We start from the raw sequence: 72,089 nt of genomic DNA, 5'->3' as shown, positions 1-72,089 counted from the left end.
AGGTTCTAATAAGAAAGCAGGCTGAGCAAGAAAGTAAACAGCCCTCGTGCATGGCCTCTGCATCAGATCCTGCTGAGTTCTTCTCCTGACTTCTCTTAATGATGAACTGTGATCTGGAAGGATAAGCTAATTAAGCCCTTTCCTCCAAGTGTTTTGGTTATGGTGTTGGATCACAGCATAACAGCCCTAGCTAAGACACTGGATTCCCTCAATGACTATGTTAAGTAAAAACCTTTCCACCTCAAGTTGGTTTTTTGGTCCTGAGAAGCAAACTAGACTAGCTTCACTGAGGGTCACTGGGTGGCTGGAGATTAGCCTTGATGGCCCAGGTAAGAAACACATACCGATGCCACTGCCTTCTCTTCAATGTCATGCTATTGACCAAACCCAGCAAGAAAACCAATCACATGCAGTGGTGAGGAGTATGGGGGAGCTTGGTGCAGAGAGAGATAAAGGGGGTCGAAAGGAGGGTTCTTTCCTGTAGTGGGAGTCTAGAGTTGAAAGTTGCTTCGAAAGAGCCAATGTTAGCCTTTCCCAAGCTGAGCCTCACATTTCAGTCCCAGCAGAGCCCATGATGTAGGGTCTGTTGCACACACTGGTGCCAGGTGTCCATATAAGGTACCTAGGGAGACCTTTACCCTAGAGAAACTGCTAAGAGCTAAGTGGCTCCCAATGGCCACTTTCTCCTTTCTCAGAACAGACTGACCTCACACAATCGAAATAGTGTGATTAAGCAGGAAAACATTTGCATATTAAAATGTTGCACACCCTGTAACCAGCTGTATTCTTCTTCCCCATCTTGCCCTCAGAAGTCAAGAATGTGGAAACCCCAGAATTCCTGTCATTGGGTCCACCAGAGACAATTCTTTTTCTTTTTTCTTTCTTTCTTTCTTTCTTTTTTTTTTGCTTTTCTTTTTTTTTTAATTTTTATTTTTAAATTTAAATTTACATTAGAAACAAGGTTGCTTCACATGTCAATCCCAGATCCCTCTTCCTTTCCCTTCTCTCCTCCCATGCCCTCCCACCAACCCCCCCCCCCAATGTCCCCTCACTTCCCCAGGGATGATGAGGCCCTCCATGGGGGTATCCATAGTCTGTCATTTCATCCAGGGCAGGGCCTAGATCCTTCCCCAAGAGTCCAGGGTGAGAGTGCATCTCTCATTGTTGATTGGGCACCCAAAGCCCATTTGTATGCCAGGGATAAATACTGATATACTACCCAAGGACCAATAGATTACCTAGGCCTCCTCACGGACATCCACATTCAGCAGTCTTGATCAGTCCCATGCTGGATTCCCAGCCATCAGTCTGGGATTCAAGAGCTAACCCATGTCAGGTCAGCTGTTTCTGGGGGTTAAATCAGCCCAGTCTTAACCCCTTTGCTCATCCATCCTCCTTTTCTGTCACTGGATTCCTTGAGTTCAGCTCAGTGTTAGCTGTGGGTATCTGTCTCTACTTCCACCAGCCACTGAATGAAGGTTCTGTTTCCCAGACTCTCTGGCCATGGGATTGTAGGCTGGCACTTCCCAGATAGAGGTCTAAAATACATATATAAGAGAGTACACACCATGATTGTCTTTTTGTGACTGGGTTACCTCACTCAGGATGGTTTCTTCTAGTGCCATCCATTTGCATGCAAATGTCAGGATTCCATTGTTTTTTTCTGCTGAATAGTACTCCATTGTGTAAATGTACCACATTTTTCTATCCACTCTTTGGTTGAGGGGCATCTAGGTTGCTTCCAAGTTATGGCTATTACAAATAATGCTGCTATGAACATAGTGGAACAGATGTCCTAGTTGTATGAATGTGCATCTTTTGAATATATGCCTAAGAGTGGAATTGCTGGGTCTTGTGGTAGGCTGATTCCCATTTTTCTGAGGAATCTCCATACTGATTTTCAAAGTGGCTGTACGAGTTGGCACTCCCACCAGCAGTGGAGGAGTGTTCCCTTTTCTCCACAACCTCTCCAGCGTAAACTGTCCTTGGTGCTTTTGATTTTAGCCATTCTGACAGGAGTAAGATGGTATCTCAGAGTTGTTTTATTTGCACTTCCTGGATGACTAAGAATGTTGAGCACTTTCTCAAGTGCCTCTCAGCCATTTTAGACTCCTCTATTGAGAATTCTCTATTTAGCTCTGTACCCCACCTTTTAATTGGATCCTTTGGTGTTTTGGAGACTTGCTTCTTGAGTTTTTTGTAAATTTTGGAGATCAGCCCTCTGTCAGATGTGGGGTTAGTGAATATCTTTTCCCATTCTGTGGGCTGTCTTTTTGTCTTGTTGACTGTCCTTTGCCTTAGAGAAGCTTCTCAGTTTCAGGAGGTCCCATGTATTAATTGTTGACCTCACTGTCTGTGCTACTGGAGTTATGTTCAGGAAGCAGACTCCTGTACCAATTTGTTCAAGGGTACCACCCATTTCTCTTTTAAGAGGTTCAGTGTGGCTGGATTTATGTTGAGGTCTTTGATCCATTCGGACTTACGTTTTGTGCATGGTGATAGACATGGCTTCTTCTACATGCCAGCATCCAGTTATGCCAGCCCCATTTGTTGAAGATGTTTTCTTTTTTCCATTGTATATTTTTAGCTTCTTTGCTGAAAATCAGCTGTTCATACATGTATGGGTTAATATCAGGGTTTTCAATTCAATTCCATTGGTCTACCTGTCTATTTTTGTGCCAATACCAAGCTGTTTTCAGTACTACAGCTCTATAATACAGCTTGAAGTCAGGGATGGTGATACCTCCAGATGCTGCTTTGTTGACTAAGGTTGTTTTGGCTATCCTGGGTCTTTTGTTTTTCCATACAAAATTGATTATTTTTCTTTCAAGGTCTGTGAAGAATTGTGCTGGTATTTTAATGGGGATTGCATTGAATCTGTAGATTGCTTTTGGCAGGTTGCCATTTTTACTACATTGATCCTACCTATCCTATAACATGGGAGATCTTTCAATTTCCTGGTGTCTTATTTAATTTCTTTCTTTAAAGACTCAAAGTTCTTGCAATACAGTTCTTTCACTTCTTTAGTTAGCGTTACCCTCAGGTATTTTATGTTGTTTGTGGCAATTGTAAAGGGTGATGTTTCTCTGATTTCTTTCTCAGACATTTTATCTTCTGTATATAGTAGGGCTACTGATTTTCTTGAGCTGATCTTGTATCCTGCCACTTTGCTAAAAGTATTTATCAGCTGTACGAGTTCCCTGGTAGAGGTTTTGGATCACTTATGTAAACTATCATATCATCTGCAAATAGTGAAAGTTTGACCTCTTCCTTTCTAACTTGTATCCTCTTGATCTCCTTTTGTTGTCGTATGGCTCTAGCTAGAACTTCAAGTACAATATGGGAAAGGTATGTAGAAAGTGGACATCCTTGTCTTGTTCTTGATTTTAGCAGAATCGGGTTGTGTTTCTGTCCATTTAGTTTAATGTTGGCTGTTGGTTTGCTTTATATAGGTTTTATTATGTTTGGGTATGTTCCTGTTATCCCAGATCTCTCCAAGACCTTTATCATGAAGGGGTGTTGGATTTTATCAAAGGCTCTTTCTGTGGCTAGTGAGATGATCACGTGATTTTTGTTTCCCAGCTTGTTTATGTGGTGGATTACATTGATGGATTTTTGTATGTTGAACCTTCCCTGCATCCCTTGGATGAAACCTACTTGATCGTGGTGAATAATTATTTTGATGTGTTCTTGGATCCGATTTGCCAGTATTTTATTGAGTATTTTTGCATCAATGTTCCTTAGGGATATTGGTCTGAAGTTCTCCTTCTTAGTTGTGTGTTTGTGTGGCTTGGGTATCAATGTTATTGAAGCCTCGTAGAAAGTTTAGCAAAGTCCCCTCTGCTTCTATTGCATGGAATACTTTGAGAAGAATTGGTATAAGCTGTTCTTTGAATTTCTGGTAGAATTCTGCACTGAGGTCATCTGGACCTGGGCTTTTTTGGTTGGGAGACTTTTGATAACTGCTTCTATTTCCATAGGGTAATAGGTCTATTTAAATTGCTTATCTGTTCTTGATTTAATTTTGGCAAGTGATAGCTATCCAGAAAATTGTCCATTTCCTTTAAATTTTTGCATTTGGACAAAGTTTTGTCTATCTTGTTGATTTTCTCAAAGAACCAACTCTTTGTTGCATTGATTCTTTGTATTGTTTTCCTAGTTTCTACTTTATTAATTTCAGCCCTCAGTTTGATTATTTCCTGGCATCTACTCCTCCTGGGGGAGTTTGCTTCTTTGTGTTCTAGAGCTTTCAGCTGTGCTGTTAATTCTCTAATGTAACTATTCTCCAGTTTCTTCATGTGGGCACTTAGTGCTATGAACTTCCCTCATAGGTTTGCGTATGTTGTGTCTTCATTCTCGTTGAATTCTAGGAAGTCTTTAATTTCTTTTTTTACTTCTTCTTTGACCCAGGAATGGTGCAATTGTGCATCATTCAATTTCCATGATTTTTAGGGTTTCTGCAATTTGTGTTGTTGTTGAATTCTAATTTTAATGCATGGTGGTTTGATAAGGTGCATGGAGTTATTCCAATTTTTTTGTACCTGCTGGGGTTTGATATGTGGTTGATTTTTGATAAGGTACCATTTGGTGGTGAGAAAAAGATTAGAAAATCTTTTCCAAACCTTTAACTCTGAGGTAATGTCTGTCTTTGAGGCTGAGCTGTGTTTCTTGTATGCAGCAGAAGGATGTGTTCTGTCTTCGAATCCATTCTGTTAGCCTGCATCTTTTTATGGGTGAGTTAAGACCATTAATATTGAGGGATATTAATGACCAATGATTGCTCATTCTTCTTTGATTTGGAATGGTTGTTGTTGGTGCAATTATGTGTGGAATTCTACCCCTTTTTTCTTTTGGCTGTTGGTAAGGTAGGATTATCTAATGCCTATGTTTTTCTGGTTGTAGTTAAATTCCTTGGGTTGCAGTTTTTCTTCAAGAACTTTCTGTATTGCTGGGTTAGTAGATATGTATTGCTTGAATCTAGTTTTGTCATGGAATATCTTGTTTTCTCCATCTATAGTAATTGAAAGCTTTGCTGAGTATAGTAGTCTAGGCTGGCATCCATGATCTCTTAGTGTTGGTAGAATATCTATCTAGGACCTTCTGGCTTTCAGAGTTTCCATGGAGAAGTCAGGTGTAATTCTGGTAGGTTTGCCTTTATATGTTATTTGACCTTTTTCCTTAGCTGCTCTTAATATTCTTTCTTTATTCTGTATGTTTGGGGTCTTGATTATTATGTGGTGAGGGAACTTTTTTTGTGGTTTACTCTATTTGGTGTTCTGTAAGCTTCTTGTACTTTCATTGGCATGTCTTTCATTAGTTTGGGAAAGTTTTCTTCTATGATTTTGTTGAATATGTTTTCTGCCCCTTTGAGCTGGTTTTCTTCACCTTCTATACCTAATATTCTTAGGTTTGATCTTTTCATGGTGTCCCGTATTTTCTGGATGTTTTGTGTTAGGAATTTGTTGGACTTAAAATTTTCTTTGGTTGATGAATCTATTTCTCCTAGTGTATCTTCAACACCTGAGAGTCTCTCTTCCATCTCTTGTATTCTGTTGGTTATGCTTGTATCTGTAGTACCTGACCATTTGCCCAGCCTTTCTTTTTTTTTTTTTTTTTTTTTTTTTGGTTTTTCGAGACAGGGTTTCTCTGTGGCTTTGGAGGTTGCTCTGGAACTCACTTTGTAGACCAGGCTGGCCTTGAACTCACAGAGATCCGCCTGCCTCTGCCTCCTGAGTGCTGGGATTAAAGGCGTGCGCCACCAACGCCCGGCTTGCCCAGCCTTTCTATTTATAGCCTTCCTTCAGATTGTGTTTTTTAATTGTCTCTATTTTAGTTTTCAACCCTTGCACTGTTTGAATTGTTTCTTGCAAATTTTCTTTGTCTTTTTGTCCATTTGATGCATTTTTTGGTTTGCTTTTTCTTCCATTTCTTGCATTTTTTGGTTTGTTTTTTCTTCTATTTCTTTGAGGGATTTTCCTATACCCTCTTTGAAGGCCTCTATCATTTTCATGAAGTTGTTTTTAAGGTCATTCTCTTCTGCTTCATTTGCATTGGAATGTTTGAGTCTTGCTGGTATGGAGTCTCTAGAATCTGGTGGTGTCATATTTGTTTTTCTATTGCTGAGTGTGTTTTTGTATTGTCTCTTTCCCATCCCTTCTTTTAGTGGATGCAGAGAGAGCCCCTTACTGGTCTGGTGGTTAGGGGACCAGAGTTCCCTTTCAGTTGGTGGGTGAAAGCAAGTCCAATACTCTGGTAGTTCTCCTCTTCCTGGTCCTAGTCCTGGTCCCATGGGTGGAGAAGAAGACTGGGAATCTGGGGTGCACAGTCTCTTGTTGGCAGTTCACAGGCACTGGTCCTCTGGTCCCCTGGCCCTGTTGGAGGGAGAGAAGACCAGGGATCTGGGGTGTGTGTTTCCCCCCAGGATGGGAAGCTCTGTGGCAATCCCAGGGACAATTTCTTAGTAAAACAACTATTTGCCCTTACAGGTCATGTGGTATAATCCTTGCTTCCACATTAATAGTACCTGAGTCCCCCAGGGCCATAGGAGATTATCTTGGTTATTACAGTGCTAGGTTGATCTAAATACTTGCCCAGTGAGTGACAAATGACAAGAGGTTAAATTGAGTTTTGGAGTGCTTAGCCCTTAGTAGGGCATCTTTATCAACCACCCCCCCTCAGGATTCATGGATCTATGTGGAAGAGTAGTGACAAGATGAATGACCAAGGAAATGGCATCTCTCAGACACAGCAGGGCCGAGGCACACATGAACTCAGACTGTGACTGCACAGAAGACCTGTATAGGTTCAAGTAGATCAAATTTCAACACTGAGAAGTGGAAGTAGGTAAAAAGTTCCACCAACTAAGCAAGAAGCCACTTACAACCAATTCTAATATAGAACTAATGCTGTGAAATGGCAAATCAGCTTTATCCAAAACACACCACTGGGTGTGACCACTGCAGGGCAGGGTCCAGGGTTAGTCTGTTTTGTGTTCTTTTCTTGGTTTTGCTGTGGTTCTTTGTGTTGATGGTTTTTGTTTTGCTTTTAAGGATAGCATGAAGTTGGGTGGGTAAGGACAGGGAAGTGAAAATTTATAATTGATATATAATATGATCAAATATGCTGCATGCAAAAATGTTTTCTTTCTCTTCCTTTTTATTTTATTTTATTTTTTTAAAGATTTTATTTATTATGTATACAGCACTTCATGTATGCCTGCAGGCCAGAAGAGGGTACCAGATCTCATTACAGATGGTTGTGAGCCACCATGTGGTTGCTGGGAATTGAACTCAGGACCTCTGGAAGAGCAGCCAGTTCTCTTAACCTCTGAGCCATCTCTCCAGCCCTCTCTTCCTTTTTAAATTTAAGTTAGAAACAAATTTGTTTCACAAGTCAATACCAGTTCCCTCTCCCTCCCTTCCTCTCCTGCCCTCCCCACCAGGACCCTCAGGCCCAATCTCCACGCTGATCCTCAGGAAGGGTGAGGCCCTCCATGGTGGATCTCCAGAGTCTGTCGTGTCATCCAGGGTAGGGTCTAGGCCCTTCCCCAAGAATCCAGGCTGAGACATCATCCCTCATTGTGGAATTGGCACTCAAAGTCTATTTGTATGCCTGTGATAAATACTACCCAAGGCCCCATAGATTATCTAGGCCTCCTCACTGACACCCACATTCAGTGGGTCTGGGTCAGTTCCATGCTTTCCACACAGCCATCAATCTGGGGTCCAAGAGCTCCTCCTTGTTCAGGTCAACTGATTCTGTGGATTAAACCGCAAAACCTTTTTGAAGAGAGGCATTTTAGTTAAAGAATCGGTAATTATTTATAAAAACTGTTTAGCTTAGAATAAACAATTGGAAAGCTATTAGTTTGAAAAGGTGTGTTTAATTTTTGTACTATTAACTGGAAGGATGAGAGAGCATTCCTCCATGTGGAATGGGCTCCCAAAGTCCATTCATACACCAGGGATCAATACTGATCTACTACCAGTGGCTCCATAGATTGCCTAGGCCTCCTCACTGACATCCATATTCAGGGGAATCTGGATCAGTCTCATGCTGGCCTCCCAGCCATCAGTCTGGGGTCCATGCACTCCCCCTTGTTCAGGTCAGCTGTTTCTGTGGGTTTCAGCAGCCTGGTCTTGACCCCTTTGCTTATCACTCCTCCCTCACTGCAACTGGTTTCCAGGAGTTCAGTTCAGTGTTTAGCTGTGGGTGTCTGCCTCTGTTTCAATCAGGCACTGGATGAAGTCTCTAGGATGGCATACAAGGTAGTCATCAATCTCATTATCAGGGAAGGGCATTTAAGATAGAGGTAGCTTCTCTACACTATTGCTTAGATTGCCAGTTGGTGTCAACCTTGTAGATCTCTGGAAATCTCCCTAGTGCCAGATCTCTCATCAAACCCATAATGGCTCCCTCTATTATGGTATCTCTCATCCTGTTCTCCTCTATTCTTCCCCTGACTCAACCTTCCTGCTCCCCCATGCCCTCCTATCCCCTTCTCTTCTCCCTCCATCTTTCTCCCAGCTCTCTCTGACCTTCCCTATGCTCCCAATCTGTTCAGGAGATCCTGTCCCCTTCCCCTTCTCCAGGGTACCATGCATGTCTCTCTTCGGGTCCTCTCTGTTTTCTAGCTTCTCTGGCAGTGCGGATTGTAGACTGGCAATCCCCTGCTCCATGTCTAAAATTCATATATGAGTGAGTACATAAAATGTTTGTCTTTTTGTGACTAGGTTACCTCACTCAGGATGGTTTCTTCTAGTGCCATCCATTTGCCTGCGATTTTCAAGATTCCATTGCTTTTTTCCACTGAGTAAATACTCCATTGTATAAATGTACCACATTTTCTCTATCCACTCTTCAGTTGAGGGTCATCTAGGTTGCTTCCCGGTTCTGGCTATTACAAATAATGCTGCTATGAACATAGTTGAAGAGACGTCCCTGTTGCATGAATGCACATCTTTTGGGCATATGCCTAAGAAAGTAATTGTTGGATTTTGTGGTAGATGGATTCCCATTTTCCTGAGAAATCTCCATACTGATCTCCACAGTGGCCATATGAGTCAGCACTCACACCAGCAGTGGAGGTGTGTTCTCTTGCTTCAAATCCTCTCCAGCATAAACTGTCATTGGTGTTTTTGATTTTAGCCATTCTGACAGGTACATGATGGTATCTCAGAGTTGTTTTGATTTCCAATTCCCTGATGGCTAGAATGTTGAGCACTTTCTTAAGTATCTATCAGTCATTTTAGAATCCTCTATTGAGAATTCTCTATTTAGTTCTGCATTTAATTCTATTTTTAATTGAGACATTTGATGTTTCAGAGACTAGCTTCTTAAGTTCTTTGTAAATTTTGGTGATCAGCCCTCTGTCAGATGTAGGGTTGGTGAATATCTTTTCCCATTCTTTGGGTTGCTGTTTTGTCTTGTTGACTTGTGTCCTTGGCCTTACAGAAGCTTCTAAGTTTCAGGAGGTCCTATTTATTAATTGTCGATATCAGTATCTGTGTTACTGGTGTTATGCTCAGGAAGCATTCTCCTGTACCAATTCATTCAAGGGTAGTTCCCACTTTCTCTTCTAAGAGGTCCAGTGTGGCTGAATTAATGTTGAGGTCTTTGATCCATTGGGACTTAAGTTTTGTGCATGGCGATTAGACATGGATATATCTGCAGTCTTCTAAATGCCAGCATCCAGTTATGCAAACATCATTCGTTGAATATGCTTTTTTTGCCATTGTTTAATTTTATTTTTTTTGTCAAAAAATCAGGTGTTCATAGGTGTATGGGATAATATCAGGGGTTTTCATTGCATTGAATCTGTAGATTGATTTTGGCAAGATTGCCATTTTTACTATGTTGATCCTACCTATCCAAGAGTATGGAAGATCTTTCCATTTTCTGGTATCTTCTTTAATTTCTTTCTTTAAAGACTCATAGTTCTTGTTATAAAGGTCTTTTACTTGATTGGTTAGTGTTACCCCAAGATATTTTATGTTGTTTGTGGCTATTGTAAAGGGTGATATTTCTCTGAATTCTTTATCAGCCCATTTATTGTCTGTATATAGTAAGGCTACTGATTTTTTGGAGTTAATCTTGTATTCTGCCACTTTGCTGAAGGTGTTTATCAGCTGTAGGAGTTCCCTGGTAGAGTTTTTCAGGTCATTTATGTAAACTATCATTAAATCTACAAATAGTGAAAGTCTGACTTCTTCCTTTCCAATTTGTGTCCCCTTTATCACCTTTTCTTGTCTTATTGCTCTAGCTAGAACTTCAAGTACAATATTGAAGATATATGGAGAGAGTGTCTTGTTCCTGATTTTAGAGGAATCATGTTGAGTTTCTCTTTATTTAGTTTGATGTTGGCCATTGGTTTACTGTATATTGCTTTTATTATGTTCAGGTATGCTCCTGTTATCCCTGATCTCTCTAGCACCTTTATCATGAAGGGCTGTTAAATTTTGTCACAGGCTTTTTTTTAGTGAGATGATCATGTGGCTTTCTTTCGCAGTTTTTTTTATATGGTGGATTACCTATATCCCTGGGATGAAGCCTACTTGATCATGGTGGATGATTTTTCTATGTGTTCTTGGATTTGATTTGCCAGTATTTTATCCAGTATTTTTACATCTCCATTTTCTTCATGTGAGCACTTAGTGGTATGAACTTTCTTTCCTCTTAGTACTGCTTTCAAAGTGTCCCATAGGTTTAGGTACGTTATGTCTTTGTTCTCGTTGTATTCTAGAAAGTCTTTTATTTATTATTTATTTATTTATTTATTTTGGTTTTTATGAGACAGGGTTTCTCTGTATTGTTTCGGAGGCTATCGGTCCAGCCCGGCCTCAAACTCACAGAGATCCGCCTGCCTCTGCCTCCTGAGTGCTGGGATTAAAGGCGTGCGCCACCACTGCCCGGCCTTTTATTTCTTTTTTTATTTCTTCCTTGAGCCAGGAATTGTGCAATTGCACATTGTTCAATTTCCATGAGTTTGTAGGGTTTTTGCAATTTGTATTGCTATTGAGTTCTCAAGTTGAGAGACCCTGTTTTATCCTCACTGGAGCTTAGGATGCCATCTTTAGATGGACACAAGCTTGCCCTTGTGTGTCTGTGGCTTTGCAATACAGGTAGCACTGATTCCTAGAGCCTAACACCACTTATACAATCATGCCCCATTGAGTGGAAAGGCCAAGTTTTCTCCTGTTGGGTATAGGCTGGGGACTAATCTCTGAGACTATAAGCACTGGGGACAGTCTGGCTGTCACTCTAAAGGTGAATTCTCTGTTATCCACAATTCATTGTTATGTGCTAAGTTTCCCCAGCCCCTGATTTCCCTTTGTTCCTTTTAGTCTTTGTCATGAAAGTCTGTGTCATCTAGTTCCCTGCCTTTCTTCTCTCCAGTCAAGGTCATCAGGTCCTGCTGGAAATGTCCCTGCTTGGCTCCCACCCCATCCCAGCTCATCTGTTTGCAAGCAAGGCCCTGGGTGATGACATGTGCCCACCTATCTAAAAGATTGGACTCAGTAGCCATTGACTAGCCAACCTGTCTCAGAGCAGTAATGGCCACTACCCTCCTTGTCAATGGGTCAGGATCTCAGCCTGACTACTCCACATGCAGTGAAGGCCCTTGTCTGGATCACCCCTAACTGAATGCCCTCCAACACCCACACCACCCAGTATCAAGCCTTACTCCTTGACTAGCCATCCATACAGTTCAGAAAGACCACCATTCTTAACCCAGGTATTGATGGGGAATATTCTTCTGTATATATGTTTCTCTTATTGGTTAATGAATAAAACACCGATTGACTGATTGGCCAGACAGGAAGGGACGTAGTTGGGCAGAATCAGGGTTTAAGCAGGGACAAAGAGGAAATCGCTCTCTTCTTTGCACAGACACTGACCAGTCATCTTATGGCAGGGAAAGGAGTTGTATTCCCCGTAAGCCAAGACCATGTGGAAATACATGGATTAATAGAAATAGATTAATAATTAAGGCAGAGTTAGCCAATAAAAAACCTTAGCTAATGACCAACAGTATTATAATTAATATAATTCTCTGAGTGTTCATTTGGAGCTGACACGGTTGTGGGACCAGGCTGGCAGGAAGAATGTTGCAACAAGCTGTGCTTAGGAAGACTTATTTAAGTTACCCCAAACTCTAAGTTTGGCTAGCAAGGCTAACAGTTCTGTGAGATTTTTAAAATATATATCCCAAGTCTGTGTTAGAAAAGAACTCCCTACTTGTGTCCATGGCCTTTAGTTTTTAGACGTTTGGTTATCCCCTTTTGAGGAGTTGGATGTCAGATTTTCAATGTTATGATTATGTGTGCCAAAAAAAAAAAAGAGAGAGAGAAAGAAAGTTTTTTCCATAAAGAAAGTGTAAATGGCTAGAGTTAAGGATTTGGAGTATTAAGGCTTCCAAATGTGGGGACCAACTTACTTAATTTTATTTAACTGAGGAATGCAAAACACTCCAGGAGTAAACAGTTTCTGTTTCTGTTGCCTGGGCTGATGCAGCTCATCAAACTGTGAAGCTGTTCCATAGCTGATATATATGCTGCTGAATTTAGTTCATAAACTTGAAACAAACTTTAAGCGCTATGTATGTCCTGTAATAGGCAGATGTAAGCAATATAACACATTTGAGTAGGTCAGTTAACATTCAAAGTGATTTAATGTGTTTCTAAACTAGAAGGAGCAAACAATGAAAGCAACTAATTTCCTGTGCTTCTAAGAAACAGTAAAGCAATTTCTCTTTGGTGAAAGGATCCTGGTGGCTGGCTTGAAAGAATGTGTTGATGCTGCTTCTTTATGTGACAGAGAGCAACCCATACCCATCCCTTCCTGAGAGTAAACAGGGCAGATGGATGGTGCTGGAGGATGTGTTCAGGGCGTAGTTTAAAACTGAAGGTGAAGGTGACATTCGGCTAAGGTCGATGGAGGGAAAGACCTGACCCTGTGTCTCCTCATGGGACAACTTGCTGGCCAGGGGAAATTCCTTCTGCAGATCTTTGGGTGGATTATGCTTGGCTTATTCTAGAAATATCAGTGGGTCTAACGCTCCTTGAAAGTGGGGAGGAAGAAGATTTGGGGGTAAGACAAGAGAGAAACTTCAAGGCCGTATCACATGGGCTTTCTTTTTTTTTCTCTCCTAACTGACACCCACATTCAGGGGGTCTGGTTCTGTCCTATGCTGGTTCTCCAGCTGTCAGACTGTCTGTGAGCTCCCACTTGCTCAGGTGAGCTGTTTCTGTGGGTTTCCCCAGCATGGTCTTGAACCCTTGGCTCATCCCTCCTCTCTCTCTACAACTGGATTCTGGGAATTCAGTTCAGTGCTTAACTGTGGGCCTCTGCTTCTGCTTCCATCAGCTACTAGATGCAGGCTCTAGGATGACATTTTTCTCAATATATGTTTTTATTTAAATTATCAAGGTGAATGTTTCACATGTCAGTCCCAGCTCCCTCTCCCATCCCTCCTCCCTTGTCCTTCCACCAGCCCCCAGCCACCCACATCATTCCCCAGGGAGGGTGAGGCCCTCCTTGGGGGTATCTCTAAAGTCTGTTATTTCATCCTGGGCAGGACCTAGGCCCATCCCCATGTGTCCAGGCTGAGGGAGCATCCCTCTATTTGGAATGGGCTCCCAAAGCTCATTCATAAACCATGGTGAACACTGATCTACTACCCAAGGCCCCAGTGATTTCTGTGGCCTCCTCCCTGGCACTACATTCATGGAGTCTGGATCAGTCTCCTGTTGGCCTCTCAGCCATCAGTCTGGGATTCAAGAGCTCCCCCTGTCCCGTCAGCTATTTTTATGGGTTTCATCATCATGGTCTTGACCCCTTTTATCATTCGTCCATCTCTGTCACTGGGTTCCAGGAGTTCAGTTCAATGTTTACCTGTGGGTATCTGTCTCTGGTTCCATCAGTCCCTGGATGAAGGTTCTATGATGGCATATAGGATAGTCGTCAACCCTATCATCAAGTAGGGGCTATTAGTGCATTCTCTCCCTATTGTTTAGTTTGCCAGTTGGTGTTATCCTTGTAGATATCTGGAGATCTCATTAGTGTCAGCTCTCTCCTCAAGCCTATAATGACTCAATCTATTATAGTATCTCTCATCCTGCTCTCCTCTATTCTTACCTCAACTCAACATTCCTGCTCCCCCATGCCTTCTTCTCCCCTACTCTTATCCCCTTCTCTTTTTCCTGGTTCCCTCTCCCCTCCCCTGATGTTCCCAATCTGCTCCGGAGATCTTGCCTCATTCCACTTCTCTGGGGTATCATGCACCTCTCTTTGGAGCCTCCTTTTTCCCAGACTCACTGGCACTGGGATAGTAGGCTGACACTCGTCTGATCCATATCTAAAATCCATATTTGTGTGAGTACATACCATGTTTGTCTTTTTGTGTCTGGGTTACCTCACACAGGATGGTTTCTTCAAGTGCCATCCATTTGCCTGCAAATTTCAAGATGCCATTGTTTGTTTCTGCTGAATAGTACTCCATTGTGTAAATGTACCACATTTTCTCTATCCACTCTTCAGTTGTGGGGCATCTAGGTTGCTTCCAGGATCTAGGTATTACAAATAATGCTGCTATGAACATAGTGGAACAGGCATCCTTGGGTGAATGGGCATCTTTTGGGTATATGCTTAATAGTGGAATTGCTGGGTCTTGTGGTAGACTGATTCCCATTTTCCTGAGGAATATCCATACTGATTTACAAAGTGGCTGTACAAGTCTGCACTCCCACCAGCAGTGGAGGTGCGTTTCCCTTTCTCCACATCCTCTCCAGCACAAACTGTCATTGGTGTTTTTGATTTTCGCCATTCTGACAGGAGTAAGATGATATCTCAGAGTTGTTTTGATTTGCATTTCCTTAATGGCTACTGATGTTGGGCACTTTCTCAAGTGTCTCTCAGCCATTTTATACTCCTCAATTGAAAATTCTCTATGTAGTTCTGTAGCCCACTTTTTAATTGGATCCTTTGGTGTTTTGGAGACTTGCTTCTTGAGTTCTTTGTAAATTTTGGAGATCAGTCCTCTGTCAGATGTGGGATTAGTGAATATCTTTTCCCAATCTGTGGGGTGCCTTTTTGTCTTGCTGACTGTGTCCTTTGCCTTAGAGAAGCTTCTCAGTTTCAGGAGGTCCCATTTATTTTATTAATTGTCGATCTCAGTGTTTGTGCTACTGGTGTTATGTTCAGGAAGCAGTCTCCTGTACCAATTTGTCCAAGGGTACCTCGCACTTTCTCTTCTAAGAGGTTCAGTGTGGCTGCATTTATGTTGAGGTCTTTGATCAATTTAGACTTAAGTTTTGTGCATGGCGATAGACAAGGATCTATCTGCAGTCTTCTACATGCCAATATCCAGTTATGCCAGCACCATTTGTTGAAGATGCTATCTTTTTTCCATTGTATAATTTTAGCTTCTTTGTCGAAAATCAGCTGTTAATAGGTTTGTGGATTAATCTCAGGGTTTTCAATTCCATTCCATTGGTCTACCTGTCTATTTTTGTGCTAATACCAAGCTGTTTTCAGGACTATAGCTCTATAATATAGCTTGAAGTCAGGGATGGTGATGACTCCAGACATTGCTTTGTTGAGCAGTATTGTCTTGGCTATCCTGGGTTTTTTTGTTTTTCCATATAAAGTTGAGAATTGTTCTTTCAAGGTCTGTGAAGAATTGTGCTGGGATTTTGATGGGGATTGCATTGAGTCTGTAGATTGTTCTTGGCAGGATTGCCATTTTTACTATATTGATCCTACCTATCCAAGAGCATGAGAGATCTTTCCATTTCCTGGTGTCGTCTTTAATTTCTTTCTTTAAAGACTAAAAGTTCTTGTGATACAGGTCTTTCACTTGTTTGACTAGCTTTACCCCCAGGTATTTTACGTTGTTTGTGGCAATTGTAAAGGGTGATGTTTTTATCATCTGTATATAGTATGAGTACTGATTTTCTTGAGTTGATCTTTTATCCTGCCATGTTGCTGTAGGTGTTTATCAGCTGCAAGAGTTCCCTGGTAGAGTTTTTTGGATCACTTATGTAAACTATCATATCATCTGCAAATTGTGAAAGTTTTACCTCTTCCTTTCCAATTTGGATCCCCTTAATCTCCTTTTGTTGTCTTATTACTCTAGCTAGAACTTCCAGGACAATATTGAAGAGATATAGGAAGAGGGGACAGCCTTGCCTTGTTCTTGATCTTAGAGGAATTGCCTTGAGTTTCTCTGTATTCAGTTTGATGTTGGCTGTTGGTTTACTGTATATAGCTTTTATGATGTTTAAGTATGGACCTGTTATCCCGGATCTCTCCAAGACCTTTATCATGAAGGGGTGTTGGATTTTATCAAAGGCTTTTTCAGCATCTAGTGAGATGATCATGTGATTTTTGTTTCTCATTTTGTTTATATAGTGGATCACATAGATGGATTTTCGTATGTTGAACCATCCCTCCATCCCTGGAATGAAGCCTACTTGATCATGGTGGAAGAGGTTTCTGATGTGTTCTTGGATCCAATTTGCCATTATTTTATTGAGTATTTTTGCATCATTGTTCATGAGGAATATTGGTCTGAAGTTCTCTGTCTTAGTTGTGTGTTTGTGTGGCTTGCGTATCAAGGTTATTGAAACCTTGTAAAAAGAGTTTGGCAAAGACCCTTCTGCTTCCATTGTATGGAATACTTTGAGGAGAATTGGTATAACCTGTTCTTTGTATTTCTGGTAAAATTTCTGCACTGAAGCCATCTGGCCCTGGGCTTATTTTGGTTGGGAGACTTTTGATGACTGTTTCTATTTCCTTAGGTGTTATATGTGGGGACACCAGACCTTGAGCAGAAACCCACTTCCCCTTCGGCCTGGGAGCAGGCATCTATGTAATGTTTACTGAAAACAATTCAGTGCTTTAGGGCTCAGATAGGGCTTTCACACCCCCTACGGCTAGATGCCTCTTCCTGTGGTGTCTCCCTGATTCTGGGGCCGGAGATTAGACCACCAGCCAGGAGGAAAGAATGGTATGTAGATGAATGGCAGAAGTCCTTAAAAAGGGAAGCCCCTTTTTCTTAGAGAGACTTCTCCTGAGATTTCTCCAGAGACTTCTCCTGAGAGCTCTCCTAAGCGGACTGGGGTCTCCTCCTAAGCTGACTTGGGAAGCATAAAGTTTTCTTAAAGCAACCGACCAGTCTCTGTGTCATCTATCCCGACCACCTCGCTACATTCTTGGATGCAGGCCGCACAGCAGGTGCGACAGTTATAGGACTATTTAAATTGCTTATCTGTTCTTGATTTAATTTTGGTAAGTGATATTTATCCAGAAAATTGTCCATGTCCCTTAAATTTTCAAATTTTGTGGAGTACAGCTTTTCAAAATATGACCTGATGATTCTCTGGATTTCCTCAGTGTCTGTTGTTATGTCTTCCTTTTCATTTTTGATTTTGTTAATTTGCATGTTCATACTCTGCCTTTTGGTAAGTTTGGATAAAGGTTTGTCTATATTGTTGATTTTCTCAAAGAACCAACTCTTTGTTCTACTGATTCTTTGTATCATTTTCCTAGTTTCTACTTTATTGATTTCAGCCCTCAATTTAATTATTTCTTGGGGTCTGCTCCTCTGGGGTGAGTTTGTTTCCTTTTGTTCTAGAGCTTTCTGTTATGATGTTAATTCTCTAATGTGACTATTTTTCAGTTTCTTCATGTGGGCACTTAGTGCTATGAACTTTCATCTTAGCACTGCTTTCAAAGTGTTCCATAAGTTTGCATATGTTGTGTCTTCATTCTCATTGAATTCTAGGAAGTCTTTAATTTCTTTTTCTATTTCTTCTTTGACCCAGAAATAGTGCAGTAGTGTATTATTCAATTTCCATGAATTTGCAGGGTTTCTGTGGTTTGTGTTGAATTCTAACTTTAAGCCATGATGGTCTGACAAGATACATGGAGTTATCCCATTTTTTTGTACCTTTTGAGGTTTGCTATGTTGCAAAGTATGTGGTCGATTTTTGAGAAGTTTCCGTGTGGAGCTGAGAAGAAGGTATATTATTTTGTGTTTGGATGGAGTGTTCTATAGATGTCTGTTAAACCCAATTGGGTCATAACATCTATTAGGTCCTTCATATCCTTGTTAAGTTTCTGTCTTGTGGTCCTGTCTAGTGGTGAGAGTGGAGTGTTGAAGTCTCCCATTATAAGTGTGTGTGGTTTTATATGTGCTTTGAGTTTTAGTAATGTTTCTTTTATGAATGTGGATGGATTTGTATTTGGGGCATAGATGTTCAGAATTGAGACTTCATCTTGGTTGATTTCTCCTGTGATGAGTATGAAGTGACCTCCTTCATCTCTTTTGATTGATTTTAGTTTAAAATCTAATTTGGTAGATATTAGGATTGTTTCTTGGGTCCATTTGATTGGAATATCTTTTCCCAACCTTTTACTCTGAAATAATGTCTGTCTTTGAAGCTGAGATGTGTTTCTTGTATGCAGCAGAAGGATGGATTCTGTCTTCTAATCCATTCTGTTAACCTGTGTCTTTTTATGGGTGAGTTAAGACCATTAGTATTGAGGGAAATTAATTACCATTGATAGCTCATTCTTGTTTGTTTTGGAATGGTTGTTGTTGTTGGAATTGTATGTGGATTTCCACCACTTTTTCTTTTGCCTGTTGGTAAAGTGGGATTATCTATTGCCTATGTTTTTTCTGATAGTAGTTAACTTCCTTGGGTTGGAGTTTTCCTTCTAGAATTTTCTGTAGGGCTGGGTTAGTGGGTATGTATTGTTTAAATCTGGTTTTGTTATGAAATATCTTGTTTTCTCCATCTATAGTAATTGAAAGCTTTGCTGGGTATAGCAGTCTTGGCTGGCATCTGTGGACTCTTAATGTTGGTATAATATCTATCCAGGACCTTCTGGCTTTCATAGTTTCCATGGAGAAGTCAGGTGTAATTCTGATAGATTTGCCTTTATATGTAACTTGGCTTTTTTCCCTACCTACTCTTAATATTCTTTCTTTATTCTGTATGTTTGGGGTCTTGATTATTATGTGTCAAGGGGATTTTTTTTTGGGTCCTTTCTATTTGGTGTTCTGTAGGCTTTTTGTACTTCATTGGCATGTCTTTCTTTAGGTTGGGAAAGTTTTCTTCTATTATTTTATTGAATGTTTTTTGGCTCTTTGAGGTGGGTTTCTTCACCTTCTTCTATACCTATTATTCTTAAGTTTGGTCTTTTCACTGTGTCCCATATTTCCTGGATATTTTGTGTTAGGGATTTGTTGGACTTAAAAGTTTCCTTTGTCATTGAATCTAATTCTCCTAATGTATCTTCAACACCTGAGATTCTTTCTTCCATTTCTTGTATTCTGTTGGTTATGCTTGCATCTGTAATGCCTGACCATTTCCCAAGATTTTCTATTTCCAGAATTACTTCAGACTGTGTTTTTTTATTGTTTCTTTTTCAGATTTTAGCCTTTGCACTGACTAGGATGCAGGGACGGAAGCCTCAGTGTCAGAGCCCAGGCCCAGGCAGGTGGTCCGGAAATGGGCCCTGGTTTACCTGGACCTGTGGGTGGGGCGGTAGACTAGGGAGCTTTGGCTCTTGCTGCTGGTTTGGAAGACTCAGCGGTAGATCCCAAGCACAGGCAGCCAGTCTAGTCCTAGTTCCGTGGGTGGATCGGGGAACTATGGTACCTTGGCTCCTGCCGCCTCTGCACATGGGCTTTCAAAAGACATTTGTCAGTGGACTGGGGGAATAGCTCAGTCAGAAATAAGCTCACTCGATGCATAAACATGAGGATGTGAGTTCTGATCCCTGGCACCCGCATAAAAATCCAGGCCTCACTGAAGGGGAGGTAGGGTCTCTGGTGCTCAGTGCCTGGTTAATCTTCAGTTGGTGAGTTTGAAGTTCGTTGAGTGACCACTTCAAAAACACAAAGTAGAGAAGTGACTGAGAAAGCCAAAAGATGTGGATCTCTGACCTTCATCCTCAATCACACCATATACACAGGCATCCTGCTAACACACACATGCACAACATACACATGCACACATGGACACATACCAAGGGGACACACCCAGAGTTAAGTCTGAATTTCAGCTGACAGTGAGTAAATTTTTTAAAGAATATCTCATGGAATATTTAGCAATAATTAAAATTGTTTCTTTGTCTGAAATCCAAGCCAAACCAGGCATCTTGTGATTCTCCCATTGTTAGCCCTGTATCCCACTTCTATCTGATGCTGTGGGAACCACAGTTCTAGAAGATGCATGGGTCTCATCTCTATGCCTTCACCTGGCCAGAGGAATCAGCCTGGCATCTACTACATTGACTGCTGATGGCTCTCAGCTGCCTCTTTTCTGTACAACTGCCCAGAATTAACCAGGATCAATCACCTCAGCTCCATACCCAGTGACTGAAGATTGCAAAGGGCTGGACCTCCTGCCTTGAAGGCTGGCAACACTGCCGTGTGGTTTAAGTAGCAACCCACCCTACCACAGGTGGATCAAGTCAACATGTCTGTGCTCTGTCCTTGTTCCTTTGCTCTCAATCCTTGAAAGAACTCCTCAATACATCAAATGAACCCACCATCTCCCAAGTGCTGCTTCTAGGCACCTTACTCTAAGGTAGGTGGTTCTTTGCTATTTGGGGGTCATATCATTGAGGCAGGTATAGAAATTTCCATCTGATTATAAAAAGCCAGTGATGTGGCTGGGTGGAGGATATGATGAGTTTGAGAGATGCCTGGAAAATAAGCCACTCACTTTAGTGGTAAGTTTGGGTGAGATGTGAGAGAAGTCATTAAAGATAAATCCAGGGCTTTGCCATGGGGGAGAAGCAGCTCCCTTCAGAAATGAGCCATTGTTGCTTTTGCATGTGAGCTGCAGCTGCCTTCTTGCTGTGGTCCAAAGAGATGTGTGGGGGATTAGGTGTTCACATCACTCTGAGGCTCTAGGTCAGTTCAGGGGCTTTCAGCATGAAGATAGCGACATGGGTCAAGTTCACACCAGATGGAGTCATTGATGGAGGATGGAGTGCAGAAAGAGAAGTCCATAGTCTCCTTGTTCCTTGTCAAGAGCAAAGAAGAGGCTAAGGAGAAACTAATGGAAACAAACAGGAGGAAACAACAGTCACACAGGGGTGTTATAACTGAAGGCCATCTTGTTAATGACATGAAACACTTATGGAGACACATGTGCTGAAGTCCATAAATGCCATTTCAAACAACAGCACGTCCCCTCCCTCCCACACACTCATACATAGCCATACAATGTAGCAGACAGGCACCATGGTCATCCTCATGGGAATGGAAGGGTACAGGGGTTCACCTAGGGAGAGAAGCTGAAGGAATAGAACAGGGGGACTCTCCCACTGCAAACTCTCTGACTGATGTCCTGTGAAGTGGTCAGAGGGGAAAATGGCAGGTATGTTAAACCTATTGCCCACAGGCCACATGCAGCCCAGAATACAGCCCCACACCAAATCATAAGATTACTTAGAATTATGAGCATTTTTCTATAACTTGATGATACAGTTCTGAAGCACTGACTTTATAAGTGACAATGTCCCATCATGAAGTCAATGTCCCAGTCATACTGGACACATTGCTAGCTTTAATCCACTAAATTTGAGATAAGTTCTACTCAGTCCCTCTATGCAAGGGGGTAGTTGGGTAGGGTGGGTTTGGGGTTGAGGCAAAAGTTCAGCAGGAGCCCCCTACTTCCTGGCCTGGGTCTTAGGCTCAGTTGCAGGGCAGAGGATGGAGCCTCTTTGGTTCAGCTTGGGATTCTATACACGAGGGTGGGTAGTGATCTTTGTCTTGTGTAGAACCTGCCTAGTCTGTCCAGTGCATCATGTTTTCCTCTTTCAGGAGGGAAGGAGATCATACTTTCCATTGTTTCAATGGGTCTATATGTTTTCAGTGGACACCCTTGGGTGCCTGTTCAGCTATTCCCTGAGATCCTAGAAAGTTGCTTTTGAGTCTGGGATTGCAAAGATCAATGGTTATCCCATGACTAATTCATCCCTAGTAGTAATGGCTAGACTGATTGCTATGTATCACCAGTTTCTGAGAAGGACTATCTGCAAGATAATGCAAGAGGATGGCACTCCCTGACCAGAACATCCTGTATTTCCAGAACAACAACAGGGTTGTTCTGTGTGGTTAGCCTGTTTTTGTTACCTCAGATTTGGACATCAGTGAATGACCTGGGCCTGAAGGCTGGGGAAGAAGCAAGAGGACTTGGCTGTAATCTCTGCCTTTAAGACTCATCTGGTCCTATGGAACTTGACCTCACTTGAGCCAGGGTTTGTGAATCACACATGAAGATCTGAATGCAGGGCTGCCTGGGTCTTTCCCCAATGGAGGACCAGCCTTGAAGGGGCTCAGCTTCTTCATCTTTGGGGTTCGTGATCCTTGTCAGGCCAGTTTCCTATTCTCAGACTGCTCTAATTGATAACTAAGCATGATGGTGACATCAGAGCCAGATTCCTCTAGGTATGGCATTTGTCCTAGGCTATCCTCTTGGTCTAAATGGACCTTTCTGGAGGAACTGCACTCAAGTTTCTTCCTACCTAATTTCTCCCCCTTCCTCTTTTCATAGGTGACTGGCCTGAAAGTCCCCCCCCCCAGTAACTATGAATGCTCCTCCTTCCTATTTTCATAGAGATTTTCCCCAATTAACCTTAATCATGATGAATTTCTTTGGCACTGGCTTCCTAAAGGACCATGACAGTCACACCCACATGTGGTAATGTGCATATTTCATCAGTACACAAGCCCACAAGTTCTCACAATTTGAATACACCCACATCCGCAGCACACAGATCAAGAGAAAAACATTGTTAAGTGCCACAAAAGTTCCCCCTGCTCCTTTCCAGCCTCCCCCCACATAGAGCTAGGGTTCCAACTCTTCCCAGCACACTGAGATACAAGGAGGATACCACAAAGATGGAAAACAAGAGACCACTGTACCATCCTGTTCTCTAGATGGCTCCTATAGCCTGACATTCTCTTGGGTTCCTTGACATCTGTCTGAACCTGTGAATGAATAGAGATGCAGACAGAGGTGTGACTTTGTGATTTCACTTTCTCATTTCAAGGTTGCTCTTCTGTTCAGTGATCTCTTCCATTCATCATGTCACTTGGAGTTTAGACTTTCTTGCTGCAGCAAGGAGGAAAAACGTATCCTTAAAAGGTGAGTGTGATGGTGACTAGTTTGAAGGTGGTGACTGTGTCAGTGGATGGTGATGAATGGTACATTTAGTACAATTGATGACAAAGTTATAGATCTTATTATTTCATATTTTGGATTTACAGCCCTTGTTCAGAGGCTCCAGAACATGAATAATGACCCTTTTACAGTGCAAGGGTGTAACCTTTACTTGGCTAATGAGATTAAATAGAGAGTATTAGGAATAATTTAAGGAACAAAACAGAGGAATTTTTGACATGGGGTGGTGACCCAAAAAGAGGATAAACCTGTCATCTTTCTCAGCCTCACTGACTGCCTGGGATTCTAGAAAGTTCTTCCCTCCAGGGATTTGAGTTCAATGATTGTTTTGGCAGTGCTTCTTTCTCTTCCAACATGGAAATGGTCTTGACTATGGGTAAGTGATAGACAGTCTGCCAGCTCAGAATCCATCTTGGTAAAGCCCAAGCAGCATGATTCCCGTGGCCCTCTCACCCTTGTTCATAATTTCTCTGGGCATGTTGTACTCTGGATATGAGATTTCAATGTCGGCTTCCTTTGAAAAATAGAAAATGGAGTAATGAAAAAGCTTCTCTGGCTCATTATTTGAAAAATGAAGAATTGGGAAGGTTGATGTGTTTGCTTAGAAGAAAAGCAAACTTGGAGGCAAGGTCTGTAGAAACTGTGCTGATGACAAGGAGGACAATATGTGCACTCCTGGGGCTGCTGCCTGGCTGGAAGGTGCAGGTTACGTAAACCCTTGCCAGGCTAGGGAAGGAGATGGGGGGGGGGGAGGTAGAAAGGAAGAGAGTAGGGAGAGAAGAGGGAGAGATCCTGCCAGCACTGTGTGTTCTGCTTCCCCTCCTCCACTCTCTCGTCATGCTTTCTGGGTCACCCTGCTCTACCCTGCCTCTGACCCTCCATTGTCACAGTTAGACCTCTGTCTTATTGACTTGCATTCTTCCTGTGCAGATTCAGGGAGGGTTGTCTTTTGCCAACCCCCGCCCTCCAAGTTACAGAATAGTGAGGGAACCAGATGCCAACCGAGGCTGCAGAGATGTGTGAACAAACTTAGGTTCCACCAATATTTGCCATAAGTGTATAGGGTGCTCTTCTATTGACAAAGCTTCCAACCGTACTGCCTAAGCCAGCACTAGCTGAGGTAGAAGGATCACTGCAAGTGTGAGTCCAGTGTGTTCTGTGAGAACTTGTCTTGAAATATACATATAAATAAAATAAAATAAAACAAATAAATAAGTATGCTACCTCTCTTGTGATAGAGAGTGCTGCCTCACCTGATCCGAGATGAAGATCCACTCATTTCTACTTTCAAGACCTGTGAGGTCTCTTGTTTGGAAAGTTACCTTAGTAGACACAGCTGAGAAGGATCTTGTGATATAATCATCTTGGGTTATCCATGGCCCTAGACCAATGACAAGTGTCTCATCAGAGTGAGTCAGAGTTTGATTGACTCAGAGACTAGGTCCAGCCAGTATGGCCAATAAGGTAGAGACTTGACTTGGGCAGCCACAGCTTAGAGTTACTTGCAGCCACTGGAAGCTAGAAGAGGCAAAGAGAGCATTCAGAGAAAGCCTGGCCCTGTCAGCAACTTGATTCCTGGCTCTGATCTGAGAATTGTAAGAAAAAATCTTGGCTATTTAAAAAAAAAACTTATCAAATCTTTGGAGGTTTCACATCATGCACCCCAATTCTGTTCACCTCCCAGTTCCCTATATTTCCCCCCTCATCCCTGTTGTACCCTCTCACAAAAGAAAACAAAGCAAAGCAAGCAAGCAAACAAACAAAATCAACAACAACAATAAAAAGAACAAAAAAAGAACCCAATAAACCAAAACAACAAAACCACACCCAAAACAGAAAAATCTGTTTCTCTCCTGCCTCTCCATCACTTCTTCATCCATCCTGATGACATTGGGGCTTTGGTGTACCCTATAGTATACCCCTTTGTCCCATCAGCTTGACTGGTAACTGTCCTTTGCAATGATCTGGTTCAAGGCCTCTGGGTTTTGGTGCACCATCCTAACTGGATCTTCAATGGATCTCTTCTAGGGTGCCCTGTGTCTTGGAGATCTTATGGGTATTGTTCCACAGGAAGAATGGAGGGATTGATCTAAACCAGTATTCTGCTGAAATAAACCACTGAAAATTAACTTAACACATAGGAAGAATTTCTCTCTTAAAAATAAATTAGTAGGGGCTGGGGAGATGACTCAGCGAGTAAGAACACTGGCTGTTCTTGCTGAGGACACAGATTCAGTTCCCAGCACCTGCATGGCCACTCACGAGCATTTGCTCCAGGGACTGGTTCCCTCTTCTGACCTCTGAGAACATTAGCAAGAATGTAGTGCACACACATGCAGCAGGCAAAGCATTCATACATATAAAATAAGAATAAGTGTAATTTTTAAACATAGAGGTCAATAAATTTTAGGATAAGAATATGTAGGGCACAGGGTATCATTGGGAAACAGCTTGGATTTTGGTCTGACTCAGCCACTTACTGGAGTCTTAAGTTGAGGCATTCAAACCCTGTCAAGCTTAGTTTTCCTGTTTGTATACTGATGGCATCTCCCTAGTCCTGTTGTCAGGTTTGCACAGGCAAATGTGCTTGGGTAATGAAGACAAGAATTTCCTCCGTAGTCCCTTTATCATTCTCCATATAAAGACTCACGTCTAACGTGCTTGATTTAGCAATCAAGGGGGTAGAAAGGGGCTAGCTTAGGGCCACAGAGCAGTGCAGGGCACCTGTCATGACAAAGCTCGTGCAGACCTTGGCGGATTCCATGGCAGGCAAGGGTGACCGAGGCAGAGGGACAAACGTGCTAGGCAGGCAGAGCTTAGTGAGAAGTTTTGTTAGAAAGGGGAGGTGGGAGGTAGAAAAGAGGAAAGAGACACAGAGACAGAGAGAGGACGGAAGGCGAGAGGGAGACAGGAAAAGTCCTGCCTGCCCCAGGGGAACAGCAGGAAAGAGAGGAGCAGAGAAGAGAGCATAAATGGGTGGAGGTCTTTCTTTTAAAGGGCCCTTTGCACCTGGGCTGACCAGGGTACTGCCTGAGTGCATTCTGCCAGGTGACAGGGCAGGCCAGCATAATGCCTGAATCTTTACAGCAGTGTCATAAAAAGAACAGGTTACAATGATGCACATTGAAATCTACACACTAGAAAGAGGGATTAAGGAAGCTTCTGGGGATGGGGATGCTCAGCTTGTACTCGTGTCTTAGAGGTTAATGAACATGAAAAAGTTAGTCATCTTAATGTTGAGAGAACTGTATACTGGATTCAACTGCTCTTGTGGTGGAAACATCCAATACGTACTTACAGCAGAGCAGAGAAATCTCGGCTTTTGGCCCCAGACGCTGTCTGATGACTATTAACCCTTTGGCTGGTAGAAACTATGGTTTTGTTATATTAACACATTTCCAAAAGTATTATTTATTCTTTCTTTTTAATATGTTAGTCACAGGATATGGATCTGCCACAGAAAGAAGTAAGGGATAACTATTTTGAAGACTAAAGTTGGCACAAGATAAATTGTAGTTAAGCCCGGGAGCTGCAACATGCCAACCTCTCCACAGTCGACATTCTACTGAGTCAGTCAGCTTTGCAAAGAAAGGTTCAGTTGAAGCTTCTTTGTTGGAACTTCCCTTCATGGAAGGAACAAATCCCTGCCAGGCTGAACCTGCAGGCTGAACTCAGAAAGTGGGGAAAGGTGGGAGTCAACAGGGAAGGACAGGAGGGAAGCAGGACCCTTTCTTCTGTCTCAGGTCTTTCAGTGTTCTGTAGTGGCTCCTGTTGGCAGGGCTTAACATGGATCTGAGCAGAGCCTGTTGTCTATGTGGGAAACACTTTACGGTTTCAGCCTGTTTACCAAGACACAGTAACTTAACAGTTCACACACAATCACCTTTCCAGACCTGAAAGGGCCTCACAAAGTAGCTGCTTTGGTCTTCCTTTTGAATCATGGAAATACATAGTGGGCAACCTCAGACCTCTAGAGTACAGTCAAGGTGTTTCAGATTCCAGGATTAGAATCCAGTTCTGTTTGACTTTGAGAAAGTCTGCAAGGGTGAGCTTCTGACTCATTTGACTTCATATTCAACTGCATTGTTCAATAAATATTTATCACTCTCATGATGTCAGGCACTATTGCATGGAAATGGAGATGCAGCAGTGAATAATTCATTATCTATCTCCTGCTGGAATTTATAGCCCCTGTGAGACATCACACACACACACACACACACACACACACACACACACACACACACACACACACTCTGCTAATGGGACTCATCTCACAATGCTAATGAATTTAATGCCATTTTCAATCTGTAAGTAGCATATGATGCTGCAGTATTTTACAAGTGAGGGAAACAAGGCAAGGCACCTTGGAATGGAATATTAGTGGACTCCCACTTCCCTGCTTTTTGTCCTGTTGATTTACTCTGATTTCTCCAGGCTGTTAAACAATTGGCTCACACACTTGCTTCCTTGTCTTTTGTTTCCTTCTGTGGTTTTTGTGGATGCTTTTTATTCTTTTTAGCTTTTCTTTTTCAAATGTTTCTACCTTATTCATTACCTAATACAAAGGATTTACTGAACAACATTTTTGAGACTGTGAGAGGCAGATTGAGTTTATCAAGTTGTGTTTCCTCTGTTCAGTATTTGACATTAAAATACTCATTGCAATTATGGATTGCAGATTTTCTTAAATTTTTAATCAATTAAATAAAATTTGAAGCCACATATTGTTTTCAAGGATATAAACAGGGTCATTTATGTGATATATTTTAGATGAGTTATACGTTTTAATCCTTTGGTCCATTTCATCTTTTTTATTATTTTTAAATTTAATTTTTTTTAATTAGAAAAATCTTATTTTACATACCAATCCCAGTTCCCTCTCCCTCCCATACTCCCATTACCCCCATCAGCCCCTGTCTCTCCCTCCATCTACTCCTCAGGGAGGGTGAGGCCACCCATGGGGAATCATCAAAGTTGGTCATATCATTTGAGGCAGGACTTAGGCCCTCCCCGGTGTGTCTAGGCTAAGAGAATATCCCTCCATAGGGAATGGGCTCTCACAGTTCATTCATGCACTAGGGATAAGTACTGGATCCCCTGCCAGAGGCCCCATAGACAACCCAGGCCCCCAAGTGTAGGGTGCCTGGTTCAGTTTTATGCTGGTTCGCCAGGTGTCAAACTGGGGTCCGTGAGCTCCCACTTGCTCATGTCAGTTGTTTCTGTGGGTTTCCCCTGCATGGTCTCAACTCCTTTGCTCATCACTCCTCCTGCTCTACAATTGGATTCAAGGAGTTTGGCTCAGTGCTTGGCTGTGGATCTCTGCTTCTGCTTCCATCAGTTACTAGATGAAGGCTCTGAGATGGCATATAAGGCAGTTATCAATCTCAATATAGGGCAAGGGCATTTAAAGTAGCCTCTGCTATTGCTGAGATTCTTAGTTGGGGTCATCCTTGTGGATTCCTGAATGAAATTGACCAAAGGATTAAAACATATAATTCACCTAAAATCTAGTGCCAGATTTGTCGTTAAGACCACAATGCTCTATTAAGGTGTCTCTTTCCTTCTATGTTCTTCCTCCAATTCTACCTTCTTGATTCCTTATGTTCTCATCCCCCTCCTCTTCTTCCCTCCTCTTACTCCTAACTCTCCCCTTTCACCGTGCTCCCAATTTACTCAGGAGATCTTGTCCCTTTCTCCTTCTCTGGGGTCTATGTATGTCTCTCTTAGGTCCTCCTTGCTTTCTAGCTTCTCTGGGGTTGTGGATTGAAGACTGGTCACCCTTTGCTCTATGTCTAATATCTACTTATGAGTGAGTACATGCCATGTTTTTCTTTCTGTGTTTGGGTTACCTCACTCAGGATGGTTTCTTCTGGTTCCATCCATTTGCCCACTAATTTCAAGATTCCATTTCCCCCCTGTTGAATAGTACTTCATTGTGTAAATGTACTACATTTTGTTTATCCATTCTTTAGTTGAGAGGCATCTAGGTTGCTTCCAGGCCCTGGCTATTACAAATAATGCTGCTATGAACATAGATGAATGGATGTCCTTGTGGTATGAATGTACATCCTTTGGGTATATGCCTAAGAGTGGAATTGCTGGATCTTGAGGTAGACTGATTCCCTTTTTTAGTCTTTTAATGCTTTTATCTGTCAGTGTTTTGACTGATACTTATTGATAAAACAGCTTTCTTGCTGGGCGGTGGTGGCTCACGCCTTTAATCCCAACACTCGGGAGGCAGAGGCAGGCGGATCTCTGTGAGTTCGAGGCCGGGCTGGACCGATAGCCTCCAAAACAATACAGAGAAACCCTGTCTCGTAAAAACAAAAAAAACACCCAGCTTTTTTATGGTGTATGACTATATAGATGCTTTCTGTATCCATTGTCCAGTTATATTTCTTGAATGACTATCTGGTTGTTTTCTGTAGCTGTTGTCCAGTTTTATTTCTTAAAATAGCAACTAGCTAAGCTTTACATAATGTTCCTATTACCAAATGCTCCTATGTACACAAATTCACTCAGGTTTCACAGCTCTGGAGGAGAGATGGTTGTCTTCAGCCAGAAAAACCAGACCAAACGCTGCCCTAGATCACACAAATAATGCTACACAGCTGACTTGAAGATCCATTTGGTCTAGTTTCAGAGCTATGGATTCAACCATCACTTTCCTTTGCATACAGACTGTGGTGGGGTTACAATATTCTTTAAGGCTGACAGCAATCTCCCTTTGGCACTTGGAAGTATTATTCTATTTCCATCTGCAACTGTTTTCTTTCTGATGGGAAATCTGTTCTCAAATGCATCTCTTGGTGGCTCACCCATTCTCTGTAGAAGGCTTCTAGCACGTTTTCATTTCTCTTCAGGCTATAAAGTTTCTTGACACTCATGCCTATTGCTTAGAACTCCAAATACCCTCTTCTAATGTGACAGCCTACGCCTTTAGAAATGCTCTTTTCTTTTGGAACTTTCTTGGTTGTTACCTCTTTTGTCAGCATCCATCTATTCCCTTGCTCTGGCACTTGCATTAGAAAAGTGATGGAGGGTTCCAGTCCAGCCTTTGGGCTTCTTGCCCAGCACTGCATTTTCTTTTCATTTTGTTATCATCCTGCGCTAAGTTCCAGGTGATTTCATCAGGGCCCTCTTCCTACACACTGTCTCATCAGCCTGGTCATCGTCAAGTGTGTACCCAGAGGAATGAAATCAGACAGTGGAGGGGACACCTGCACTCCCATGTGCACTGTAGCACCATGGGTAGTGTCTGTGACATGGACTCAACCCGTGTGTCTGTCTGCATCTATTACTTTTCTCATTGCTGTGACCTCATATGTGACTAGAAGCAACTTAAGCAAGGAAGGGTTTGTTTCAGTTCATGGTTTTATGGGACACTCCTTCTTGGTAGGAAAAGGCATGGCGGCTGATGTTGTTCTCAGTCATGCTGGCAGAAGTGTGCGGCTGCGTTCTCATATCTGGTTAGATTGGGAAGCAGATTCGAGACAAGAAGTGAGGTCAAATTGTAAACATCAAGGCCCACTCTGAGTAATCCATCTGACTTCATCCAACCCCTGGCCAGGCTCCATGTCATATGGGTTCCACAGCCTCTCAGACACCACCAGCAGCTGTGGACCAGCTGTTCAAGCAGAGCCTGTGGAGCACTCCCCACATTCAAACCATAACCACTGCCCCCAGTGAATAAATAGATGAAGCTGGTATCATGAATATGTATACTAGACTATTATTCAGCCTTAAAATGTGAAAAACTATCATGTGTGATAATAAGCCAGGCATAGGATGGCAAGTGACCCAGGATCCTACTTTAGCAAATGGTGGATATAACTGATCTCAATGCAGCTGAGAATATAAGATGGTTTCCAGAGGCTGAGGAGGGGTGAGGGTAGGAGGGGTGGAGATAGGCAGGTCAGTGGGCTGGAAAAATACCTTCTGGTGCTACAGAGCTGCAGAGCAGTGTGAATGTGCTCATTAGCAACTATTGTCAATTGGAGATTTAAAAAATGTAGAGTTTATCCTAACATGATTTTAAAGATCGTTATGTAAGAATACAAACTACAAGCCACAGAGCTCACCTGCTTAAAATGTGCTTGTCAATACTTTTGGGTTTTGTATTCAGGGAGGAGCGTGATGATCACCATAATTTAATTTGGGGATGTTTTCGTGATACCTGTTCCACCCACACTCTCGGTCCCCAGCTCCTGCTATTTTAATTTTTGTCTTGTTGACTCACCTGTTCTGGACATTTTGGACAAACAGAATCATGTAACATGTCATGCCTGGCTTTTCTCAATTAGCATAGTGTTTTCAAGATCTGTCACTAGTAGACTGTGGATTATACTTAGCTCCCAGTGTGAAGTCGGCCCACCATATACACCACATGCTGCCCTCCCATCTCTGAGAGACAGGCAGATTACTTATCCTTGGGGATATTATAAGTAAAATTTATCTGGATACTCTTTTGCACAATGTTTGCATGGATGCATGCTTTCATTTCTCTTGAGTATACAGTGGAATTGTTGGCTCATGTGGCAGTGCATTTGCTTTCTAGTGTGGATACACCATTTTCCAGTCCCATCATCAATGTGTGAGGTTGGGATCGCCCCATACCCTTGCCATTACTTTCTATTGTCTGTTGCCTTGATTCTAGCTGTGTTAACAGTATGCAATGTCTTCTCACTGTGGTTTTGAGTTTTGTCAATTTTGATTCATGTGGTTATTGGATCTTTTGGAAAAAAGTCTATTGCCCATTATTTTTTTCTTTTTGCTACAGTAACTATTTTAAGTTTATTTTGTCATTATTATTCGTGTGTGTGTGTGTATGTACTGTGGTGCATATAGTGTTCCAGGCATGTGACAATCAGAAAACAACTTTGGGCAGTTGATTAGGTTGCCAGTGTTGTGCAGAAATCACCCTTCATCTGCTTAGCCATCTTGCCATCCTCAAACAACTGTTTGTAAAACATGTATTTGTGAAGAGTCCCCTTCCTTATAGTACATATTGAAACACTTTCCCAATTCCATGAGTTTTCATGTTTTTGGTGACAGAATTTTAGCATATAAGTTTCCAAAGTTGTTGACACATTTAAATGCATTTTAGAATAATTTTTATGGAGATTGGTAATATTGTTGAAAGGATTGCAAAGAATCTATGCATGCCATTGGGTATTAATATCATTTAACAATATTACATCTGATAGAATGTGGACACAGAAATCTGTCAATAGTTATTTAGGTTTTCCTTAACTTCTATAAATACATGTTTTAGTTTCTCTGTGTATGGACACTGCCCCCCCCCTTTTTTTTTTGGTTTTTACGAGACAGGGTTTCTCTGTATTGTTTTGGAGGTTGTCGGTCCAGCCTGGCCTCGAACTCACAGAGATCTGACTGCCTCTGCCTCCCAAGTGCTGGGATTAAAGGCGTGTGCCACCACCGCCCAGCTGACATTGCCCTTATTATGTTAGACATATCATTTATTTCTTCCTCCTTATGCTCATGGGAATGGGTTATGTCTTTCTTCATGGACCATTCCTTGCTGGTGCATAGAAAAATAGGTGACTTATGTGCTGATCTAATTTCTGCAGCATCACTGACTTAGTCATCATTCTGATGGTTTCTGATTCCTTCATGGTTTCTACTTCCAAATATCATCTACAGACAGAAAGAGTTGGAACTCTTCCATCCCATGACTTTCTCTTACCCATTGTTCCAAGCTTGTAATCTCCATTAAAATATTGAGTAGAGGTGGCAATGACAGACCTTCATGTTTTATTCCTGATATGAAGGGAAAGCCAGTCTTTGCTGCCAAAAGTGATGCTAGTTGTGCGTTTTTCAGGATGGACTTCATCATGATGGGAAGTCTTATTCTTAGTTTGCTGTTTTGAAATAATTGACTGATTGATTGATTGATGATTGGCTGTAGTGCTAAGGAAAGAATGTATAGCTCCAAGCATGCTAAGCAGGTGCTCCACATTGGACTCATATCCAGCCCAGTTGTTTTTTTTTCTAATATTATGAAAGGATGTTGAGTGTTGCCAACTGATTCTTCTATATTTAGTATCATGGTTTTGTAAAACAGTCCAAGCAATAAGGTTTTAAGCTTCTGATTACATGCTTGGAGAAACCACTCAATGCTGAACAATCAAATAGATATAGGACTGAAACTTAAAACTCTAATTAAGATGGGCTACTCTGACTTGCTCACTCAGAATCCCTTTTCCTTGAGATTCTGGTTATTTCTCTGAGCCAAGAAACATCCTTCTCCATTCACCAGCATCCATCAGAATGGGAGACATTCCTTAGCCCTTGTTTCTGATGGATCTTAGATCTGAAATTACCCTACTTTGTCTCCTTTGCTTAAAAGGTTACTAAATGTTCTACATCTGCCTGTCTTAGACCCAAGAAGCCATGAAAATTTGCATACACAGCTTAAGAGTGCTTATATTGGTAGTGGTCATGCAGGGTGGCAAGTCCCATGATAAGGGTCTTAGACCACCAGGAGTCTCTTTTGGGAATCCTAGACAAACCAGGGAGTCTAGATAGGAGGGACTAGGAGTCCAGAAGGACTCTGGGTAAGAGAAACACAAGAGTCCAGATGTAACCGCCATGGGGTAGGAAGCCCGGAACTATTCTCCAGTAAGAGAAATACTTAGATTAACAATTATGGGGTAATTACTTAAGTCAGAGCTAGCCAGTAAGAAACAAGCAAAGACCAACAGCTTCATATTTAATATAACCTCCTGAGTGTTTATTTGGGACTGATGCGGCTCTGGAACCAGGCTGGCGGGAAGGCTCCTCTCAAGGAAAAAGCTTCTCTTTACAAGGGAGGATGTCACCTTCTCCTTCAGTCTGTCTTCTGTTAACATAATGGCTCTAGTTCCACACTGAACAACTATGTTTGATGATGCTGTTATGCGGAAAGCTCCAACCTGGTATAGAGAATTACATAGTGAGTTAGGGAGTGTGCCAGTAACTCAGCCAACCTTGCTTCCACAGCATATCTACCCTCCAATAACACATCAGCTTACTGATCTACTAATTTATTAATGGCACGAGTAGATTAATAGACTCATGAGGACAGCTCAAACTAGACTAGGGGGATGTAGAACTTCCTGCTTACCCTACAGTGCTCAGCACACACTGTGGAAAGGCTTCATCTAAAGATGGAGGTCTCATAGTTGTTCAGTCCCAAAAAACACACAGAGGCTTTTATATTCATTATAAACTGTTTGTCCAATGGCTCATCTATTGGCTAGCTCTCTATTAATTATTAGCCCATTTCTAATAAGCTATGTATCACAACAAGGCTGTGGCTTACCTATAATGCTCCTGCCTGTTACTCCTTTGGAGGCTTCATGGTATCTCCCTTGAGTCTGTTCCTCTGCCTTTCCTCTTCCCTGAAACCTCCTAGTCTGGTAGCCCTGCCTATACTTATAGCCTGACAACTGGAAGATTAGTATTTATTTATCAACCAATAAGACAAACTGTGGGGACACCAGACCTTGAACAGAGACCCACTTCCCCTTCGGCCTGGGAGCAGGCAGCTGCGAGATAATGTTTACTGAAAACAATTCAGTGCTATAAAGCTCTTTATAGGGCTCAGATAAGGGCTTGCTCACTGAAACACCATGACTTTGACACCCCCTACGGCTAGATGCTTCTTCCTGTTCCCTCTGTGGTGTCTTCCCGATTCTGGGGCTGGAGATTAAACCACCAGCCAGGAGGGTGAGAAGTCTGGGAGAGCTATGAGAGCTGTGAGAGCTGTTGGAGAATTGTATGTAGATGGATGGCAGAAGTCCTTAAAATGGGAAGTGTTTTTTCTTGGAGGTCTCCTCCTAAGCTGACTGGGGAAGCATAAAGTTTTCTTAAAGCAACTGACCGGTCTCTGTGTCATCTATCCCGACCACCTCGCTACATTCTTGGATGCAGGCTGCACAGCAGGTGCGACAACAAACATATTCACAGAACACAGAAGGGCATCCCACATCCTCTTCTCTTTTCTGTCTAGATAAAAAGAAAGGTTTTAATTTTAGTATAGTAAAGTTATATATAACATAACTGTTATCAAGCAAGAAATATAGTTAACAATATTTAGTTCACTAACATTTGGAAAAATTTAAAGAAAGTATTCTATCATCTATCTTATTTTTGTGAGTCTAAAATTTTATATGTAACTTATCTTGTGTCATAACTAAGGCAAACAATAACCATGATTATCTGTCTTAAACTCCATCAAAGACTCCAGAAGGATGATATATGAACTCTAGAAACAACAGAGACATCTGGCTGCCTGGACAATCACTCAAGGTTGCTCTGCAATGTTGGGGCATCCATCTTCAGCCTATTGGCCTAGCATCTGTGACAGATTTTCTGTGAAGCAGGATTTTATGAAGGGCTCTCCCATCTTGTCTTGACAAAGTTTTGCAAGCACACTTTTTGTGTCTTATTTGTTCAATTTGGATAGCACATTGTCAGCAGTCGAGGCAAGGACAATATTTTTTACCCAGTGGCTACTTTTGCCATAAAGAAAATAAACTCCATGTGGAGTTTCTTAGATGCCCATTATCTTCTCTGAAGCAGATTGGTACTTCCAATAGCATACATGTCTCATTGTCATGAAAAACCCTAATAAACCATTTAAAATGCTATATTCTGAAGGTCTCTGAAAGGTTTTGAAGAATACGTGTGCATTTGAAATATATCTCTGTGTATCTAGGAAACCTTATGTAACTATAAGTTTTGACTATTATAGATGACTACAATCTATATTTAATTATATACTATATTTTAAAAGAGCTGTATAAACACAATACCTAAACAAGAGGAGAAATATACATATATAAAGATTGACCTTAAATTTGTATCAATAAACCAAAATCCATATCAATGCAAAGTACATCATATTCCCTTTTTCCTTAATGAAAACAAATATTTATAAACAATATTTGGGAATGTGGGCATAGTTCTGCCTAAACTGCTTCCTGCTGTTTGGGTGCACTGTCAATCCCAAGGAGATCCTGAGAAAACCCAGAACACTGGGAAATCCTGACTGCATCATCTCAGCTGTTTTGGATGCTGGATCACCTGGACCACTGATTCATGAGGGGTTTTGCTTGGTCAAACCATATTAGTCTGGAAGGAATCCACAGGTTTTCATATTCTGTGGAAACAAAAGCACAATATCTTTTCTAAAGTAACCTGTCCTTAGATTTAAATTTTGAAGTAAAGGTATTTTCAAAATATATAAGTTGGATTAATCCAGCAGGATTTATAATCAAATATCTTTCAGTGGCTGTTGCTCCTTTTTTTAGCATTCAAACAATTTAAAGACAACATAATAACATACAGTATCCAGATGCTCTGTGTATGCTCCACCTTTATGTGACTTTTTTATTACTCTATTTCTTTTACTTTTATTTTTTCATTTTTTGAGACAGGGTTTCTCTGTGTAACTTTGGCTGTCATTGAACTCACTCTGTAGACTAGACTGGCCTTGAAACCACAGATATCTGCTTGCTTTTGCCTCCGGAGTGCTAGGATTAAAGCCATGTGTCACCACACATGACTATTTCTTTTTTTAAGGACTTTCTCCATACTTTTATCTTCCTCTCCCAAGCCTATGTATATTTTTAAAACACACTGTAAACTGTTTAGAGTTTTTTCCCTCTTTTTCTGACTGTGAGTCTTTAATCTACTAAGCAGCATGGCTATGATTAGAGTGACAGCTGACCCCACCCTTTTCCTTGGCTTTCTGAAAGTCTAGTTTCATTTCAGAGTTTCTAGATTCATGTCACCAACAAGAAGCATTCCACTGGTTGCTTGTAAGCACCATCTAACTATTTGGCAGCAGGGCCTCTTTTTATGTTTTATTTATTCTTATTTTTTATTTACCTTTTTACACATATTACTCTTAGTTCCCATTCCCTTCCCTCTTCCTCTAGCCCTCCATTCCTCCCAACCCCCCATCCCACTCCATCTCCCTTCTACTCTCCAGGGAGGGTAAGCCCTTCCATGAGGGATTTTCAGAGTCTGTCATATAATCCCGGGCAAGGCCTAGGTCCTCCCCTATGTGTCCAGGCTGAGAGAGCATCCCTTCATGTGGAAAGGGCTTCAGGAATAAATAATGATCTACTCTCCAAGGTCCCATAAGTTGCTGAGGCCTCTTCTCTGACACCCAGGTTGGGGGAGAGGGAGTGTCTGGATCAGTCCCATGCTGGTCTCTCAGTCTGGGGTCCATGCATTCCCCTTTGTTTAGGTCAGCTGCCTCTGTGGGTTTTGCCAGCCTGGTCTTGATTACTTTGCTCATCATTTCTCTTTGCAGCTGGATTCCAGGAGTTCAGTTCAGTGTTTAGCTGTGGGTGTCTGTCTCTGCTTCCATCAGCCACTGGATGATGGTTCTAGGATGGCACATAAGATAGTCATCAATATCATTATCAGGGGAGGGCATTTAAGGTAGCCTTAATGCCAGTTGGTGTCATTTTTGTAGATCTGTGAAGATCTCACTAGTGCCAGATCTCTTCTCCAACTTATAATGGCTCCCTCTATTATAGTATCTCTCATCCTTCTCTCCTCTATTCTTGTCCTGGCTCAACCTTCCTTTTCTCCCGTGTCCTCCTCTCCCCTCCTCTTCTCCCCCTATCTTTCTCCTATCTCCCCACCCCTCCCCCTGCTCCCAATCCAATTAGGAGATCTCCTCCCATAACCCTTTTCTGGGTTACAGTGCATATTTCTCTTAGGGTTCTCCATACTTCCCAGACTCGCTAGCAGTGGGATTGTAGGCTAGCAATCCCCTGTTTCATGTCTAAAATCCATATATGAGTGAGTACATACCATGTTTGTCACTCAGGATGATTTCTTCCAATGCCATCCATTTGTCAGCAAATTTCAAGATTCCATTTTTTTTCCTACTGAGTAGTACTCTATTGTGTAAATGTACCACATTTTCACCATCCAGTCTTCAGTTGAGGTGCATCTAGGTTGCTTCCAGGTTCTAGCTATTACAAATAATGCTGCTATGAACATAGTTGAGCAGATGTCCTTATTGTATGAGTTTACATCATTTGGGTATATGCCTGAGAGTGGAATTGCTGGATCTTGTGGTAGACTGATTTCCATTTTCCTGAGAAACCACCATACTGATTTCCAAAGTGGCTGTACAAGTTTGCACTCCCACCAGAAGTGGAGGAATGTTCCCCGTTCTCCAATCCCCTATCCAGAATAAACTGTTATTGGTGTTTTTGATTTTAGATATTCTGACAGGTGTAAGATGGTATCTCAGAGTTGTTTTCATTTGCATTTCCCTGATGCCTAAGGATGTTGAACAATTTCTTAAGTGCCTTTTAGCCATTTTAGAACCCTCTATTGAGAATTCTCTATTTAGATCTGTACTCCACTTTTTAATTGGATTGGTTGGTATTTTGAAGACTTGCTTCTTTAGTTCTTTGTAAATTTTGGAGATCAGCCCTCTGTCAGATGTGGGGTTGGTGAATACCTTCTCCCATTCTGTGGGCTGTTGTTTTGTCTTGTTGACTGTATCCTTTACCTTTCAGAAGCTTCTAAGTTTCAGGAGGTCCCATTTATTAATTGTCGATATCAGTGTCTGTGCTATTGGTATTATGTTCAGGAAACAGTCTCCTGTACCAATTCATTCAAGGGTACTTCCCACCTTCTCTTTCAAGAGTTTCAGTGTGGCTGGATTGATGTTGAGGTCTATGGTCCATTTGGACTTAGGTTTTGTGTATGGTGATAGATATGGATCTATCTGCAGTCTCCTACACACCAGCATCCAGCTACTCCAGCATCATTTGTTAAAGATGCTTTCTTTTTTCCATTGTATAGTTTTAGCTTCTTTGTCAAAGATCAGGTGTTCAAAGGTGTGTGTATTTATATCAGGGTCTTTGATTCGATTCCATTGGTCTACCTGTCTGTTTTTCTTCCAATACCAAGCTGTTCAGGACTATATCTCTATAGCAGAGTTTGAAATCAGGGATGGTGATGCCTCCTGAAGTTCCTTTATTGTACAGGGTTGTTTTGACTATACTGGGTCTTTTGTTTTTCCATATAAAGTTGAGGACTGTCCTTTTGAGGTCTGTGAAAAATTGTGCTGGTATTTTGATAGGGATTGCATTGAATCTGTAGATTGCTTTTGGTAAAATTGTCATTTTTATTATGTTGATCCTACCTATCCAAGAGCATGGGAGATCTTTCCATTTTCTGGTATCTTCTTTATTTCTTTCTTTAGAGACTCAAATTTCTTGCTATACAGGTCTTTAACTTGTTTGGTTAACGTTATCCCCAGATATTTAATGTTTTTGCAGCTATTGTAAAAGGTGATGTTTCTCTGATTTCTTTCTCAGCCCATTTATCGTCTGTATATAATAGGGCTACTGACTTTTTTGAGTTAACCTTGTATCCTGCCACTTTGCTGAAGGCGTTTATCAGCTATAGGAATTCCCTGGTAGAGTTTTTCAGGTCACTTATGTAAACTATCATATCATCTGCAAATAGTGAAATTTTGACTTCTTCCTTTCCAATTTGTATCCCCTTGATCTCCTTTTGTTGTCTTATTGCTCTAGCTAGAACTTCAAGTACAATATTGAAGAGATATGGAGAGAGTGGACAGACTTGTCTTGTTCCTGATTTTAGAGTAATAGCATTGAGTTTCTCTCCATTTAGTTTGATGTTAGCTGTTGGTTTACTGTAAATTGCTTTTATTATGTTCGGGTATGTTCCTGTTATCCCTGATCTCTCTATTATTATGAAGGGGTGTTGGATTTTGTCAAAGGCTTTTTCAGCATCCAGTGAGATGATCATGTGGTTTTTCTTTTGCAGTTTGTTTATATGGTGGATTACATTGACGGATTTTCATATGTTGAGCCATCCCTGCATCCCTGGGATGAAGACTACTTGATCATGGTGTATGATATTTTTGATGTGTCCTTGGATGTGATTTGCTAGCATTTTATTAAATATTTTTGCATCAATGTTGGTTAGCAGGGCCTTGTAAAAAGAGCCGTGTGGTATTTGCCACTATTGCTGAGTCAGGAAGCCTCTGTTTAAAGATCTGTGCCCTCTTCTTGCCTCTAGCAAACAGAGCCCACCCGAGAAAATGCTGCTATCAAGAAGCTCTGTTTGACTTTGTTCTTTTGCTTTTAAAATCTCATTTTGAAGCTTTTGTTAGGTTTTAGTGTGGAAATTATTGTCCTCATTGGGTGCTATTTGATGATGGAGGATTCTGTCTCAACTGGTTCTACAGCTGTTTAGTCCCAAATACATACACAGAGGCTTATATTCATTATAAAGTGTTAGTCTGATGGCTTAGGCTTCTACTGGCTAGCTCTCTCTTAATTATTAACACATTTCTATTAAACTATGTGTTGCCACAAGATTGTGGCTTACCTATAATGCTCCTGCAGGTTACTCCTTTGGTGGCTACATGGTATCTCCGTTGAGACTGCTCCTCTGTCTTTCCTCTTCCCAGAAACCTCCTAGTTTGGTCGCTCCATCTGTACTTCCTGCCTGGCTACTAGAAAATCAGAATTTATTCATCAGTAAGAAAAACATATTCAGAGCATAGAAGGTCATCCCCCATCATCCATCTTCCATTTTCACACATATTTAAGAGGGTTGTATGGAGCCATGTCACCTACAGACTCAGAACCTCCAGGACTCTTGGCTGGTATGAGGCATGCTAAAGTTTGAGAATGATGACAGGAGAATAGGGCCCTGGCAGAGTTTGTTCAAGGCAAGGTTTTTAAGTCATGGGATATAGAACCAAAGAGCAGGGAATGTCAGTGGTAAGGAACAATGGAGGATGACTCTGGTTTGGGGCAGAGGTGCTTTATCATATATATATATATATATATATATATATATATATATATGTGTGTGTGTGTGTGTGTGTGTGTGTGTGTGTGTGTGTGTGTGTGTGTATGAGAGAATGAGAGCAGGAGACATAGGCTTGAGAAGGGAAAAATGGGGTGCACACCAGACTCACCATATACTTTAGAGTCAGGGGACCTTGTTATAAACCCCTAAGGAACATTTTCATATCTGTGAATTTTCAGTGAGTCACTTTGTATTATCTGGGCTTTGGATACTAAGGCCCTGGGAAGAGACAGTTGGTAGGAACATCCCTGTCTTATCCTCAAGAACAGACCAGCCAGAGATGCCACACATTGCTGCTGGTGAATTAAGTGCTCAGCCTAAAACACCAACCATAAAACACCAGGGTGAGATCTCAGTCAGAAAGAACTTGAGTCCCTTGGCTGCTACTTGTTATTTGAAAAACCTTGAGATCACTTTCATGTCCTCAGTTGTTAAGGGGGATGGAGCCAACATCTGTGTACAAGCTTGTAATCTCAGAGCGAGAAGATCAGGAGTTCAAGGTCAGCTATATGAACCTTTACCTCAAATAAATAAACTAATTAATGTAATTAGTTGGAGGGGGCTATGGATCCTAAGGATAATGTAGACCAGACAACTACAGGTGTCTGCAGTTCATATATAGGCTATTGGGCACCAAGTTAAGAGGATTTTAATGCTTATGACTCAGTGGTTGTCATGAGATTCAAAATAAGGCACCCATCTGGGTACCACTCAGCTGGGAGCCTGGTGCTAATAGGTGCCCAGAGAGTCCTAATTGCCATCATGACTACTGAAAATAGTATTGATGGCATATTGCTTGATAGCAAGTTTACCATGCAAGTTTCCAATGCCCATGTCCTCACGTGGGACCCAGATGTGAGTTTAAGTCATCAGACCCTGACTGGTGGTTTTCTTCCGAGTGTCACAAGACTGGCTCATTGCACATGAAAAGCATTTTATAGCTTGATCTGGAGTCCCTGTGAAGTGTGTAAGTCTCTCCTCTAGAGGAGAGGATGATTGGTGGCTTCATGAATTGAAATGAATAATGTGGATACAGGGTATTGAGTACTGTAATGGACTCCAAAGAAAGAACCTGAGTTATTTATGATTAATCCCAATGGGCACAAGGGGCACATGGAGCTGTCTCTTTCCTCAGATCAGCATTATTGTGGCAGGAGCTACTCCAGGTCTCCCAGTTGGGAACTTACACACACCATACAGCATTATGACGAAAGATTCCATTTTCCTCCTGTCACCACCTCTGTGCTACCACTGGTTTGCTCCCTGGTGATGTAGTGCTCTGATGAACACTCATTTAAACATGTTGTGGGGCATCCCTCCAAATCCCTATCTGCAATTCATTGCTGCTACTATTTGCCACATTTTTCTTCTGGCTTCTCTGGCAGAGCAAGAAGATAACATGACTTCATAGGTCTCCTCATCTCTCCTGACTTCTCTTTTCTTGTCTGCAGATGGTGGCTGTCTTCACTCTTTTTGCTACCTCCAATGCCTTGTCACTCAAAGAGCTGCCAGCATAAAGGGAAAACCAGTTTTCTCCAATGGAGTGTTACTGGGTATACCAATTACACTCTAGAACAGTCCTGAAGCCAAGGAGTCTACACAAAATGAACTCAGTGGTAGCTTTGTGGACTTTTATTTTCATTTTGCTTTGTTTGGCCATTTTTTGTCTTATTGACCTTTTTCTTGTTTGTTTTCATTTTCATTTTTGTCTTCTCTTTGTTTTTTGTTTTTGCTTTGTGGCTTGCTTACAGGTTTGGTCCATTATCATCATTGTGGGACAAGGCATCATGCAGGTAGGCATGGTGATGGAGATGTAGCTGGGAGTCCCACATCTTGCAGGCAACAGGAAATAGTCTGAGACACTGGCCAGTATCTTGAGCATATATATGACCTCAAAGGCAGCCTCCACAATACATGAATACACACACACATACACACTCACCCAGAGAGAGAGAGAGAGAGAGAGAGAGAGAGAGAGAGAGAGAGAATGAGAGAAAAAGAGAGAGGCACACAGAGAGATAGAGAGAGAGAGACACAGAGAGTGAAAGACTAAGTGAGAGAGAACATATAATTGGGTGTGGAGGGAGGAGTATCTGAGAAGAGTTGGGGGAAGGGAAAATCATCATCAAAATGTACTTATGAAAAATTTACTTAAAGAAACAAACTAACTGCTGCCGGCAGTCTCTGTTACTTCAGTTTATACTGGATCAGATCTCCACTGCAGGGGACTATGTTATCTTTGGGATCAATCATGCCCCTCTTCTTTAGTCTTCACATCCCCAACATCCATTGCCAAGGTCATTGGTCTGCCTTCCACCTTCTCTCTATCCCTTCTGAAAGTTTAGAATGCTAGACCTCATCAAGCTTATTCATGAGGCTCAAAAGTGACCTCATGTGGTAGGATGACTCCATTCTCAGCAAACAATTCAAAGAAAAGAAAGTAATGTACAGTACCTAGACTCTCTGTGTAGTTTCCATCTTGTATGGCTTTTTATTATCTAATTATTTATATATTCATTTATTTTAGGTTCTTTTTTTGAGACAGGATTTCTTTGTGTATTTTTGGCTGTCCTGGAACTCATTCTGTAGACCAGGCTGGCCTTAAAATTATAGTGAAACCCCTGCCTCTGCCTCCTGAGTGCTGGGATTAGAGGCACATTCCACAACACCCAGCTACTCCTATCTCTTTTTTAAGGACTGTCTCCTTGCTCTTTTCTCTCCCAAGCCTACATATATTTATAAATGTTTAGAGGTTTTTCTTCATCAGTGAGTCTGGAAAGACACTCCATGTAGTCACCGAAGGAGTAATATGCTGGAGCATTATGGGTAAGCTACAGCCTAGTGGCAATACACAGTTTAATAGAAATGGGTTAATAATTAAGATGAAGCTAGCCAGTAAGAAACTGAGCTATTGACCAAACAGTTTATAAATAATATAAGCCTCGATGTGTTTATTTGGAAATAAGCAGCTATGGGACCAGGCAGAACAGAAACTTGTCTTCAACATCTCACTTTGGAATCCTCTAACTCCTCACTCATAGCTCTTCAAAACATTTGTCAGCCACTGTCTGGCATAAAGCAAGGCTTTGTGATGTCACTAAGGATATTGCTGCCCTCTGGCCACTGAAGGCAGACACAGGAGATGGATGAGTGAGATCATGGTCAAGGAACTATAGGTGATAAGTCGTCCTTCCTTGGGGGACTACTCATGATGTATGAGCTAGATTAAATGGTTAAGCATCAACAGCACTCTTGCTTAAGGGTCAACAGCATTCTTCATTCAAAGAGTGGAAGGCTAGAGAAGAAAAGTGTTGTTTGTTTATGCTAAAACATATACAACTCTACAATCCACTTAACACATGCTCTTGAGGAGACCATTGCTGGCATCTCTTACTACTCATTTCTGTCTCCTACTGGGGTTTTATGATGGGAAAATAAACTTATTATAAAAACTTTGCACATTGGTATTAAAAACAACCCACCAACTTTCAATCTGTTGTGGTTGTCTTTATTTCTAAAGGTTTTGTGTCCTCAATGGCCCTGATTTTTATTGGGTTGCTGTTACCCCTAGTTGGCATTTACTATGAAACATAGATATATTAAGAAGTGTCCTAATGACACCCGCTGGACGCCACTCACCATTTTCCTTGCTCTGCCCTGAGCAGTCAGGCAATTTCTCCTAGATAATTTGAATCAGTCATCCAAGTCATAATGGAGAACACATCTGTGCTTAGTGTTTTATGACACAAGGGACCTGAAAAAGCCAGGATGGATAGACCTGGTAATTAGACTAATTTTGTGTCCTTAATGAAAGAGTTCCATGTCTGGGACCTAAACATCTAACTCAGCAACACCCAAAGTTAAACACAGGATGTGGGAACTTTTTGTGAGTGTATTACTGGGTCTCGTCATCACGAAGAGAGTGCTTACTTTCACTCTCAATTTTCTGGATGCATGTATTTGGTTTTATGAAAAACAACATCATACTTTGGTCACTATCTCAAAAATACATCAAATAGTGTACAGTTCAGGACTCCAACGGTACAGTTTGGTCCTAGTTAGTGCTGTCTTTAGACTTTAGTAGGACACTCCATCCTCCAGTCTAGTGGGCTACTACTTCTGGATATAGCTGGTACATGATGATGAAAAAACATGATGAGTTTGAGCCATGTGCATTGATTACCTTGAAGCAGAATTCAAAGTCAGAGCATTTTATACCCTCAGATGAATGAAGAAGCACACAGAAGAGACTATTAGCATGAGTATGGTGTGTGGTGAAGTAGAATGTTTAGTGTTAACTGTCATACTTGACAAAGTCTAGAACTGCCCTACCAAGGCCCGTGAATGGTGCTGCCAACATTCAGGGTGAGTCTCTCTGCCTCTGTTAGGCCTTCTGGATTTCCCTCAGATACATCAGAGCTGTTTCCTAGAGGATTCTAAATTCCATCAGGTTGACAACCACCATGTATTGACCATCCATAGCACAATAGGCAGGACATCTTATCTATCTGGTATGTACATCTTTGGCATTTAGGTACCAAGTTGTGTGTTCATTAGCAATTTGTCCCATAGAATGAATGTGAAGCAAAGAGAACACATTTGGACAATAGCTAGTAAGGAAGAGGAGGGTGAGAATTGCCTCTAAGGGCAAATATCTCAAGAGTGGTAGATATGTTTCATTGAGTTCTCCACATCACAGGGAGAACACTGAATCTCAGAGGGCAAAGTGATTGCTCAGGGCCACAAGGCAAGACTGTGGGAAACTGAGCCTCAAGGAGAGGGTACCTGACTGTACCTTATATGGAACACATGGTCTTTAAAGCCAGATGATGACCAATGACATTCACTCAATTTTGGGAGCAGCTACATCTCACCCTCAGCCTCTGGAGAGAAGAATGGAGCTGTGTTTTTGATAAGACAGGCTACTGCATATTGTGCATAGTGTTTATCAATATTCCCTCCAGTGCCTTACCTATGGGTGCTGATATGGTTGCACCAATCTGGACATGAGAACAGCATTGTGCTGTAGTTTGGGTTGCTAATTATGGGGGTAGGGGAACGCTGAGAGGAGTTACCACTGGGATATTAAGAAGATTGCCAGTTTTTTTTTTTTTTGCACAGTTGTTATGTAAAGGTTGTAGTAGAGGTAATGTTGCCTAAGACACCAAGGCCACTGTGTGCCACAGAAGGAGACCAAATCCTAACCGTATATTTCAGTTAGTGATAAAAGAGCTTGCATAATGAAGTCAGTTTTAATGTGGTCATATGGGATGTTATAGTATTTCAGTTTAAATGGGGGAAAACAAAACAAAACAACAGTCATTTCCATTTTCTGAGTGATTCATGAACGTTTTCAATTCTGATAGTTCAGGTTCCTAAGTGATACACACCTCCAGGATCTGGGTCTCATCTTTAGTAATGCCAAGTATGCATATGGTTCACCTGATTTGGGACACTGATGACAGGACACTGTCTCTGCATCTCTGTTCCTGTGCTTCTTACTGCCAGCTCCCAGATGGTGACTTCCAGACTTTTCTTTGAAACATGAACTACTATTGTTCATTAAAACTGTCTTCAGGTTAAAACCTGCTAAAAAGAAAACCAAATTCTTAAAAAATAAGAACAATGGAATCACTTTTCCATTACAAGTAAAAGGGATTTGTGACTGCAGACCCAAGATTGCAGATCTGCAATGGCTCCACCTTGTGGAAGAAACACAAAGATTCTTGGTCATCCCAGATTTAAACTTCGTTTTTTTTATATAGACATACCTTTAGGAGGCATTACTGAGAAATGCAATTCTTCTGTTTTCATACCCACCAGAATTCATATTTAAGACTTATGTTGGGTTCACTATATGGTTTAGATTGTATCACATTCCAAGCTTAATAAAATCTTTGAAACTACTTCTACTCTGCCATTGGAGATTAATGACTACTGGTTCCACCTCAGGCTGGTTATAATGCATTCAATGTCACAGAGCATGGGTGCAGAGACCTCGGAGACTCTTGGCTTGAATTCCATAGCTAGGTAGATTTCTTAGCAAGTATATATTGATACCAAGATTATATTTAGTTGCACCAGCTTTTGGAGGGAAAAAAGGTGGCTTTCTTTCTTCTTTCTTCTTTCTTTCTTTCTTTCTTTCTTTCTTTCTTTCTTTCTTTCTTTCTTCTCTTTCCCTCTCCCTCCCTTCCTCCCTCCCTCTCTCTCTGTTTCTCTTCTTTCTTTCTTTCTTTCTTTCTTTCTTTCTTTCTTTCTTTCTTTCTTTCTTTCTTTCTGTCTTTCTTTCTTCTGTCACAGTAGATAGAAAAATTCTTCTTGTTTCTGGTTCCCACTACTTGGTTGCCCACTGAAGTTTGTAATAGATGTCTACATTTTTCATTGTATGTGTATGTAATTAATTAAAATTAAAAATATGTTTATAGTAGTTCTTTGTGATGGCTAATACTGATTGTCAACTTTATAGAATCTTGAATTACTTAGAAGATGAGCCTTTGGGCTTGCTGTGAGGGATTATCTAGACACTCTACAACAATGGTTCTCAACATTCCTAATGCTGTGAGCCTTTAACACAGTACCTCATGTTGTGTTGACCCAAAATTGTAAAATTATTTCATTGTTACTCCATCACTGTAATTTTGCTACTGTTATGAATTGTATGTAAATACCTGACATGCAGGCTATCTGGGGATGTGACCCACACTTAGAACCTCTGATCCAGCTTATGCTAACTGAGATAGGAAAGCCTATTCTAACTGTGCACAGCACTATTTCCTGTTCTTGGGTCCTGGACTGCATCCTGCATGAAGAGGAAACAGCATGCTGAACACCAGCAACCATCACTCTCTGCCTCCTGCTGTGGATGTCACATGACCAGCTGCTGTTACCAGGACTTTCCTGCTATGATGGGTCAAATTTCGAGCCTAAACAACCCCTTTCTCCCTTAAGTTGTTTTTGTTAGGGTATTTTATCAGCAACAAGAAAAGCAACCAAGACATTCCCTTATTATTAAACATTGATATTATTAAACATTGATGTACACACCAAGGAGGCCTTGTGAATCCATAATCTTTATACTAAAAGTCATTCGTAGTAGGCACAATGGTACATACACTCATGAGTCCGTCTAGGTCAAGGCTAACCTGGTCTACATGTTTGAGAAGATCATTCACATTGAAACAGACTTTCTATTGAAAGCTTAACATAAGAAAATGGCTGTGTTAGCAGAAAGACATATGGGTCTTGGGTAGCTTTTCTTCTCAGGTAGCAAGTGGACTGCTTGGAATAGCTGAAGAAGGGAAACAAGGTCAGAATAGCTGGAAGATTCTGAATGAGAGAGGACGTACTGGTCAAAGTGGTTTGGAGAAGTACAAACTGTGGGTTATTACCACATGGGGACACATCCTTGACCTCCTTACATCGGAGATCTCAGTAAGAACACAAAGCAAGCATATACAGGGGGTAGACTGACCTTAAGTCTATGTACCAAAGGTTTATTCTGTTGAACAGAATATTGAAACCCAAATCAACAAAGAACTAAACAATTTACCCAACCTAGCTTTTCCTAATGGCTACTAAGTGGTGGAGTTGGGATCTGAACCCACATTCTCGTGTTTCACACTCTGCTAATCCTTGAAGCCCAATAGTTCTTGGAAAATTTGTGAAAATCTCTTCAAGTTTGTTACTTTCTAATGAATCATGAATGTTGGTTATGGTTTAACTGGAATAAGGGGCAGGAATGGGGAAATCTATGCAGTGATTTCCCTTCCCTGTGGTGTGACCCTGAAGGAAGAGGACGAGGTGTTGTGCTGTAGAAACAGAATGCTGTTGGTGGGAGAGGTGCCTCCACACCCGTGTCTGCATCATAAAGCTCCAAGCATGTAGACCTCCACTGAAAACATTTGCTTTTCATCTGTTTAAACTTTCAAGGAAACAGAACAGTCGTATTTGCATAGCTCTTGCTCCCATGTGAATGTTTTGTAAGTGCCATTAAATCCATATTTGGGAACCACCCAAACTACTTCTTATCAGGTGAGATGGTCTCCAAGCAGCTCCTCCAAAATGTTGCCCATTCAAGCTGATTTTAGGCAGCATGCTTACTTGTAATTGTGTGTGTGTGTGTGTGTGTGTGTGTGTGTGTGTGTGTGTGTGTGTGTGTGTGTGTGTGTCTTGGAGATAGAACCTTTCATATTCTGGGAGAGTACTCTCCTACTGAGCTACACCCCAACCCTCCTTGTAATCTCCTGAGTCCATACTGAAGAGTGAAGTCTCTGCACAGCTCACATAGCAATGGTGCATGCTCCTGATCTTCAGACCCTTAACACAGATTCCATGTGACTTCTGTTACTGCAAACACTGAGCACTAAGGATTCTGTGCATTTCCCATGACAGAGTGGATAGACATACTCAGTATTTTAATTATATTTAACCCCAGCTGTCAGCAAATTAATGAAATCACTGGAAGAAAGATTTTCAAGCATCAGTCAAATGAACAGGCTTCAAAATCTGATCATTTTTCCCTTTGACTTATCTTAAAAGAGCCTCTTTACTGTATCCATGCTATTAATTCAGCAGAGGACGTATTGCTGTCCCAGGCTTATCTATTTTATGTATAATTTGCTGGAGCAGGGTCCACCCTGTCTTTTGGGCTTGGACCACTTTGGAGTACAGATGGTTGGTAGGTTGAATGATTTTCTGTAAGAAGCGAAAACTCATTTGTTGTCTTCAGGACCATTCCTGACTTGAGGATTCACCATATCCAGCCAGCTTTAATTCTATGCTGGGTTGGGTGCCTGATAGGCACAGTAGGAAGCCCTTACTTATGCATAAGAAATTTATTCAAAAATCCCAATGTGTCTTAACTCTGAGATAATACCAATTCCTGTATTTATTAATGTCTTTTTTCTTATACATAAACACTTATGCTAATGTTTTCATTTACAAATTAGGCAGACCAAAGATTAATGGCAATAGCTAATTGTAAAGTAGAATGATTATAATAATATTGTAAGGTAAGTTATGTGAGTGGTTATCATAATTTGTCTGGCTAAAATCTTACCATATTGTACTTTTATCTTTTCAATTAAAGGAAGAATTTGGTGGCTTCTCTTTGGCAATTTCAATAGAAAATATGATTGTTCCTGCGACTTGGGGGTCATTATTAAGTAGAACATGGGTACTTAAATTGATATAATACCTGAACTGGCTGCTTCCTGACTAGCGGGAGAGTAGAATATACCATGTGAATACACTTGACAAAGAGAGAAGTTACATCATAACACAAGCTTTTATGCCACTAACAGGAATGATGCATAATTTAAAACTTGTGAATTCTTGTTTCTGGAACTTGTCATTTAATGTTTTCAGAATGTGGTTGCTTAAGGACATCTGAAATTGTAGAAAACACAATCTGGATGGGGGAGACTCCTGTATGGGCATGCCTCACTTTACTGTATTTTGATTTACTATACTTTGCAGATACTATGTTTTTCAAATTTTGACGTTTTATGGTGAACCTGCCGTATGGCAAGTAAGTCAATTGGGATCACTTTTCCAACATTTAGATAATCAAGAGTTTTCTAACAACAAAGTGTATATATGCATATACATGTGTACGTGCAGTGTGTGTGTGTGTGTGTGTGTGTGTGTGTGTGCATGATGATCAGAGGAGGACAATCGGTATCTAATCACTTAAGGGAAGAAACCAAAAAGGTTGTGGGATTCATTCTGCTGTGGTATTTGGTTTTTCACAGTGGTTTAGAACCAAAGGTGCAATATTTCCAAGGTTTACCTCTAGTCCCCAACTGTTGAGGGATATCTGTACACTGTGTGAAGGTTTGTCTTTGCCAAGGCACCTTCTGAATGGTTTAATAAAGAGTTGACTGGGCAATAGCTATGCAGGAAGATGTTAGATGGAACTTATAGGGATATTAAGGACTCTGGGAAGAAGAAAGCCAGGGTCATCAGCAAGATGCAGAGAAGCAGGACACGCAGGCAGACAGGTAACAGCTATGAGTTATGTGATAGGACTTAGATTAATGAAATGACTTAATTTAAGTTATAAGAACTAGTTAGGAGCAAACCTAAGTTATAGGCTTGGCTCTGTGTCATCTTTTGGGAGCTGTCTAGTAGGACAGAGAAAGACTTGTTACACCTAACAAGGCAGATCTTGACCAATGCTCTTAAGGCACATAAATATTTACCCATTGACATCAGTTTAAAATATCTCTTTGTTTGATACAAGTACAATATGTTCAAAAGAATAACATATATTTGTTGGATTTGAGTGTGAATGGGGCGCACTATGTGGTGGCCTGAATAAAGGTTCCCATGTCCCAATCTCCAGAACATGTGACTGAAGTCGAGGTTGTAATGACTTCGCTAAACTAAAGACCAATGTTAAATGGGTGTTTATTGGGCAAAAATTACATAGAAAAATACAAAGAACCACAGGAGTGTTTCCCTGTCTTTCCTACCAGCTTGGCTGCCCCACCGGAGAGACTGAGGGGAGGAAAGCCACACCTCAAGCTTCCCTCCTTCTGCTTCCAGCCACCTGAAGACACACAAAGATTCACAGACCAGACACCTACAATTCCCCTTTTTGTCTAAAGAAGAAGGTTTTAAGCCTAATGCAAAAACTATAAACAATGATAACAAATGTCAAGTATAGTACAGGAAAAGGAAAGGTAAACATACACAAATTAAAACCTACTATCAGCAAGAGCAACATTAAACAATAGATATATACTGCATGTCCAGTATCAGAGTAAAGGCATGACAGAGATTACTCTGATAGCAGTCCTAATCTGGAAAGTCTAAGTCTTGTCTATCTAAGATGAGAGAGTGTATGGTATGACTATCTAGAGAGGATATTGCTATGACTGTCTAGTTGCCAACATCATCAAAGACCGGAGAAGGAAAATAACAGTACTAGGGTATACAGGAAGTGCAAGCGTGAGACTTTCCAAAGCTGAAGTGAAGACAGAAACAGCAGGCTACCTGGACGGTCACCCAAGGTCTTACAGCAATATTGGGGCAACCAAATTTGGCTAAGGCCTAAAGTATCAGATGACCATCTCAATAGCAGAGAAAATGAAAAACTGTCTTACTCTGACTTGGCAGGGTTCAGCAGGCTTCTTTAAGCTTATCTCCTACAGGCTCAGTTAGGACAGCATGTCCAAGGTCAGCAGTCAAGGTGCCCAACATACTCTTGGGAACAGCATGGTGCTGTCAGGAGCAATTGTGTCTCATGTCAATGGAGTACTAATATTAAAACATTTAAATACCATACTCTTCAGGTCTTTGAAGGGTTTGAAGATCAAATATTTATGTCTGACTAACATCATAGCTATAAGAAGCATGGGTAACTATAATCTGTAATTCTCAGAAATACAGTTGTTCAATGGCTGAAGCTTCCCAAAACAACTTAGCAAGGACAATGTTAACCACACACACACACACACACACACATACACACACACACACACACACACACACACACACACATATATATATATCAATAACAGAGATAGAACTGAAATGTCTTGCCTAGAGGTGCAATATGATAAAATATCCTAAGTTGTATCAATATACAAAATATATACATAAAGATAGTTTTATATATTATCCTTCTGTGGTCTTTGATAGAGTTGAAGTCAGATAGTTATGGTTATGATTTCATTAGTTATGATAATAGATAAGTTACATATAAAACTTTAGACTCAAAAAGATAGGATAGATGATAAGATACTTTTTATAAATTTGAAAAATGGTGATGGACTAAATATTGTAATTATAATTCTTGCTTAATGTTTTGCTATATGCAATTTTACTGTGTTAAAGTTAAAACCCTTCTTTTTGTTTTCTTTTTATTCAAACAGAAAAGAGGAGATGATGGGGGTTGCCTTTCTGTACACATGTTTCCCTTATTGGTTAATGAATAAAGCACTGTTTGGCTGGTCGTCAGGCAGAAAGGATAGGCGGGGCTACCAGACAAAGAGAATTTTGGGAAGTGTAGGCAGAGAAGAGTCCTCATGTAAGCTAAGAAAGACATGACACCAGTCAGGCCTTCTCTGGTAAGATATGACCATGTAGAAATAGTTATGGGTTGATAATAAAGACAGAGCTAGCCAATAAGAAGCATTAGCAACTGGCCAACAGTTTCATAATTAATATAGCATCTGTGTGTTTATTTGGGGATCAAGGGCCGCAGGACCTGCCGGTTCAGAAACTATCATGTTACATGTGACTGTTACTGTTGCTTGTGAAGCATCTTTGTAGCTGTTATGGTGCTAAGAATCTTGAGATAGGGGTGTGTCCTGGGCCTTCTTGGAGGATTAATGTGATCACAATGGTCCTTACCAGAGAGAAGAGATCATGGAAGAAATTTGGCGATGATTTAAAGTTATCAAACTGGGAGCAGGAGTCACCATCTGAGGAACCCAGGAGGCCTAAAGGACCTGGGAAAGACATTGAGGTGGACACTCTCAAGAGTCCACAGAAATAAGTGACCTTATAATCTTCTTTTAAAATTTAAATTAAAAACAATTTTGTTTTACATACCAATCCCAGCTTCATTCTCTGTTCAGCCCTCCCATTTACCCCACCAACTCCACCATCCCAGCCCCCTCCATCCATTCTTTAGGGAGGGTGGGTCCTCCCATGGGTGATCATCAATGTCTGTCACATCATTTGGGGCAGGACCTAGGCTCTCCCCCATGTATCTAGGCTGAGAGAGTATCTCTCCATAGGGAATGGGCTCCCATAACCCATTTGTACACTAGGGATAAATTACTAGTTCCACTGCCAGAGGCCTCATAAATTGCCCAAGTCACTCAACTGAGACCTATATTCAGGGGGCATGTTTTGATCTTATGCTGGTTCCCTGGCTGTCGGACTGTGGTCCATGTGTTCTGGCTTGCTCAGGACAGCTGTTTCTGTGGGTTTCTCCAGCGTGGTCTTAACCCCTTTGCTCATCACTCCTCTCTGTACAACTGGATTCCAGGAGTTTGGCTCAGTACTTAGCTGTGAATCTCTGCTTCTGCTTCCATTAGCTACTGGGTGAAGGCTCTATGATGGCATTTAAGGTAGTTAACAATCTCATTATAGGGGAAGGGCATTTAAGGTAACCTCTCCACTATTGTTTAGATTCTTAGTTGAGGTCATCCTTGTGGATTCCTGGAGATTCCTCTAGTGCCAGGTTTCTCATTAAGCCCACAATGACTCCCTCTTTTAAGGTATCTCTTTCCTTGCTCTCCTTCTCTGTTCTTCCCCCAACTCAACCTTCCTGATCCCTCATGTTCTCCTTCCCCCTCCCCTTTTCCCCTCCTCTTTCTCCTACCCTCTCCCCCTGGGCTTCCAATTTACTATGAGATCTTGTTCCTTTCCCCTTCCCTGGGGGCTCATTATGTCTTTCTTAGGGTCCTCCTTGCTTTCTAGCTTCTCTGTGGTTGTAGATTGTGGGCTGTTTATTCTTTGCTCTATGTCTAATATCTACTTATGAATTAGTACATACCATGTTTTTCTTTTCTGTGTCTGTGTTACCTCATTCAGGATGGTTTCTTCTAGCTTCATCCATTTCCCTGACAGTTTAAAGATTTCATTGTTCTTTTTTCTTTCTGCTGAGTAGTACTCCATTATGTAAATGTACCACATTATCTTTATCCATTATTGGGTTGAGAGGCATCTAGGTTGCTTCCAGATTCTACCTATTACAAATAATGCTGCTACGAACATAGTTGAACAGATGTCCTTTTATGAATGTGCATCTTTTGAGTATATACCTAAGAGGGGAATTGCTGGATCTTGTGGTAGACTGATTCCCATTTTCCTGAGAAACCACCATACTGATTTCCAAAGTGGCTGTACAAGTTTGCACTCCCACCAGCAGTGGAGGAATGTTCCCCATTCCCAGTCACCTATCCAGAATAAACTGTCATTGGTGTTTTTGATTTTAGACATTCTAACAGGTGTAAGATAGCATCTCAGAGTTGTTTTGATTTGCATTTCCATGATGCCTAAGGATGTTGAACAATTTCTTAAGTGCCTTTTAGCCAATTTAGAATCCTCTATTGAGAATTCTCTATTTAGATCTGTACTCCACTTTTTAATTGGATTGGTTGGTGTTTTGGTCACTAGCTTCTTGAGTTCTTTGCATATTTTTAAGTTCAGCCCTCTGTCAGGTGTGGGGTTGGCGAAGATATTTTCCCATTCTGTGGGCTGCCATTCTTTCTTGTTGACTGTGTCCTTTGCCTTATGGAAGCTTCTCAGTTTCAGGAGGTCCCATTTATTAATTGTCAGATGTCAGTGTCTGTGCTACTGGTGTTATGTTCATGAAGTGGTCTTCTGTGTCAATGTGTTCAAGGATACTTCCCACTTTCTCTTCTAAGAGGTTCACTCTGGCTGAATTTCTGTTGATGTCTTTGATCCATTAAAACTTAAGTTTTGTGTATGGGGATTGATATGGATCTATCTGCAATCTTCCATATGTCAGCATTCATATACCAGCACTATTTATTAACGATGCTTTCTTTTTTTCCATTGTATAATTTTAACTTCTAAAAAAATCATGTGTTATAAGGTATGCGGATTAATATCAGTGTCTTCAATTTGATTCCATTGTTCTACTTGTCTGTTTTTCTGCCAATACCAAACTGTTTTTAGTACTATAGCTCTATAGAAGAGCTTGAAGTCAGGGATGGTGATGTCTCTGGAAGTTTTTATTGTGCAGGGTTGTTTTGGCTATCCTGGGTTTTTGTTTTTCCATATAAAGTTAAGTATTAAAAGATCTGTGAACAATTGTGCTGGGAGTTTGATGGGAATTACATTGAATATGTAGATTGCTTTTGGTAAGATTGCCATTTTTACTATGTTGATCTAACCTATTCAAGAGAATGGGAGATTTTCCCATTTTGGGTATCTTCTTTAATTTCTTTTTTTCCATTTAAGAAATTTTATTTAAATTAGAAACAAGCTTGCTCAACATGTCAATCCCAGCTTTCTCACCCTCTCCTCCTTCCCTGCCCCCTAGCAAACCCCCCAACTGCCCACCCCATCTCCCCTATGATCCCCAGGGAGCGTGAGGCCTTCCATGGGGGAATCTTCAAAGTCTGTCATATTATCCGTGGCAGGGCCTAGGCCTTCCCCAATGTGTCCAGGCTGAGACAGCATCTCTCCATGTGGAATGGTCTCCCAAAGTGTGTTTATACGCCAGGGCTAAATACTGGTCTACTATCCAAGGCCCCATAGATTGTCGAGGTCTCTTGACTGACACCCATGTTCAGGGCCTCTGGGTCAGTCTCTTCCTGGCCCCTAAGTCACCAGTCTGGGGTCCAAGGACTCCCTCTTGTTCAGGTCAGCTACCTCTGGGTTTCACCAGCCAGGTCTTGACTCCTTTGCTCATCACTCCTCCCTCTCTGCAACTGGTTTCTAGGAGTTTAGTTTAGTGTTTAGCTGTGGGTGTCTGCCTCTGCTTCCATCAGTCACTCGATGAAGGCTCTAGGATGGCATATAAGGTAGTCATCAATCTCATTATCAGGGGAGGCATTAAAGGTAGCCTCTCCACTATTGGTTAGTTTGCCAGTTGGTGTCATCCTTGTAGATCTCTGAAAATATCCCTGGTGCCTGATCTCTTCTCATACCTATAGTGGCTCCTTGACTCAACCTTCCCACTCCCCCATGTCCTCCTCTACTCTCCTCTTCTCCCCCTCTCTTTCTCCAAGTTTCATGTCCCCTCCTCTCACCCTTTGTTCCCAATCTCCTCAGGATATCCCATTTCATTTTCCTTCTCTGGGGTACCATGCATGTCTCCCTTATGGTCCTCCCTGTTTCCCAGACTCTCTGGCAGTGGGGTTGTAGGCTGGCAATCCGCTAATCCATGTCTAAAATCCATATATGAGTGAGTACATACCATGTTTGTCTTTTTGTGACTGCATTATCTCACTCAGGTTGGTTTCTTCTTGTGGTATCCATTTGCCTGTGAATTTCAAGATTCCATTGTTTTTTTTCCTCTGAGTAGTTCTCCATTGTGTAAATGTACCTCATTTTCTCTATCCAATCTTCAGTTGAGGGGCATCTGGGTTGCTTCCAGGTTCTGACTATTACAGATAATGCTGCTATGAACATAGTGGAACAGATGTCCTTATTGTATGAATGCACATCTTTTGGATATATGCCTAAGAGTGGAATTGCTGGATCTTGTGGTAGGCTGAATTTCATTTCTTTCTTTAAAGACTTAAAGTTTCTCTCATACAGGTCTTTTACTTGTTTGCTTAGAGTTACCCCAAGGGATTTTATGTTGTTTGTGGCTAATGTGAAGGGTGATGTTTCTCTGATTTCTTTCTCAGCCCATTTATAGGAGTGGTACTGATTTTTTTGAGTTAATCTTGTATCCTGCCACTTTGCTGAAGGTGTTTATCAGCTGTCGGAGTTCCATGGTAGAATTTTTTGGGTCACTTATGTGAGCTATTATATCATCTGCAAATAGTGAAAGTTTGACTTCTTCCTTTCCAGTTTGTATCTCTTTGATCTTTTGTCGTATTGCTCTAGCTAGAACTTCAAGTATAATATTGAAGAGATATGGAAAGAGTGGACACCCTTGTCTTGTTCCTGATTTTAGAGGAATTGCATTGAGTTCCTTTCCATTTAGTTTGATGTTGTCTATTGGCTTGCTATATATTGCCTTTATTATGTCTAGGTATGTTCCTGTTATCCCTGATCTCTCCAAGACCTTTATCATGAAGGGGTATTAGATTTTGTCAAAGGCTTTTTCAGAATCTAGTGAGATGATCATGTGGCTTTTCTTTTTCAGTTTGTTTATATGGTGGATTACATTGACAGATATTTGTATGCTGGACCATCCCAGGATCTCTGGGATGGAGCCACCATTTGATCATAGTGGATGACTTTTCTGATGCATTATTGTATTTGATTTGCCAATATTTTATTGAGGATTTTTGCATGAATGTTCATGAGGGAGATCGTTCTGTAGTTTTCTTTCTTAGTTGTGTCTTTGTGTAGTCTGGGTACCAAGGCAGTTACAGCCTTGTAAAAAGAGTTTGGCAATGAGCCTTTGCTTCTATTGTGGGGAACAATTTGAGGAGTATTCATATTAGTTCTTTTTTGAATTTCTGGTAGAATTCTGCATCTGGCCCTGGGCTTTTTTTTTTTTTTTGGTTGGGAGACTTTTGATGCCTGCATCTATTTCATTAGGGGCTATAGGTCTATTTAAATTGCTTATCTGTTCTTGATTTTGGTAAGTGATACCTATCCAGAAAATTGTTCATTTCCTTTAAATTTTCAAATTTTGTGGAGTACAGGTTTTCAAAGTATGAGTTAGTAATTCTCAGGATTTCCTCAGTGTCTGTGGTTATTTGTCCCCTTTTCATTTCTGATTTTGCTAATTTACATATTCTCTGTCTTTTGGTTAGTTTGGATAAAGGTTTGTCTATCTTATTGATTTTCTTGAAGAACCCACTCTTTGTTTCATTGATTCTTTGCATAATTTTCTTTGTTTCTATTTTATTGATTTCAGCCCTGAATTTGATTATTTCCTGGCATATACTCCTCCTGGATGAGTTTGCAATTTTTTGTTGTAGAGCTTTCAGGTTGCTGTTAATTCACTGGTATGATTATTCTCCAGTTTCTTTATATGAGCCCTTAGTACTATGAACTTTCCTTTTAGCATTACTTTCTTCTTCTTCTTCTTCTTCTTCTTCTTCTTCTTCTTCTTCTTCTTCTTCTTCTTCTTCTTCTTCTTCTTCTTCTTTTTTGGTTTTTACGAGACAGGGTTTCTCTGTATTGTTTTGAAGGCTGTCGGTTTGGGTATGTTGTGTCTTCATATTCATTGTATTCTAGGAAGTCTTTAATTTCTTTCTTTATTTCATCCTTGACCCAGGAGTGATGCAATTGAGCATTGTTCAATTTTCATGAGTTTGTAGGATTTCTGCAATTTGTGTTGTTGAATTCTAACTTTAAACCATGGTGAACTGTTAAGATAAAGGGGGTTATTCTAATTTTTTTGTATCTGTTGAGGTTTGCTTTGTTGCTGAGTATGTGGTTGGTATTAGAGAAAGTTCTATGTGACGCTGAGAAGAAGGTCCATTATTTTATGTTTGGATGGAATGTTCTGTAGATATCTGTTGAACCCAACTGAGTCATAACTTCTGTTAGTTCCCTTATTTCTTTGCTATGTTTCTGTGAGAGTTGGGTGTTGAATTCTCCCACTACAAGTGTGTGGGGTTTTATGTGTGATTTGAGTTTTAGTAATACTTCTTTTATGAATATAGTTGTCTTTGTAATTGGGGCATAGATGTTAAGAATTGAGACTTTGTCTTTATGTATTTTTCCTGTGATCACCACCAACAAATCCAAAACTAACAATAATCAACAGTCAACGGGCATTAATATCCCTTAATATCAATGGTCTTAATTTGTCTATAAAAAAGACACAGAAGGCAGAATCCATCCTCCTGATGCATAGAAGAAACACACCTCAATTTCAAAGACAGATGTTACTTCAGAGTAAAGGGTTAGGACAAGATTTTCCAATCAAATAGACCTAAGAAAAAAGTTGGTATAGCTATCGTAAAAACTATCAAATTAGACTTAAAACTAAAATTAATCAAAAGAGATGAAGACGGTCATTTCATGTTCATCAAGGGAAGTGACTATTTTACTCATTCATTTGATCATTAGGATGCATTTCAGGTTCTAAAGTTGTCCTTGGATCTCCACACATGCTCTGTGGTATACTTGCATGCACCACACACATATAAATAAACAAATAAATACATTTAAAGATAAATAAAAGGATACATTTCAGATTTCTGACTTCCAGAGCTATGAGAGGCTAGATGCATGATATATAAGGGCACAACATTTGGGATGGATGCTCATAGCAGCCTGTGAGCTGGTATGGGTTGGACAACTTCTTGTGTGTTCCATCTCTTCCTAGTCATCTCCCTAAGCCATTTAATTCACTCCTGGTATTCTCTTCACCGACCATCCTCCATCTTAGAGGAGACTTCACTGTTCTTTGGCCATAATGTCCTCTTACATTTGGGACCCGTGAATATGTTCAGTCATGAATGTGAGCATGGTGACATGCTCCTCTGTAGTCTTTTATGCATGGTGGATTTTCCTAAGTTAGAGGGTGTCTTAGGGTTTCTATTGCTGTGAAGATACACCATGACCATGCCAAATCTTATAATGAAAATATCTAATTAGATGGCTTACTGTTTCTGAGATTTAGTCCATTATCATAATATCAGGACATGGTACATGCAGGAAGACCTATGCCTTCCTGAGAATTTATATATCTTGATTTTCAAGCAACAGGAAGTGAATTGAGACACTGGATTTGACTTGAGTATATATGAAACCTTAAAGCCCACCTCCATAGTGACAAACTTCCTTCAGTAAGGCCATACCTACCCCACTCTCTGTGAGTTTATGGGGACCAATTACATTCAAATTACCACAGAGAATTCTCTCCTTTCTAGTCAGACCACATTGTGCTGACAAGCTTAACATTCTGTATCTTTTATAGTATGTTAGCGGTTTGAGCATTTCTTAATGACTCTCATGAAGTAAATGCTTGGCCTAGCAGACCCGGGATGGCCAACCTTGTAAAAACATCCTGGAGGGGATATGGACATTGCCTTTTGACTTCTGTTCCCACTACTCCCAGAATGGGAAAGAGTATTGTGTGAATGAACTGTACAGATGGTATGCTTCCACGAAGCACCTGTCACCTTCTGAGTTTATGGTGTTTGGCATGTGGTAGGTAGAGTCTAGAGTAGCATGACTATTGAGAACTTCGGACATCAAGTCTCTAATATGCCTTCATGTGAGAAGACATCCCCACATGTGCTATGGGAGTCAGGTATAACTCTAGTGTCTCTTCTGGGTAAAGACCTGGTCACTACGCTGAGCTTTGGGCCTTTTTTCACTGTAGATTTCCCTTAGATTGCTTCACCGAAGTAGCACAGCTGTAAGTAACAGTATCAGCTGAACCACACTGCTGAATCATTTTGGGGGAAGACATACACCTCTGTTAAGTGGTAATCACTAGGGGAGACAGTATTTAGGCCATTAGCCATCACAGCCTACACAACTCATGCTGGGTCCTCATTTCCTTCCAGCAGAGAAGCACTGCTGACTCTTACAGAGACAGGCCTGGACCTCTGCTGGGGGAACTGTAATGGGATCAGATCCACTGAGGTGTTCTCTGTGTTTGAGCTACTCTTGTGTACCCAGCAGAAGGATCAACCTGAAAAGGAAAGAGAGAGGTGTTCCAGCCATTACATGATGAACAAGGCATGTACAAACATGCTTACATGGCTCTTCTGCCCTCAAACGCTCTTCTCTGTCTAAAATCACCACTGACAGCATGGGTAAGTACTTTGTGTCTTCCTCATGTTTAGAACCAATATTTGGTTCCACAAAACCTTAAGGCTTGGGCCAAGACCTGAGATAGGGAATTCATTGGTCACCTATTATTATAGATCAAGTCCTACTGCAGAGCTTGAAAGTTAAAGGTTAGGCAGTGAAGATTATGTGGGAACACCAGGAATCTGGGAGCACAGTGAGGTTTCCTGCAGGTTACTCAGAGGATCCTTGATTTACAATCATCTCCTTATCAAAATATTTTAGAATTGCATTGATGGCATTAGAAGCTCATGAGTGTGCACACAGACATGAAATGTTGGATGAAAGTGGATGGATTTTTGCATCTGTTCTTTGAAACTCATTATCTTATTCCCTACAAGTTCAACAAATTAAATCCTGGCTTGTTTCCATCTCATTAGGGGTCAATTTGCATGAATTATAGGCTTGCATTATTCAGAATTTGTGTTCAGTTACAAGAGTTGCATCAAGAAAAGAAAATGAGAATCGGCAGAAGTAGCCCTCACTCTTATGCTCTGTGTGTTGTTGCTTTCAATGCTGCTTTCAGTAGCCAAGTATGGAAAATATTTTCAGCATAAAAGCTGCTTAGTGAGGCTAGAGAGATGGCTCCATCAGTAAAATGCTTCTGTGTGCACATGAAGACTTGGGTTCAGGTTTCCGGCATCCACAGAAAACACTGAGCTCTGTGGTATCCATCTGCAATCCTAGAGTAGAGGAAGCAGAAGCCAGGACGATCCCTGGAGTTTGAGGGCTAGCTGTTCTAGCTGGGTATGTGAGCTCTAGGTTGAGTGAGAAAGGCTATTTCAAAAATTAACGTAGAGAACAACAGAGGAAGACCTATCATTAACCTCTGGCCTCCTCATGCATGTACACACACCCATTCTTGTGCTTACACATACATATCACACACACACACACACACACACACACACACACACGTGATTAAAGCTTAAAGCTTTGACAGAGTTCTTAGTCTTCTTCATGATTCATCCTTCCAACTTCCTCCTGTAATGTTGGATAATTCCCACCTCTGGGGCCCAACCAGGTGCCTCATCTCCAGTGGGAAAAAGGAAGTGGGTGGGAAACAAAAATCACTTCCCAGTTTTCCAAATGCCTGGCTCTACTCTGTGGCAAATATTACTGTGCTTCATCTTATCTCCACAAGACCACAGAGCACAATAGCACATACATTATACAAGGGAGACTTGCACTAAGAAAGCAGTGATTTTTCCCAATCCCCTAGCTGGTATGATAGAGATGACCAACCTGTTTGAACCCATGCCTGTCTGCTTGCAACTACACCTTTTATCTTGGTTGTAAGAGAGAGGCTGGTATACATCATTCTTGGGCATTTAGCCCCCTTTTATCATGTCTTGTCTTGATTCTTCTTCTCTCTTGTCTTCCTTATGCCAAATAGTAGTCTCCTTTTATTTCCAGACTTTTTCTCATCAGTGAGGAGAGTCTTAATCATCTTGCCTGCCCTGTGAACCTCCTGTGAAATCACTCCTGATTAACTTTCTGCTCGGCTAAGGTTCTTTTTTTTTTTTTTTTTTTTTTTTTTTTTTTACTGTTGATGAAAGCAAAATTCAGGGAGGGAAAGTGAACTTCGAGTTCACACAGGAGCTCAGGCATCAGCTGGGGAGGTTCGCTCAAAACACTGACTCCTTGGTCATCTTTCTTGTCTCATTTCTCCTTTGACCTGCATAGATGATACAGCCAGATGCTTCCTACTTCAGATGATGTCCACAGAGGTATGAAGAGGGACCCTCAAGAGATCCCAAGTGCCATCACTTGGATGTAACACCAAGCTTAGCCATCTGGATGTTGTGCTAAAGTGGGCAATCTTTGTGTCTGCATTGCCTTATTAACATGAGTGTCTGGGATCTAATCCTCTGCACTCCTTTCCTAATTGTTTTCAAAACAGTTTATTCTTTCCAGTTCATATGAATCTATTTTCTTGTGAGAAAACAAATCAAGAATGAAACCAAAATAGAGTTTTAAAGAGAGGTTCATTTATCTTATTCATTTGAGTCAAAGGCGCATACTTTGTAATGAGACCTGCTTATTTTACAAACAGCAGTGCTCACACATGGGCACCATACACATGCAATGCTGATGCCTCTTATGGGCTGAGTTGAGACTCTCCAACCCCAGATGTTGAGGTCCTAACTCCTAGTACTTCAGAATGTGACTGTACTCAGTGACAGTGCTTTAAGGAGATAGCTTCAGTTCAACTGAGGTTGTGTGCATGAACCTTAGTCCAACCTGGGTTCCTTACAGGGAAAGGAAATTTAGGTGGATACAAACATGGAAGGAAGACCATGTAAAGATACAGGGAAAGAGAACATGGCCATCCAAAGCCACAGAGAGAGAGGACACTGAAGCCACCATCCCTTAGCTAACAGCCTCTGGATGATCAGAAAATAAATGCCTGCTAATTAATCTGATGAGGATGTAGAACTTTGGTTAGCCACCCTAGAGGAGCAGTCCATTGTCCTCTGGAAACAAGAAGCATCATGGCTTACTTGTGTTATGAAGTTTGCTTTTCAAAAGCTACTCTATTGAGTTATCATTGAGATGCAGAGAGGTTATGTGTCTTGAAGGCATACAGTCATATGAGTTTGGGATTGTATTACCACAATGAGGGCAGTAGGTACACTACTGTTTCCAAAGTTTCCTTTGGTTCCTTTGTGGGCTGTTTGGTGTGTGTGTGTGTTTGTGTGTGTGTGTGTGTGTGTGTGTGTGTGTGTGATAAGAACACCTAACATATGACCCATCCTCCTGCATACACAAGGCAGTGTTTTTAACCACAGGTTCTTTGTCACACAGCAGCTCTCCAGAATGTGTTTATCTTACATAACTATAATTTATACCCATTGAATAATTCGATCCTCACTGATTCTCCCCCTAGGCCCTGGAAACTATCATTCAATTTTCTGCTTCAATGAGTTGACCCTTTGAAGCCGGCTGTATTCATTTTGCATTCTCAGAGGCATCAATGTCAGGGCATAAAAACCTATTGCTGTGCCATTCTTTTTAGAGTCTGAGTATGTTTGTATTGTGCTACAGCTTCCATTGTGCAAAGGGACACTGGGAGCATGCCAGACAATGTGTTGGATTTTCATCTAGAATTGTTCTCTGAGTTTGTCTACATAGACCAGATGGCAAGAGCAGGGAATTTTGAAACAAAAATTTGCTGCTATGGATTAAGCTGTAGACTTTTCAGAATTTATTTGCGGAAGATCTGACCCCAAAGTGATTATAATTGAAGTTGGGGTGTTTTAGGAGATGGTTAAGGTCAAATGAAGTGTTCTTACAAGAAGTGCTAGAGGCAGAGACAGTGAAAGTTAGACTAAGCACAAGAAAGTGAGCAAGGAAACAGAGAGAGAGAGAGAGAGAGAGAGAGAGAGAGAGAGAAAGAGAGAGAGAGAGAGAGAGAGAGAGAGAGAGAGAGAGAGAGAGAGAGAGAGAGAGAGAGAGAGAGAGAGAGAGAGAGAGAGAGAGAGAGAGAGCAAGTAAGGGAGAGGGAAAGGGATTGAGAGGGAGGTGTTGGGAGCAATCATTGTTATTTAGAACCTGTTGTAAATATTGTCAGTCTTTTTAAGACTAGTCTTCCCCCTCCCCAGCTTCCTAATGAGTAGAATTTGGGCTCACAGGAATAGCTGATAGCAACCTACAGATACGTTACTCAACCCTCCTCCTTGCAATTAGGTTATTTAGCACTAACACCTCTTATCTTCATTCCTGCTGCCCAGCCTCAGAGGTAGTCTGCCAGCACCCCTCAGTACGTGACCAAAAACACACTCCTTGGTGCTTGATCAAGAACACTCCTCGGCAACGACCCCTCCCTTATTGTCCTGCATCCCCCTACCTCATTTCCTGTGGGAACACCAGACCTTGAGCAGAGACCCACTTCCCCTTCTGCCTGGGAGTAGGCAGCTGTAAGACAATGTTTACTAAAAACATGTTTACTAAAAACAATACAATGCCTGGGGGCATTAAGTTCCTGGAAAAGGCCTGCCCGCAGAAACCACCCTGACCTCGACCTTGTCCAAAGACTAACCACCTCTTCTGCCACGCCCAGATCAGTTTCTGGGATCAGAGAGAACCAGCCAGGGTAGAGGAGAGAGCAGAAGTTTCTCTGGTGGGAGCCTTTCTTAGGAAGTTTTCTTGAACCTTTTTGGAGCCTGCTTAAAGTTTTCTTTACATCGTTGAACGAGTCTCTGTGTTGTCAATCCCCGACACCCTCCGCACGTTCTCGGACACAGGCCGTGCAGCAGACGCGACAATTTCCCCTATTTAAGCCTGTACAGAACTTTCATTAAATGCAGCTCGATCAGCCATGTTGTCCTGCTGCCCATCTCTCTCATGTTTCTTGTCTCATTCATTCCAGGTTCCTGTGGGCTCGAATCCCGTTGTGCTCTGTTGGTCAGGGGAGAGAGGGATATAGAGGGCGAGAGGGAGAAAGAGAAGGAGAGATGGATGGTGAGAGATAGAGGGATGGAAAGGGAAGAGGAGTAAGGGAGGGAGAAAGGAGAGGGGGAGGGAGAGAGGGAGAAAGAGAGATAGAGAGAAGGAGAGAGAGGGAAGGATGGAGAGAGGGAGGAAAAGAGGGAGAGGGAGGGATGGAGAGGAAGGGAGAAAGACAGGGAGGGAGAGAGAGAAAATCCTTAGTTGAGGACCTAGTCCAACATTGTGAGACAACAGTCTGAGATGAGGTACTGGCACTCATCCTGACAACATGAGTCAAGGTGTGGGGTTTGTCATCTGTGGAACAGAATAAAGGTACCACACTACATTACTATTGTGAGTTGACGTGGATTGGAAATTGTAGAAGCTCCTTGAGTTGGGGAGGTGTGCAAAGTAAACTAATGGCCATTTCTCTTGCACTAGGAGGAAATTATTCCCACCCATCCCAACGTAATCCTGGAAATAAGACATACAGACAAAACTTGTCTTGCATCCTTCAGTGCACCTTGTGTAGAGATCAGTATATTTAATAGATCAGTAGTATTTGAGTCTATTCTAGCACCATTATATGGTTGCTCATGCTCCTTCACTTGCTGAGATCCCAGGGTAAGTGCAAGCATTCTGTGGCAACCCTCCTGCTCTCTTCACAAAACTCTAAACTTACAGAGAAAGGAAGACCCCTTTGTCCCAATATGATTAAGAAACAGCACCACCATGACATGACTTTAAAGGTGTGATCAACTGATCCTATGACAACCCTTGATATGGCCACATAGCCCACTGTTCCCCCACTCTCTTAACCTCCCCTCCAACTTATGTGAGTCTTCCTCACTGTCAGGAGATGCTGCAACTTTAGGTCAAAACCGGGTATGATTTAAAAAACAAAAGGTAGTATTATCATGCTTCTATTTCCATGCCTCCCCACCTACCAGCATCTGAGTCTTGGCCTACTGTCTTCTTTTCTAACTACCACAGGCAAATACCTTCTGGCAGAGCTCAGCATCCAGTCTCCCCTACTTGGGGACATAGTTACAGTTGTTTTTCATGTTCCATATCCTTATTTCCCCCATTGTGGCAGCTTGTTCTCACAGCAGGAAAATGTGAATATTTCTTCAACTCAGGACAGTTGCTCCTTGTCTTTCCCAAATGCTCCCTTTCTTGTTCCTGGTTACAGCTAAGATTCTTAAAATAGTTGCCTACTCCTGACTTTTCAGAATTCCCCCATGCTTAAATTCGTTCTGAGCATCTGTTCACCATCAGTCTCTGAGGAAAATGTCTTGATAAAAACCTACCTTTCTTCCACACTTTGAAACCATGTGGTCACTTTTTTTTGTTCAGTGCTTTCTTTATTTTTTTCTTCCTTTTTTTATTTAAGTTGGAAACAAGCTTGCTTCACATGTCAGTCCCAACTCCCTCCCCTCCTCCCCGACCCCTCATCAGGCCCCCCAGCTCCCCACCCAACCCCCACTCTGATCCCCAGGGAAGGTGAGGCCCTCCATGGAGGATCTCCAGAGTCCGTCATTTCATCCAGGGCAGGGTCTAGGCCCTCCCCAAAGAGTCCAGGCTGAGAGAACATCCCTCATTGTGGGATGGGCAGCCAAAATCCATTTGTATACACTTCTTAACTGCAGGTAGGTACTAAAACAATTGACTTCATCCTTCCAACCATTCTTTAAAAACTTTCCTTCCAGGACAGTACACAGATTCATCATGGTCCTGGCAGACCTGGGTGAAACCCTGAACAGAGATTTTAGAAGAGAAATGAAAGTAGCTGGGCTGTTTGGAAAGGAGTCAGGGAAAAGAGATGCTGTTCTGTTCATAGAATAACAACCCTAAGAAATCATTAGCACTCCGGGACCAGAGTGGTGACATTGCTGGAACATAGATGAGAACTGAAGACAGAGGAGAGGTGTCTCTGGAGGGACAAAAGTATAATTGCCACGCCATGAGGCTTTATCTTTCAGAACTGTAGACAGACCCCATGCAAAGTCCAGGAGTCCAATGAAAGGGACAACTGTCCAGGGAAATTCAGTATGAGAAAGGATGGAGAATGAGTCTAGGGTCACAGCCCCTCTCTCATCTCTGCCTTCTTTCATGTTCCTGGATGCCCCATCATGTGTCTTCTGGACTGCAAGAGCTCTGCCCATACCTCTCTGCCTTTTCTTGATAAACCACTCAGTCTCCAGGCTTCTGTCCATTCTCTGTTTAGTGGTCATCTATATCTATGCCCTCTTGTTTTCCCTCTGAATCCCCATTATGTATTCTGATGCCTGCTCCACATCTGCCTTTGGTTAGGACCAGACCCCTCTTATATAACACATCTAAAATTAAACTATGAAGAACCAATCCAACCTCCTCCTTTTTCCATCATTTTCATCTCAGCTAACGAGACTTGATGCTTCTAGTTGCGCCAACATCTTTGAAATCAGATGTGCCTATCCTTTCTCACACCTATTAAATATCCAATTTTGACCAAATAATATTTTCTCTATCTTAAAGTAGTTTTTAAAAATAAAATTCTGCTCATGGATATACTGCTAGGCCCTTGACCACACCACTGTTATCAGCTGAATAGATAATGACAGTAGTCTTAGTCCTGGATATAATTGAATGCTCCCCCAAAACCTGTGATTTCAGACTGAAGGTCCCATTCCCTAGGGCACTGGATATGTTAGTGGCTGAAGGCTCCCAGTAAACTTCTCTCTGGGAATCATCTTTCCTGAAGATAAGAAGTGTCTTGCAATCAGCACCAGTGGCAGCTCAAAGTAGGTCGGTGTTCTTCAGAACCCTTGCAGCTCAGTCTTCAGGTTCAAGTGAGGCCCTTTCCACCACATCTCTCCTCAAATCATCCTTCTGCAGCTTCCTGCTCTCTTGTCTTCCCACATACATCCTTCCCCTCCAGGAAAATCCCCAGGCAAGTTCCTGTGTGCAAAATCCTCATTTCCAGATTTATTAGGGACACAGATTCAAGACAGCCTCCTGATGATCTCCAAGGTATCTTCTTACCCACTCAGGCAATCTCTAAACAGTGCAGCAAGAAAGTAGCACATCAGTCCCCCAAAATGTTAAAGATAGAATTACCCCAGAAGCATCTGTACTCTGGGTATTCCAGCAGAAAGAGTGGCAATCAGCCATGGTCATGAAAGATGTCTGTAGGTTCATGTTTAGTGCAGCATTTCTCACAATAGACCACAGTAGAAACAACCCACAGTGGGCAAGGGGGTAGGCAGTGTTGGGGTAACCGCATGATTGTATATGGTTGAGCCTTAAAAGAAGGAAGGAGGGGCTAGAAAGGTGCCTCAGTGGGTTAATGCCATGTGCTGCTGTTTCAGAGGACCCTTGTTCAGTCCCCACGCTCATATCTTTATTTTAGCTTCAGGGAATGAGAACCCTCCTCTGGTTCACAGGCACCCACACTCATGTGCACATACCCCACCCTCACATACCACGCAAATAAAAAATAAAGTAAATGTTTTTTTAAGAAAGGAATTTCTGATAGATGTTCAAATGCGGGTAAACTTTGAGATTATTTTGCTAATGGGAAATAAACTCACAAAAGGATGAATTCTGTTTTGTTCCATTTACTAGAGATCTGGAAGGAGTCATAGAGGATGATCATAGGATATGTAGTTATATGTAGTGGCAAAGCAGTCAAGCCACTAGAGAGCTCTTATCTCTACCAAGGATCAGACTAAAGTGGGCAGGTGGTGGGGGTTGTTAGCGATCCTGTCCTTAGCCTGACTACAGACTGCAATGCTCTCAACCAAACCTCGGACTGCCCCCAGAATGCACTGAGCCCCTGCCTTTTGTTCTTCTCCAGTGCTGGAGTTAAACGATGCCATACCAAGTGTTGGGCTCAAAGGTGTGAGCTGTTTCTCTTTTAGACTGATTCACTCTCATGCGGCCGAGGGTGACCTTGAACTCACAGAGATCCATCTGCCTCTGACTCCTGGGTGCTGAGATTAAAGATGTGGACACCACAGCCTGTTCTCTATGGCTAACTAGTGGCTTAGGTGTGTGGCTAACTAATGGCTTAGTGTATGTGTGGCTAACTAGAGGCTTAGCTCTGCACTCTGATCTCCTGGCAAGTTTTACTTGTTAGATTACAATAAAAATATCACTACATCTCTCCATTTTGTCTAAAATAAAAAGAAAGGTATAGCTAATAAAAGAAAAACTATGTATGCTATAAGTACAATAATTATATACAATAAGGATATAGGCTGTCTGGGGCTGTGTAGCACAGCCTAGAGCTAGGGTGTGTGATGGGGACTGTGTAATGGGGTCTTCCTTTTGGTTAGGGGTCTTGGTGCTTTGGTCTAATTTGTCATGTGCCCCTATTTCTTCCTTACTACAGGGGTCTCCATGAAGTTCTGAACACAGCAGACACTGCATTGGAGATTTGCTGTGCTCTGCTTCCAATACACTATTACAATATATTGAGTACATAGGTTCTTTGCCTCCTGAAAGGCAGCCAGTACTTTCAACCACTGATCCACCACTCCAACACCCCCTACATACTGCTTACATAGCTCCCTCCTCACCACCCTCAAGCTCTTGGGCATACCTTCCCTGAGCTTGTCTTTCTAATCTCCATGCTTTGTTGCAGCTCCCCCACCCCTGGAGCTCTCCAGAAGCAGCCATGGTGTCTGATTCTAGACACCCAATGGAGAGCAATTGTTTGACTTCCTTCTCTGTGTTTAGCATACTTTGGATTTTTAAAAAAATGCTTTAGTAATGTAGGAAGGGCTTAATAGATGTTTCTGCTTCAGAGAGAGCCCTACCAAGGACCACCATTTCTGAGCATAGTCTGAACACGCTCTTTGGTTTTAGTTCACAGAACTTGAAGAATGTAGCTCAGGATGCTCTTGTCCCTCACTCATTCTCATGCATTGAGACTGATTTCCAGTGAAGACAGGCAGCAAGCAGACTCATGAGGACCACGGCTAGAACATGTTTGAGGTTCCAACACAATCATCAAGGATGTCTCAGCAAAGTAGAGGCAAGGGGGCAGTAGCAACGCCAGCGCCACAAGCAACTCCAAGGTATCAGGAAAAGAGAGACAAGATGTCCATTTATTTGTACTAAGAGAATGTATGTGTTGCCATTATTGCCAGGAGAGTGTGTACGTGTGTGTCTTCATTGCAAGTGCTAACAGGTCTCCCTCTTGTAAGAGGGAGAAACTTTATATACAGGTTTACAGCACAGTGGAAAAACCCCAGGTAGAAGAGATCATTGTTTTCCTCCTGCTAGATGTTAATGTCAAAGGGTCAAGGCCAGGGCAGTAAGCCAGACTAAAAAACAAAAAGCACTTGGACTGGAAAACAAGTTGCCCTTGTAGGCTGACCAGCAACTCACAGAGACCCCATGAGGCTGGGGCCCAACATCTCCCCCCTTCTTTATATATAAATTAGCACCTATCTCAGGTGACTAGGATGTTAATGTCAATCTTAGTATACAAAAACAAACATTTATAAACAATATTTGGGAATGTGGGCATCGTTCTTTCCAAGCTACTTCCTGCTGTTAAGGGGCGCTGAAATACTATGGGGATCATAAAAAACCAGAAACCTGTTGAAGTTCTTGTTTTTGTGGTCTGTAAGGCTGCATCATCTCAGCTGTTTTAGGTGTTGGATCACCTGGGCCACTGCTTCAGGCGGTCTTGCTTCATCAAACCATACTAGTCTGGAAGGAACCCATAGCTTTTTATGTTCTGTGGAAAGAAAAGCAGAAATTCTTTTCCCAAGTAACCTGTCCTTGTATTTAAATTTAGAAGTCAAAGCATTTTCAAAACATGCAAGTTGGATTAATTTAGCAACATTAATAATCAATTGTCTTTTACCAGTTTTTGTTTCTTTCTCAGCAATTGAACAATTTAAAGAAACCACAACTGTACACAGTATCCAGACTCTCTGTGTATTTTCCATTCTATATACTTTTATCTTTTCCTTTTCTTTTACTTAATACCAGTACCTCCTTTATTAACTGTTACCAATTTTCAATTCACCCACTTTTAATCCACCCTCCAACCTAGGGTGATCTCTCAGGTTCCCCTTTCTTTCCTGACCTTGGTATCAGGCGAAGGCCTGGAGATTTAATCCAATCCACCCT

At 41.5% G+C, this 72,089-nt stretch overlaps 1 long non-coding RNA gene across 1 annotated transcript; it reads right to left on the bottom strand.

Moving 5' to 3' along the window:
- Positions 1–35,185: 35,185 nt before the first annotated feature.
- On the bottom strand, positions 35,186–44,777 carry LOC121136250. The gene is made up of 3 exons (XR_005873389.1): positions 44,742–44,777; positions 40,614–40,740; positions 35,186–35,219 (listed from the first exon to the last, which is right to left on the bottom strand). It is a non-coding gene; the product is annotated as an uncharacterized LOC121136250 (long non-coding RNA).
- Positions 44,778–72,089: the final 27,312 nt, after the last annotated feature.

This window comes from Mesocricetus auratus, unplaced genomic scaffold, assembly GCF_017639785.1.
Source record: "Mesocricetus auratus isolate SY011 unplaced genomic scaffold, BCM_Maur_2.0 Super-Scaffold_100055, whole genome shotgun sequence".
NCBI lineage: Eukaryota > Metazoa > Chordata > Mammalia > Rodentia > Cricetidae > Mesocricetus > Mesocricetus auratus.
Note: the sequence above shows the minus strand (reverse complement) of the source record. Positions and strands in the feature narration are given on the sequence as shown.